Consider the following 72,089-nt stretch of genomic DNA (forward strand, 5'->3'; position numbering starts at 1 on the left):
GAATTTCTGAATCAACAGTATATTTTTAATACTTTTATACAGCACTACTTCCTCAGGAAATATTTTTCTTCCTAATTTTTCTAAATGTTTTTATTTCATTTTACCTGCTCTAGACCAGGTTTCTTTGTTATCATCAGATTTGATAAATGCGTTTAAAAACAACAACTCTTAGTTTGTCATTCTACATTCACTGGTGAAATCATTTGATTAATGCCTCTTTTCCTCATTGGAATTTAAACTCCACAAGGGTGAGAATGTGACTCAGTCATTTTTATGGATGTCAGTATCCAGGTCAGTCTTGCACACAGTATGTGCTCAGGAAAGGCTAGAGGCATGGACAGATAAGTCTCCCCATTGAGTTTTTATCAACATTTACTTCCACTATTGATGGATCAAAACATATGTTTATCAGCACAGCTCCTTCACCTGGCCCCTCGAGACAGCAGAAACAGTGATTAGAAAAATAAAGTTATTTTAACCAATGAGAATTGAGATTCTATTATTCTATTTTGCATTACTTTATTTACTAGGAACGCTAACATTTTTCCTCTTCTTCTTTTTGCTTCTTCTCGGTAAGTACTAATTCGTGTTCTTTGTCCAAATTATTTAACTCACATTCAGTCCACATTTACTGGAAATCTCTATATTGAGTCCCAAGCCCTCCCTGGTGCTTTGGTGCTTTTATCTGCCTTCGATGAAATCCATCTTCAAGCTTCCATGCATAGGATGCAAACATAATTCCTTGTCCTATTAGCATAGGGGATGTATATCAACTCTCTTTTTGTTTCTCAGATATCCAGTTCATGATGCTGGAATGTCTCAATGAATGCAATCAGGTGGTATCCACAGTCCTGAGTGTCGAACGCTTGGTATAAACATGGATGAAGGAAGTTGGGAGAAGCAGGCAACTGACTGGCTCTCATGCTGTGTAAGAGACTCAGCTTTGCCCTGATGCGAATCCCAGCTGCCTTACTGCACACTGTGACTCCAGCAAAGGACTTAGTCCTTCATTTTCCTCATTGGTAAAATGCAGAATCACAAGAGGCAGCTCATTCCTTGTTATGAGAACTAAATGCCACAGTTAGGAAGAGAGAGGAAGGCAGGCAGGAAGGCAGGCAGGAAGGGAGTCAGGGAGGGAGGGAGTGAGGGAGGCAGGGAGGCAGGAAGAAAGGGAGGAAGGGAGGAAGGAAAGAAGGAAGGAAGGAAGGAAGGAAGGAAGGAAGGAAGGAAGGAAGGAAGGAAGGAAGGAAGGAAGGAAGGAGAGAGAAGGGAGGAAGGGAGGGATTGAGAGGGAGGGAAGGAGGAAGAGAGGGAGGGAGGGAGGGAAGGGGGGAGGGAGGAAGAAAGGAAGGGGAAAAAGAAGGGAAGAAGAGAGAGAAAGGGCATTTTTTCCCTTTTCGTTAGTGTGGCTGTATTTGAACACTTTCTCTTTGCTCAGTGAGCACATTTCCTCATTTGCAGGGCAGACTCTAATCCATCACTGCTGTCTTCCTTGGGAAACTGTTATGAGGAGTTTTAACAGTCTGTTCTGTTTGCTGGGAGCTGATGGAAGAACTCTCCTTATCTCCAATATTAGAACTTGTAGAAAATCAATCCGAGGGAATAGCATCCTTCACCATCACACTCGGTAATAAAGTCTAACTAGGAAAGGTGCGGACGCTTCAGGCGGCGGGGGCGTCTGGCCCGGGTGAAACCAACCCAGCACATCCGAGAGCGATTCCCTCATTGACCCAAGGAGGCATGAAGAGGGGGGCGCTGTGCATGGGCCTCATTAAAAATGGACTCCTCGCTGCAGCTTCCAGCTTGAAAAACCATATGGGGGAGGAAGTACAGGATGTGCCTCAATCACGTGTGTGTGTTTTTTCTTTCCTCTCGCATCTCTAAGAAACGTCCCATGAAGACAGTCCTCCTAACGCCAGCAGAAGGCCTTGCCATCCTGAGCCTTTTATAAATGACATTTGCCCAATAGTCTGATTGACTAAGCGTGATGGAAAACAACAATCAGGCCACAAAGTGATACTCAGGAAAAACACAACAATGAGAACAAAAGCATTAAGAAACGAGACAGCTTTCCAGGGCTATGAAAACTTATCCAAAAGGAAATATATCACTCAAATATTTACAAAATTGCTAGTGCAATTCAGCCTTCTCAGTAGCAACAATTTTTATGTCCTAAAGAGAGTTTGTATCTAGAGGTAATTGTGTTCTGCCGCAGTTTGTAAGCCTGGGCATTTACGCTGGCAATTCCAGATTTATAGGAATAGAAGAAATTTCCGTGCATGATATACTGTACAAATTGTATGTAATAACCACAATAAAAAATTTCATTAGGCCTGCTATCACCCACCACCAATTCCCTGGGGAGAATTTATGTGCAAACTTCAGTTCCGTTTACCATCTGGGATGTTCTTTGGAGGATGGGCAGCCCCGGGTTCCTTGGAAAAGAAAGGGGGCATATCCTTCCTCTCCTCTTGCCTTTGGGGCAAGCACTGGAGAAAAAGGAGGCCTGTGTGTCAGGAGGAGCAGACACCCTCCAACAGCTTTGCTCACACCCCCACCTAGCCCAAGCCCACGTTAGCAGCTGTCCTTAAATTTTGCAGCTCTCCATTCTGAGCATTAAGTCCTGCTGCATATTTTATGCAGCCCGTCACCGAGGCACGGATGCAGATTTCCATAGTTATAGGAGAGGAGGCAGAAATGGAAAAGACAAATTGGGCCATCTTAGAGTTTGCAGCTGTGAAATCCATTTCAAAATTGCAGCCTTGCAGGCCTGAGAGGCTCCCCGGACTCGATGGAGAGATAATCGTGGTGTCGCCACGGAAGAGCATTCGGGCCTGGCAGAGCTTCTGGGCATGTAGCATATGTCCTCATAAACCGTCCTCTTTATGACCGGAGCTTCGTGCATATGCTGCAAACAGTGACAACCTGAATCTTGCCTTTGGTGAGGGACGAGGAAATTGAGCATCTCGCCGCCACGCTGCAGAATAGGAGTTGGCATTTAATAAGATGGTCTTGTCCCACTGCACCCCTCCCCGGCCCCCTCTCCAGGGTCCGCCTGTGTCCTGTGGATAGGCACACATCTGTGTCTGGCACGGGCCTGTTGCTGCGGCCGCACTTTGGGGAAGGCAGGGCTCCAAGTGCACCCCACAGAGTGAGGAGGACACAAGGAGGAGGGGTGGTGAGGACTGGGGCTTTAGGAAGCATGTGGGGCATCTTCTCTAATGAGTTCTGCGTTGTCAGTTGCCTCCATCCAGTTCATTTAAATTCACTCTCTAGGGGTCAGTGCCTACGCTGATGACTTTGCACGCAGGCCTCACTTCATCCTCACAGCCCCATGCGGTAGATATGATTGCCCCACTTTAGAAATCGGGATAACGAAGTTTAGGAGACTTCCCTAAAGATTGCGGGGCACTACCTTATGCCGGGCACCCTGCTAGGCAGTAAGGCTATGCATCTAGATAAGACAGCCTCCACAGCCTAGTAGCTATGATGATGTAGGACATGTGCATGACTAAAATTAGAAATCAACGCATTATATTCATAGTTCCTATTGACACAGCACAGCTTTGTGCCAGGTCCTCTATGGGAACATTTCACTCCTAATCCTCCCAACTCCATGCAGTGGCTCTTATCTCTGTTTTGCAAACGACTAAACTAAGACTGGGGACACTTCCGTGGCTTGTCAAAGGTCACAGAGCTAGAAAGGGGAAGATTCTCGCTTTCAGGATCCACTCCCCTCTCTGTGCTACAGGGCACTGCCCTCTCCCCTGGGGAGTGTCAAGGTCCATCTTTGATTAGAATGGATCAGAAAGACTTCAACACAGCTCTGCCGTTGGGGTTCAATGGTTGAGCGTCGACCCATGCACCACTGAAAGGTCACAGTTCAATTCCCGGTCAGGGCACATGCCTGGGTATCGGGCTCCATCCCCAGTAGGGGTGGGGTGCAGGAGGCAGCCAATCAATGTTGATGTTTCTCTCTCGTTGATATTTCTATCTCTCTCCCCTTCTCCTTCCTTCTCTCTAAAAATCAATAAAAAACATATTTTAAAAAGACTTCAACACAGTGAAAAAACGGTCTCTCTTTCTCAGAAAGGTGGTTGACCACCGCTTAACGTTCAACTGAGGAATACACATGAAGAAAAGACAGCAAAGGTTCTGGCATCAGATAGTCTGGGCTCCAGTCTGAGCACTGCTGAGGGGCACTATGCAAGTTACTTAACTTCTCTGGATTTTATCTCCTGTCTGTACAATGGAGTTAATGAAAGTATCAATCCAGGGCTGTTGAGAGTGTTAAATGTACATTTCTAACACAGCACGGCATATAGCGCATTATTTTTCTTCAACAAGCTACTTTTTAAAAATTTTAATTGATTTTTTATTTTTTTTAAATATATTTTTATTGATTTCAGAGAGGAAGGGAGAGAGAGATAGAAACATCAATGATGAGAGAGAATCATTCATCAGCTGCCTCCTGCATGCCCCCTACTAGGGATCAAGCCCGCAACCCAGGGATGTGCCCTTGACTGGAATCAAACCCGGTACCCTTCAGTCCACAGGTGGGCGCTCTATCCACTGAGCCAAACCAGCTAGGGCATTTTATTGACATTTTTAGAGGGAGAGGAAGGAAGAGGGGAAGACAGAGAAACATCAGTGTGAGAATGGAACATCAATCAACTGCCTCCTGCACACCCCCTTCAGGGATGGAGTCTGAAATCAGGACATATGTCCTGACCAGGAATGGAACTGGCAACCATTCAGTGCATGTGGCAATGCCCAACCATACCGAGCTACTTGCTTTAGTTAATCAAGACCCCCTTGACTTCCAGAAAGGAGACTCATATTTAAAGATCTAGGGCAAACAGCATCCCTAAAATATGAGGGAATAGCAACAAAGCAAATGTGGTTTTCTCAAAAGCTCAACCAAATATGGACTTATTGAGTAGGGGTCTGAGCATGTACAGTGTGAAATGGGAATGTAGACTTTGTTTCTGTTTTGCAACTACTTCCTCAGCACCTCCAACTATGCAAGAATTGGTGTTTGATACTCTGAAGAAAATAAAAGTGAAATGGCATACTGCCCCTCCCCATCTAATGGAGCCGATGTCCCAGTGGGGAGAACAGATACACAAGTGTCACTGTGGCCCAAGGCAGCATGAGGTGGTTGTTCTTGGACAGTGGCCACTGTGCAGTCCAGGCTAACACTGTGGGACAAAGGAGGGGGAGAGGGGTGAAGGATGGGACCCAGACATAAAGTTGGGAATGTATGTTGGACCTAAAACCTGAAAGGTACTGAAGGCCGTGCTGAGAGATTTCAACTTTATTCTGTAGATGAATATGGTTGAAAAGCCAACATGCTTAATCCAGTGTGTTTAGGAAGAATATTAGTTTAGATTTTTTATTGCAAATGACAAGAAACTGAGCAAAAAATAAAATAAGAAAAAGAAGTTACTAGTTAGTGTCACCGGAGATCAAGAATGTTCGGAATCTGAATACTTAAAAAATGCCATCCTGAAATCTGTGCTTCTCCACATTTCAGCTCTTGCTTCTTTGGGTCAGCTCTATTCTCAGAGGGGCTCTCCCACGTGGTGGTAAAAATGGCCCCCATACCTCCAGGCTTATGTCCTACTTGCTTAATGAGTCCTCCTGTGTAAACAGAGAGCTTCTTCCTTAACTGGGGATTGATTCTCATTTCCCTGGTTGAATTATTTGCCTGTTTTGAACCAGTAATTGAGGACCGAGGATGGAATGTTTGTTTGGCCAGGATGTGCTTTATAATCAGCTCTGAAGTGGAGAAGAAAAGGCAGTGGTCCCATTACTTCCCCCAACCACATAGAAAAGAAGTAGAGAGGGATTTGGTTCTGTAAAAGGGGAATAAAGGAAAGGAAGTGTATTCATCAGATAAGGATGGGTTATGCTGCAGTAACAAATAACCCCCAAACCTCATCAGCTTAAAACAATATCTGTTTACTTCTCATCACCATGTACATTGGGGCTTGGGTGGGGGACTCTGGATCACCTCACTGAAGCTGACAGAAGATGCATCTCTAAAGTTGCCAGATTGCCCAGCTAGGAATAAATGGGCATGCTGAATTTCACACTGGCTGTTACAAGCTTCCCCTTCATTTAATTTTTTCCCCAAAGCAAATCACATGGCCATACCAGACTTCATGGGCCAGGAAAATGCACCCTACCATGGGCCTGGAATGGGTGAATACTGGAAATATTTTGATGTCAAGCACTGGAAACTAATATAAGCAAATAAAGACAACACACGTCCACTGCAAGAAGACAGCTGGTTACAGTGACATTTCTATGCAAGCATCATACTTCTAAAATAATTATGTTGTGTCTGTGTACATGTTCATGTGTGAGAGAGAGAGAGAGACTGACATAGGCCCATATATTCAAAATCCTGCTGATTTGAATCATTCCTCATGGAGTTAATATTGCCTTTGACAGCTTGAGTTTATTGAGAACATAGAAATCTATTGGGTTATTAGAACTTTTTGACAAAATTTATTTCAGAAACAAAATAATGTTGTGGCAATTATTCATTTTAAAGAAGCAATTCACTAGGAAAAGTTTTCCTTTCTATAACAACTAATAATAGCAACAATGATAATTTATTTCTTTTTTTTTAACAACAACAACAAAACAATATTTAACACTTGGTCTGTTTTGAAAATTTTCTACTCTCTCCTCTATTCAAAACTATTTAAAGTCAAGCAGTTTCTACCACTCTTTATTCAACCAACTATAGTCAAATGGGGAGTAGAAAACTCACACTGAAGATTATGAAATTCAACTACATAAAAATTTTAATATTAAATAAAACTACCTTGACCTAATCTGCTTATGACCCTATAATTATGTAATATTTAAATATTGGAAATAATCTCCATCTCTGCTCAATCCATTGGTGGTACGTAATTAAGAAAGGGGGTGAAAATGTACACATTCCAAGTTTTTCTTTTGTCAATTCAAGTACCCTTGTGAGGGTCCTTGCTGCTTCTTACCAGGGCCAGTTGTACTTATGGTGAGGACCCTTACTTCTTGCTGCCCATCAAGGCAGACACTGCTTCCTGTCAGAATTCATTGGCTTCCTCCAGGATTCTCCACCAAGTTCCAGTAGGATCCATAGGAAAATTACAAAATGGCACTCCATCCTGAACACTCTTTACTGCCATCTCCTGGTAGTCATTGTAATAACTATACAAATCTGTAATGGCAATGAGGTGAATGGGACCCTTGTGTTGAGCTGTTTAATTAGTCCAGCCATGCTACCCTGGATCTACTTCTGGTGAAACAGGGAAGGTGGGCCTACCAGAAAGAAGCTGCACTCCCATTACTCTGCAGCACACCCAGCACATGCTCTAACCTGTCTGATACCCCAGGCCCTGACATTTGACTCACCTTCCAGTGCAGGACTCTGACTTCAAATCCTATTGACCTATGATGTTTTCCCTGAGAGCCCAGACCCTTGTCAGATTCAAGGGCCCTAAAAGGCAGTTACTCTGTCCTTGTCAGTGAATGAATGAAGGAAGGAATGGTTTGGAAATCGAATGCCAGCATGAGTGAGTATGACTGAGCTAGTGCTTAGATTGTATGTCCTTGTGAAGGACAAAGTAGGCAGTGGCTGGGGCGTACCACATTCAATACTCCACAAACATTTCAGCTTCATTTCTTCATGTGTTTTCTGCCCCAGCTCTTTTGCTATTTTCATTTTAGCGTCCATTTCACCTGAGGTCCATTAACTAGCTTTCTTAAGGCTCCAGCATACTGGCTAGACTCCTGAGCCCTACCTACTAAAGAAAGCTCTGGTCAGCAGTGGTTGGATCCTCCCTGCTGGTGGCTGTATGCTGCCCCTCTCTGGCACCAGGTGGTACTACAGGCTTTCTCCAAAATCTTGATCCTACTTTTAATGCTTTACATAATAACGTCTCATCCCTTGGGAGGAAAAAGCTCCCAAGTGAGTCTGGTGTCACATCAATAAACTCAAGGTGAGAACTTGAGGAATGGTAGAAAACTGGGGTTGGGAAGATTAAACCAGCTCCTCCTTCCCTCCCACTCCCCAATGCCCAGGGCCTGGACTAAGTAAGGGATGAATAAAATCAATAAAATCAACAAAAGCTAACATTTATTGAAAATTCATTCTTTGTAAGAACAGTGCCCCAGACTCAAACCTAGCTTTTTCTGCTCCAAATCTTAGTCTCTTAACCTGTAGTTACAGAAGACTTGGGGACTTAAGGACTAATTTAAACAGGATTTGAAATCTTATGGCACCACCACCTTACCAATTTTTCCCTTTTTGTTGAAAACAGGATTAAGCTGTAAAAGGTCTATTGTTCTAACACAGAGTGAGCTAAAGCTTGGTATTCTTTCTGGAAACATCAGCTGCACTTTTGCACATAAAGAAGATATACAAAAAATAAAGGTAAGGGGGAAAAACTGGAAATCTTCTGATTAAAGACCCTGTGTTTAGAATCCTGCTTCCTTAGTCTTCAGGCTGAATAATATTTCATTCTGTGTATATACCACATTTTCTTGTTTGGGACATTTATGTTGTTTCTGTATCACATATCTGGCTACTTTGATTAATGCTGCAATGAACATGGGAGTGCAGGTATCTCTTCAAGATGATGATTTTAATTCCTTTGGATCAATATCCAGAATGGGATTGCTGGACCTGGAGGACATTATGCTAAGTGAAATAAACCAGGCATGGAGAGCAAATACTGTGTAATCTCACTTACATGTACAACCCAAAATAGCTAACCTCAACGAAGCAGAGAGTAAAGTGGTGATTCCCAGGGGCTGGGATGGGGATGGGCAACATGGGGAGATGTTGATCAAAGGGACAAAGTTTCAGATGACAAAGTTCTGGCTGGAGATCTAATGTACAGAATGTATAGAATGATGATTATAGGTAATAACTCAAGGCCCAATGCACAAAATTCATGCAAGAGTAGACCTTCCTTCCCCTGGCTGCCAGCACCGGGGATCCGGGACCCGGGCTTCCCTCACAGCCCCGGCTTCATATGGAAGGTCGTCCAGAAGGATGTCCGGAAGGTCGTCCAGTCTAATTAGAATATTATGCTTTTATTATTATAGACAGTGCACTGCATATTTGAGATTTACTGTCTTCACACACCAAAAAGTACCTCTGTGAAGTGATGGATATATTAATTAGCTTGACTATAGTGATTATTGCATGATGTATACACATATCAAGTCATCAAGTTGTACACCTTAAATATATACAATTTTAATAAACAGAAACCCTGCTTGCTTGCTCTTTTATATTTAAAATTCTGCTAGTTGTTGTAGTTCTCAGGGAAGGAAGGGATCATCCTTTAATCCCAAATAAGGTGAAAAAAGTTACAATTGTCAGCATGAGCTCAGTTTCTATCCCAAGAAAGATAACAAATTGGATAAAAAAAAAAAAAAAAAAAAAAAAAAAAGGCCCACACATCCAATGAGAAGTTGCAAGGTTGTTCCACTAGTGGTTTAACTATGTTCTGGGGGCAAAGCTCTTTTGATTTATTCCCAGCACCAAGTAAGCCACACCAGATGTAGGGGCTGGAATTCCTTACTACCAAAGAACGCTCCTGTCCACAGAGAAAATGGGGCTGACAATTAATGCACAGGCTTGTATCTACTTGGAAGTAAGGAGAGATTGGAGCCCCTTGAGGTATTTCTCGCTCAGTGTTCAACATAGATGTTTCATGATAATTAGAAAAAATAAAAATACATTCCACTCCCAGAATTGGGACACATCTCTCATTACAGCAGACCCCAAAACAAGCTATTCTCAGTATCCCAGAAGCCGTGTTTATGTTCAAGGTATTTAGCAAAGAACTTGTTCTATGAAACATGAAGCATTGAGTCAATTTCTCCTAAGCTCTCAGGAGTTGACTAGAAGGAATGGGGAAATGAAACAGAAAAATGTGCAAAACTCAGAATCAGAAAACCTCAGTTTGAATCCTGTCTTTGGCATTCACCAAATGAAGAATCTTTGGGACAGAGATTTGGCCTGTGTGGCATTCGAGGGTGTCTTTATGGGACATTTTAGGACACTAGAGGGGCCGGCTAATCTCTGTTTCCAGCCTGAGACTGCCCAACTTCAGCCTTTCATACTCAGAAACTTTGCTTTGACCTTTCCTGTCTGTCTTTCTATGGGAGGTGTGAGCAGTGATGAATAGCTGGTTCCCAGCCCCGGGTTTATGCACCACAGGTAGTTAGGATGCTTGCACAGGGTCTCAGAACACCATGGCTTTTCATAGGCTGCCCTGCCCATCTGTCCATGAATTCAGTAACCTGGTACCCTTCCTGGACCTTGTTCATTTGGGGTCTGTTTCTTAGGGTGAACATTCAAATATGGAAACCAATTAGAAAATTAAAGAAAAAAATCAAAGGACTTTTAGTCTTTAGTTTCAGTGGCTCTCCATATGGTACCAGATTTTCAGCCATGAAAGAAGAAATGAGGATGCAAAGACCTAACACTTCAAGAAGGTTGTCGAAGGGGTATCATCAGCATTGATAAGACTGGTAATTATATTTGATTGTTTGCTTATTTTTTAATAAATCTTTATTGTTGAAAGTATTACATATGTCCTCTTTTTCCCCCATTGCCCTCTCCCACCCTTCTCCCCCCAAGGCCTTCATCACCCTATTTTCTGTGTCTATGGTTATGCATATATGCATATGAGTTCATTGGTTGATCTCTTCCTGCCCCCCCTCCACCTTCCCCTCCTTCCATCTGAGGTTTGACAGTCTGTTCGATATTTCTATGTCTCTGGGTCTATTTTTGTTCATTAGTTTATGTTGTTCATTAGATTCCACATGAGTGAGATCATGTAATACTTATCTTTCTCTGACTGGCTTATTTCACTTAGCATAATGCTCTCTAGGTCCATCCATGCTGTTGCAAATGGTAAGAGTTCTTTCTTTTTTATAGCAGTGTAGTATTCCATTGTGTAGATGTACCACAGTTTTTTAATCCACTCATCTGTTAATGGGCACTTAGGCTGTTTCCAAATCTTAGCTATTGTAAATTTTACTGCTATGAACATAGGGGTGTGTATATTCTGTTTGCTTATTTTTTATTTGTTGGTTTATAGAAAGAGACTCCTAGAAGTGTCCTAGCTCTAGGCTGCTTGTGCTTATTGCATCCAGACCAGTCTTGTCTTTGTTGGGAGAGGCAGATGCCTGATTCTGCTCTGCAAGACAAACACCAAGGAGCTGCAGGCTTCCCACTTCTACAGCCACTCCATTTTCCATAAATACAGCTGCTCTAGCCCTTTAAAAAAGTCTTCCTTCTACTGTTCTACTGAGACTACAAGAAGAAGGAAAGGAAGGAGGAAGAGAAGAAAGAGGGGGAGAAATCTTCACTTTCATAGTTCTTAGACCACACAGGTCCATTCAAGACTGAGAGTGAGGTCAGCACATACCCTGTGGGGGAAGGGCAGATACCAGAACAAAAGTGGGTTTCTGTTGAGAAAGAGGAAGGGAGTTGGATACTGTTCATCACAGGATCTGACCAGAGAGAGAGAAAGAGAGAGAGCTAACTCACAGTTATCACTATTATTGCAATCATCCAAAGAAGAAGCTTGTGAAGAGACAATTATACTTAAAACAAAACAAAAGCTTGCAGTAATTCCTTGAGGTCCAGATGCTCTTTATTACATAATGGTGATCATAAAAGGCCTTAATGGGTAGGATTCTCACAGAATTTCCACTCCCTCTCAGGAACAGCACTGGGGAGGATCTTGCATGCCAATGAGCAGTAATTAGAGCCACAAAGCAAAAAGATGGTGCAGTGACTTCCTGGCTCAGCTCTTGGAGAGAAGAAAACCCCAAAGAATGCTCTACCAATGCCAGGCCCCTGAGCTAAAAGTGTAGGTCCACAATGAGTGAGGAGCCAAGCCTGCCAGGATCTATGGTTTATTTCTTTATCTCCATCCACCCAATTTTCCCATTTATTCATTTGATAATTAATTCACCCACCTCTGTGGAACTCCATTCAGGCTAGTGATTATTCAAGGTACTGGGAATAAAACAGTTCTGGTCTCTCTTTCTCTCTTTCTCTCTCTCTCTCTCTCTCTCTCTCTCTCTCTCTCTCTCTCTCTCTCTATTTCTTTCTCCTTGCCCCCTTTCCATACTTGAAAACAGAAAAATTGCCCTAACCGGTTTGGCTCAGTGGATAGAGCGTCGGCTTGCGGATTGAAGGGTCCCAGGTTCGATTCCGGTCAAGGGCACGCACCTTGGTTGCGGGCACATCCCCAGTGGGAGGTGTGCAGGAGGCAGCTGATCGATGTTTCTCTCTCATCGATGTTTCTAACTCTCTATCCCTCTCCCTTCCTCTCTGTAAAAAAGCAATAAAATATAAAAAAAGAAAAATTAATGCCAACCTCACTGCATTGTTGAGAGAATTAAATGAGATGATATCAGCACTAAATGCATCTGAGTGTTTCAAACAGTAGGTGCTCAATATATGCTGCTATTTCTATGGTAATTATAATTACCCATAATTATAATCGTACCCATAATTATAATTTAATTATAATTATTAAATTGTGCCCCTAGTTCTCAGGGAGTTCACAGTCTAAATCTAATATACAGGAAGCTATCCATGACTAGACTATTTGAAATTGCAATCAATATCATTCCCTTTCATGGGTGGGCTCTCCACGAATTAAGTAAAAGCTGTCATTTATGGAGCAACCACTATCTGCCAGTCTCAGTGTGTTATTTTGTTTAATCTTTAGACTATCCCAGAGGGGAAGGGTCTTATTCTTATCCTCATTTACAGATGAGGAAACAGAGACAAAGCAGTTAAGCTCCTAACCTAAAATTTGTGTGTTTCTTCCTTCAACTTTGTGTATCTTTTTTTTTATTTTTTTTATTTTTTATTTTTATTTATTTTTTTTTTTTTGAGAGAAAGAGAGAGAGAGAGAAAGAGAGAAAAATCAATGTGGGCATGAAACATTGATCAGCTGCCTCCTGCACACCCCCTACTGGGGATTGAGCCCAAAACCCAGGCACGTGCATCTCATTCCTCATTTCATTCCCAGTACTTGCCACAGTGCCCCTCACATTGTGGACACTGAATAAATACCTGCTGAATGAATGAATGAATGATCACTGACAGGAACACGCTGTGTGCAGTTCCTCCTTTGAACTGGGCAGTCCCAATCAGGCCCACAAGGATCTCGCTGCAGAGCCAGCTGCCACACAAGGTTCAGCTGGCCCTCTTTGGAACTGGTTGCATTTGTTTAATCATATTATACAGTGTGCGTGTTTTACATGATCAATATATGTCGCCCTAAGTGAACATGTCACCCAGCCTAATGGCTTCTGCAGAAACAGTTTATTGGCGTTGGCATTCTCCTTTTTAGATGCCTGCTCCAGCGAGGGGCAGCGACAACGGGCCCAGGACCCTGGTGTCACTTGCCTCCTTTGTGCCATTTTGTGCTAAATGAAATATGACAAGAGAGTGGCTCCCAGTAATTGCAATAATTGACTGTAGAAAGTTCATGATTGTGTCATTAGCTCCTCTCTGGATAACATACTATGATGGTGACCACATCTCACTACTTTGGAGACCAGCATTGCATAAAGGGACAACCAGGATGGGTTGCCTCTCCCCCCCGCTCCCACTTCCCACCATACCCCAGCTTTTCTCATCCTAATGTCTAAAACATAAGGGCTATCTTAAGAAGACCTGGGTACTGGTTCCAGCCTGACCATTCTTTACTGTGGGATCATTGGTAAATCTTTTTATGGGCATCTCTGACCTTCAGCATTCAGGTTCGGGGGATTTGGGGGAGTTGGTAATAACCTCTTCTCTACAAAGATGGTTAATTGTGTCAATTTCACTGGGGTCATGGGGAGTGCAAATTAAACTATTTCTGGGTGTTTCCCTGAGATGGCAGGTCATAGGACTTCTCAACCTTTATACTGGCATGAGCCAGTTGCTCATAAGAAATACATAGATATCCTGTGGCTGTTTCTCTGGCATGTCCTGACCAATACACCTACCCACCAGGTGTGGTGGCTGTGATTGAGAAGATCAGATATGCAATTGTGCACATTACCAACTTCATGCTTGCTTTTCATCCATTCAGAGAAAAGGAAAGACAGCCCAACATGTCTCATGAGCCTATGTGGGCATTACCCAGCTACTAAATTCTTGGACAATTTTAAGAAACTGAGATGTGGGAATGTTGTCAGCAGATAATAAACTGGACTTTATTATGCTTTTTATTTCAGAGACAGAGCCTGTGCTAGCAACCTTTCCCCTGCCCCAGTAATTCTTCCTCCTAAAAATTCAGACACTCCAAGAACGCCAGTGCAAGGAGGTTGTCAGAAACTAACTAACCAGAGACGGCAAGTATGCATTTATCCCACATCCTCTTCCCTAGTTTTTGGTAGGTGTTGCAATACATTATTGTCCTCTTTCCCATGGAGCTTTGAAAACACCAGAACCATGGTGAATGCTTAACAACCTGCTCTCAGGCGGGGATAAGAGAGACCTGTCTGTAACATCTGCCTGTACCCATGGTGGAAATACTCCCAGCGTGGCTGACTTCAATGTGACATCACTGAATGCAGAGTCGGTTAGAGACGTGGGAACTGGCTCCTGCACACCAGTGAAATCTTTCTCAATATGAAGCTCCAGAAATCCATGGCCAACCATTTAGAATCTGTACAGGAAAAAATGAAAACGTCTCGCTATCTCTATCCGACACCCTACTTTTGCAAGTGAATAAACAAAGTCCCTGAGAAGAGAAAACAACAGAACCATGCACGAAATGATACAGCCAGTTAGAGAGCTGGAATGCCCATCTCCAGCACCCTGGTTCCTTCCTCTGCTCAGCACCTTACAGAGGCTCATGGGAAGAGAGAACCAGTGGGTTCCACAGCCAGTGGAGCTCAGGTCAAGGCATTGGGCTCTTGACCCCTTGAAGAAGGCACTCCTGACATGGCCCCCAGTGCTCCCCACCAAGGGTATTCATGGTCTTATGTAACCTCCTGCCCTTGAGTGCAAACTGGATCTAGTGACTTGCTTCTGAAAATAATGAATCCAGCGAAGATAGTGAGATGTCATTCCCATGATGAGGTTAAAAAGAGGGCAATTTCCATCTTGTTGGTATTCTTTCCCCTGTGCTCTCTCTAATGAAGTTACTATGTTTTAAGGAAATGAAGTCACTGTGTTTTAAGGTACTCTATGGAGACCTCTAGCCAATAGCTCTGAAGAACAGAGAGCTTAGTCCTACTGCCTTTAAGGAACTGAATTGCCAATAAAGGACTCTATCTATAGCATGAGCCATGCAAATAGTATGTCCCGGTGATCAAGTTCCTTAACTACCCTAAAACTCAACCTTTTCTTCTTTAAAATGGGGATCACAATAGAACCTGCCATACAGGGTTGTTGGAAAATAGGATAAAGTAACACAAAGAAACTGCTTAGCACAGGGAATAAAAGCATCAAAAATATGACTGGAAACCAATTCTGTCTGGCTCTAAATTCTTTTTTTTTTTTTTTAATATTTTATTGATATTTTACAGAGAGGAAGGGAGAGGGATAGAGAGTTAGAAACATAGATGAGAGAGAAACATCGATCAGCTGCCTCCTGCACACCTCCCACTGGGGATGTGCCCGCAACCAAGGTACATGCCCTTGACCGGAATCGAACCTGGGACCTTTCAGTCCGCAGGCTGACGCTCTATCCACTGAGCCAAACCGGTTTCGGCTGGCTCTAAATTCTTAAATGCTCTACTCCACTGTGGTGGATAAACAGGATGCTAAGCAAAATAAGCCAGTCAGAGAAAGACGAGTATCACACGACCTCACTCATATGTGGAATCTAAAGAACAAAATAGATTGACGAACAATATAGATCCAGAGACACGGAAGCATGGAACAGACTGTGGAACGTCAGAGGGAAGGCAGGGGAGGGAGGGTGGTGGGGAGAGATCAACCAAAGAACCTGTATGCATATATGCATAATCCATGCACACAGACAATAGTGTGGTGAAGGCCTGGGTTGGGGGGCGAGTAGGGGCTAGAAGGGGTCAATGAGGAAAAATGCTTTCAACAATAAAGATTTTTTTTTTACTTTTTTAAAACAGAAGTGAGGCAGACGTGAGGTGAGAGGAGCCAGGAGGGGTTTCCTCTCTTTGTGAACAGGATGATGACGGTGACACGTGAACTGCATGGGGCGGGATTTGGGCAGAGGGTCAGAGCAGCCCCACCTGGGGGAAGACGGCGTGGGGATACACAATATCTGTAACGCAGTCAAGGACGGATCTAGTTATTCTTCATAAACATCTCAGCAGGCTGTGTACTCGCCCTTTGGAGAAGAAAGCTAACTGGTAAATAGATATAATTATACACCCATGTAACCACAGGACATAATTATTGACCGCGCTCATCTACACATCACAGAGGAAGGGAAACAGCGAAACAGCCCACCAGGCTTGCAGGCGGACTCGGGGGGGGAGGGGGGGGGGCGGGTCTCTTTGGATGCCACTGGCTGACAGTTTCACTTGTGTAGCTCCCAGAAATGTGGACACCCCTACGTCAGCATATCTCAATGGAAATAAAGGTACAACCACAAATTGGTAAAACACAGAATTTATAGGTTTTTCTGGTTAACTAGGAGACTACCTTTCCGTTAGTTCCCAGACTGTAATAGCCTGGTGGTAGATAGACTTGAGGGTAGATTATCTGGGTTTGAAACCCGCGAGGTCATTATACTATTGGTGCAACTCTGGACAAGTAACCCCACCTCTCTGTGCCTCAGTTTCCTCTCCTGAAAAACTGATAATATTCCCTACTTCACCGTGGTTTTGAGAATAAGATGAGGTCAGGCATACAAAAAGTGCTTAGCACAATGACTGATGCACAGGAGGGCCTCAATGGATAATTATTATTTTTGTTTGTATTATTTTAATCATGAACACAAAATGGAACACGTTGGAAAAAATGTCTCAAGGTCAATTTATTCCCAAATTGTGATTTGCAGAATTAACTGGTATTGAACACATTAGGAAGGGAGGTAGGGAGCGAGGGAAACCCGGAGGGAGGAGGAGGGAGGGAGGGAGGAAGTTCCTTAGTGGAATAAGTTAGCTAGAGATAAAAATTTGATAAAATATTCTTAATGTTTTCTTTTTCTCTGAAGGACTTTCCTGAGCTTTTCCTATGGAAATGTGCATGTGACTCTCCAGAAGAAGGATAAAGTCTGCAATGTTTTCATAATTTATTTCTAAGCAGAACTCCATGTTTCCTCCCTGGGATTCTTGTTAATATTTTACAGAAAACTGCTTTCAGAAATATACTTTAGAAAATCATTGCTGTAGGATGATCACAGCTCTATCAGACATTCGCCACTAGAAATTTCTGGTCATTTGAGGCAATGTTCCCACAACCAGAGCAGCGAGTAGAATCTGTTCTGTGATTTGTTTATTCCTTTTGCTACTCCTTTCAGTTCGCTGGAAGCCTTATAAATTTGGGGACCACCGGAGAGTCTCTTTTTGGTAGATGCTCCCTGGCCCTGCTCTGGACAGCTGAGTTTTCACTTTGACTTTTGCATTCTCTGCTTCTGTACTCCCACCCCACCCATACCTGGGCTCTCGGTGCTAAGAGGGCTGTTTGCTCAGGATTCTGACTTGACTCCAGGAAGCACTCCCCTCCCTTTGTAATATAATAAAACTCAAAACAGAACAGCGAGTCCCCAAGACTTTGGACCTCCTGAATTTGGGGCCAGAGCACACACTGTGGCCAAGCACCTGGAGCAGCAAGACCCAGAGTATGTCGAGCTCTGGATCCCAGAGAGTGGTGATTAGTGGCCCAGGTTAAAAGGCTTGTCTGCAGAAGATGGCAATCACTCCTCCATCCAGGTGTGTCTCCTCCAGAATAACTCTAAAGGCCAAAACACGTCAGCCAGTTGCTGCAACAATAGCCGACACCAGGAGTCAGAATTGCCCCCATGTAGAACGGGGCCGTGGCTGAACCCTATACATGTTCTTGCCACAGTCTCAGGTTCCCTTTCTTTGACCCTGAAGCCTTCATCCCCGTGTCCTGATCTTCCCTGAGTCATTTCCCATCTCTGCTCTCAGCTGACTGTCAGCTAATCACTTAAAATGTTAAGTTATTCACTTGAGTGTAAATGGATGAGAAGATGCTAGCTAAACAGACTAAACACTATCAGGGAATGGTTCATTTTAGATATGTTCTCCAGAAAAGAGAAGTCCTAAATCTTCAATAATGCCATGATTGTGGTGTGGAAGGAGGAGAGGACAGGGTGAAGAGTTGAAACCCTGGTTCTGCCTTCATCAGTTACTGTATCCATTTATTCACCGATTGTGTACCGAGAGCATGCTCTGTGCCAGGCTCTGTGTAAGGTGCTGAGAATGGAGCAGTGAATAAAACATCCAGCCACCAGCCCTGGCCGGGTGGCTCAGTTGATTGGAGTGTCGTCCCACACACCAAAAGTTTGCAGGGTTGATTCCCAGTCAGGGCACATACCCAGGTTGTGGGTTGGATCTCTAGTTGGGGTGCATACAGGAGGCAACCGATCAATGTTTCTCTCTCACACTGATGTTTCTCCCTCTCCCCCTTCCTCTCTTCTCTCTCTAAAATAAATAAAGAAAACATATCCTCTGTTGAGGGTTTAAAAAAAAAAAGCAGCCCTAGCTGGTTTGGCACAGTGGATAGAGCATCAGCCTGCGGACTGAAGGGTCCGGGGTTCGATTCCAGCCAAGGGCACATGCCTGGGTTGCAGGCTCAATCCCCAGTAGGGGATGTGCAGGAGGCAGCCAATCAATGATTCTCTCTCATCATTGATGTTTCTATCTCTCTCTCCCTCTCCCTTCCTCTCTGAAATAAATAAAGAAATATATTTTTTTAAAAAAGCATCCAGCCACCAGTTCTGTCTTAATGGACCTCATTAAACTAAAACAACCTTTTTGAGTGATTATAAATTGTAATAAAGGCTATGATGGGAAAGAACAGGATACTGTAATAGAGAACATGTAAAATGCCATATTATACCCTAATGCAGACAGGTCAGGTAAGTTCTCTCTAAGAAGGTAGCATGCTAGCTGAGATTTAAAGGCTGAGAAATGAAGAGTTGTGAGAAACAGTGAGGAGGGTGCATTCCAGGCAAAGCAACCCAGTCATATTGGGACAGAGGAGAGAATGCACTTGGCTTTTGTGAGGGACTGAAGGAAAGCCCATGTGGATGGAGGGAAGTAAGCGAGGGAGAGAGCACCATGAGATGAGGTTGTGTATCAGCTATCTTTGGCACAACAAGGTCGTATAACATCCACACACTTTGGTGATATTACCTATTTGGTGATATGTCTATTATGCATGGGCCAAGGGTCATCTCCGGGTCAGCTCTCTCTAAGTTCTGTCCATGTGTCCCTCTCATCGACAAAGGCACCAGTGTGCATGAATATGTGCAGTGCCTGATGAGGCATGGGCTCAGTACTGTCATACCATCATCATGTCATTAGCCAAAGTCAGTCATAGAGCTGAGCTCACAGTCAGGACGGGAGGGTATCATGAAATTACATGATAAAGAACCTGAATGCCAGGTGGGTGAAGAATTGGTGCCATGTTTTCAACATTCCACAATTAGAGAGACAGATAAATAGAAACCAGTTCAATTGGGCTCTTGAAGACCAATACATATAGTTTAGATTTTATTCTAATGACTATAAGAAGCTACAAAGCTGACTGTTTATTGATCATGTGACCTCGGGTAAGTCACATGCCCTCTTGAGTGTTTTCTCTCTATAGAAGCTGTGAGTAATGGGGGTGAGGGAGGGATGGATTCCTGAGTAACACACCCAGACACTCTGAACCTTGTAATATTTATGTATAGAAATGAGCTTATTAGACATACCTTTAGGATTATTGTGAGAATTAAATGAGAGAATAAACATGGAAGTGCTCTGTAAACTGTGAAATGCTCGACATTCATTATTTTGTGTACTATTTACAGCAATGCTGCAAAGCCAATAACAGAACCATCACTTCGTAGGAGAGGAAGCTGAAAGTCAGGAATGTTGCACAATGCTGCATTGGTTACAAAGGCGAGAAGGAGCCTCATCCATCTGATTCCAAAGCTCCAAGCCTTCAATTAACTATAAATTTAATTAGTTGCTTCCGTGTATGAGGAATTGGCTGGGGTAGCGGCTTTAGCAGAGATTACTGGCATGACAGGAGGTGATGGGCGTGATTTAGACCTTTCCCAGCTGCTGCTGAGCTCAGCAATAGTTCCTTATCCAGGCAGGCCAGTGGCCAGCAGCTAATTCACCAGGGGCCATCCCAGCTGATTGGTTCATCAATAACCCATTATCTCTGCCATTGTAAATATCTCAGGAGGAATGTGACTTTCGAGGAGGAATACCCAAGCACACCCAGGCTGCAGCCTGTCCGCAAAGCCTAGACCTCGGGAAAGACAGAAACATACCCCCTGCTGGTTTCCCATGGTAAAATGCTATACATTGCTCTGTAGTCCTTGACAAGGGGGCACTGGCTGGAACAGTGTGAAGACGGGGTCCTTCCATAAGGAATATGTCACATTTGCCACTCAGGACACTGGGGGTGAGAACCATAGTGTTTATGAATTAATGGAGTCATCCGCTGGACCACAGAGCAGCAGAGAGGTGGATGCATAAGAACCACCCAGCCATCTTGTCTAAGCAGCTGATGCTCAGGACGCCCTAGAGCAGTGGTCTGCAAACTCATTAGTCAACAGAGCCAAATATCAACAGGACAACGACTGAAATTTCTTTTGAGAGCCAAATTTTTTAAACTTAAACTTTTTCTAACGCCACTTCTTCAAAATAGACTCGCCCAGGTCGTGATATTTTGTGGAAGAGCCACACTCAAGGGGCCAAAGAGCCGCATGTGGCTCGCAAGCCATAGTTTGCCGACCACGGCCCTAGAGAGTCTGATTTTGATCAGGAGTGAAGCCCGGAGATGTGGGCTGTGCTCTAGCCCAGTGATTCTGATGCCCTGATGCAGAGTCAGGTTTGGGACCACTCCTGGGATGCACTGTCTTCATTTAGCAAACACAGCTTCAGCACCTCTTGTGAGCAGACCCTCACGTTGAGTGCGAAGATGGAAATGAATCAACAGACCCCTGACCTTGAGGATCTCACAGGTCAGTTGTAAAGATGAACACACTGACAAATAGCTATGGGATCTGAGAAGGAATCATGAGCTTACCCCGCTTGTTTATGCCAACAGGAAGCCCGGGCTGCACAAAGGCTGCCCGTGGGTGCTCTGCTTCTCCCAAGCAGCCTACAACACTCACAGTTTCCGTTTCATCACTTGCTCTCCTCCCTACAAGCTCTCATTCCTGGCCCCACAGTTCTGATCCGGTGCTCTCACCTTGATAGCAGTTCAGAAATTTTCATTCTCAAGTTTCACTCTGGCTAACCAGGAAAGACATTCTGCCCAGGCACAGTTAGTACAGAAGGATGTTCTACCACCATCCCCTTTGTTATCAAGGAGAAAGTTCTAGACATTGTTGGCCTCTCAAGCAGGTAGGAATACATGTTGTGGGAGCACAAAAGAGGAGTTGGTTCATTTTGCTCTACCCGGATGTGAGGAAAGCCATTACCCCTCACTCAACACAAAGAGGATTATGAACCTGAACAGAATTATTCCCAAGAGGCCAGGAGAGGGTGGTGATAATGATCCATTTTATTAATTTAAAAGAGGCTTTGTTGTATCCAAACTAGAGGGGAGTTTGGGGGATGGGGTTGAAAAATTTCTTTGGAAGTAAATGGATCTCCATGGTGCATTCAGAATTCTCAAAAAGCTAGGCTCTTTGCAGATTTTTCATTTTCACTTTATGATTAGATGCCATGCAGGTACCAGGCAGAGGAGGAAACTCAGGACCAAAGCTCAATCCAAAGTGGAGAGGTCTTTGAAGTCGTTCTTTTAGCCCATCTTGGGTTTCCACCTGATGCAAAGCATAAATACAAGGGTGCTTATTGCTATGACTTTGCAATTGTAAAAATTTGGGAGGAACCTGTCTAAAGCAGATTGATTAAAATATGCTATGTAGAGAGAATGAACTAATATGCACCTATTAAAGAAGAATGAGATCGCTAAGATTTACCAGAATTAAGTGGAAAAGAGATTAAAAATGCATGGAACAGACTGACAAATCTCAGTGGGAAGGCAGGGGTGGAGGGGAGAGAATAACAAGGGAACTTACATGCATATTAGAGGCCCGATGCACGAAAATCATGCAAAAGTAGGCCTGCCTTCCTTCAGCTGCCGGCACCAGCTTCCCTCTGGCACCCAGGACCCGAGCTTCCCTCTGGCCACCAGCAGGCTCCAGGGACCTGGCTTCCCTCAGGCGGCCCAGGTTCCTGAGACTCGGGCTTCCCTCACAGCCCTGGCTTCGTCAAGAAGGTCATCCAGAAGGTCAACTGGAAGGACATCTGGAAGGACATCTGGTCTATTAGCATATTATGCTTTTATTATTATAGATTATTATAGATATGCATAGCCCATGGACACAGACAATAGTGTGGTGAAGGCCTGGGAGAGGCAGGTGTGGGTGTTGAGGGGGTCAATGGGGAAAACGAGGGGGAGACATCTGTAATACTTTCAATAATAAACATAAACTTAAAAAACACTATCTAAGATGTTTCTATTTGTGTATAAGACATACACACACACATACACTCAATCCTGTTGACTGCTAATTACCTTACTGAGAGGGACTTTGATAGGGGGTTAAACTTTTACTTTAAATCTTCCATATTTATTTGTTACTTTTATTTAAAAATAATGGTAGCAGACCTTACTTGAGTGGAGGGGTTATGGATTTTTTTTAACTTTATCATATGTAGAAATTTCTGTATATTTCAATAACATATGCATTAACATATAAATATAGGCAAAAGGAAAATATCTACATATATATTCAAACATTACAAAGCAAACTAAAATAAAATTATCAGCTTGTTTATCTTAGTCATTAATGACTGGAGCATATAGCACAGTCCTGGAACTTTGTAGATCACCCATAATTGTCTACTATTATTGAATCAAGGAAACAATAGTTCTATTATTTTTTACAGGTTAACTCTCAATATCACTTCTACCAAGCAAAGTTCTAATTTCTATATAAACTTTATCTATAATTTCAAACAAACAAGACCTTTATTCAATGATTTATTCATACATCCAACAAATATTTACCATGCTACCCAAGAACAAATAGAAAAGACCAATAAAAGATCTATTAATTTGAGACAGCGTGAAAAGACCTGGAGATCATTATGCTAAGCTAAATAAGCCAATCAGATAAAGATAAATATCACATAATCTCACTTATATGTGGAATCTAATGAACAAAATAAACTGATAAACAAAATAGGACCATAGACATGGAAACATGGAACAGACTGACCAATCTCAGAGGGAAAGGCAGGGGGAGGAAAACGATTAACTGGTATGCATATATGCATTGTCCATGGACCCAGACAATAGGGTGGTGAAGGACTAGGGTGGGGCAGGAACCAGGTGGAGGGGGGCAATGGAAGAAAAAAGGAGACATCTGTAATGCTCTCAACAATACTTTATTTCCAAGGGCTTTCATTAAGCCTGCCAATTTGTCCTACATCTGGTCTTCTGGGATTGTGCCTTTTTGGGAGAAAACACTTTGTAGAAGATTTTGTGTCACCATAAAAGTGACCCAACAGCCACATAAGACCCACACTAACTTAAGCCTGGCATTAAAAATATCAACTCACTAGAGGCCCGGTGCACAAAAATTCATGCATTTGTGGGGGGGGGGTCCCTCAGCCCGGCCAGGGCCCTCTCGCAGTCCAGGAGCCCTCGGGGGATGTCCAACTAAGCTTCAGTCTGGCCTCCCTCTGCAGGAGGGAGAAAAAGACAATTACAAAGCCTAAAATAAGTCAACTCCAAAAGATAAGAGAGAAGCATGCCTTCTACTGGCAGCCCTGGCATATGCCTTTGACTGAAATCAAACCTGGGACCCTTCAGTCTGCAGGTTGATGCTCTATTCACTGAGCAAAACCAGCTAGGGCTGAGTTAGTATATTTTCTAAAAATCATAAGGAAGTTTATTATCCAAATAATGGATGTTCCAAAAATATAGAATAGAAAATAAAAACAGGATGGCATTGTCCATTAATAATAATAAACACAGTTGCCAGAACTGAAGGATGTGTGTTTTCATATTAAGTGTACCCATAGTAAGTACAGGAAGAAAATAAAAACAGAAGGAGGGAGCAAGAGAGATGGAGAGGAAGACTTCTACACCAAGATGCATCATTGTGGAATTTCAGGGCTTCTGAGACATAGAAGAGTCACTAAGAGATTTTAGGGATGGGATAGACATGGGGAAAGAAGCAACAAGTCACATACAAAGCAGTAAGAACTAGAATGGCATTAGACATTTCAACAGAAACATCAAATGCTGGAAGATCATGGATCCATGTCATCAAAATTTTGAATAAAAAAATTTGTTAACTTTCCATACCTAGCTAAACTATCAATCAAATGAAAGGGTATAATAGAAATTTCTCAGATATACAAGTAATTTAAAAAACCCAATTCAGGTATTAGAAAATGAGCTTTAATAAAATGGGGAAGTAAATTTAAAAAGAGAATTATATGGAACCCAGTAAATAAGAGACCCAACACAGGATTGAGAGGAAACAAAGATAGATGATAATAACAATGCTCCAGGCCTGGAGACCAAAGGAGGGAGAGGGCTTGTTAATGGACTTTCTGCGTGTGTTTATGTTTGAGCATTTGAAAGAATTGTTTATAGTTGATATGTTGGTTGGAAGCATGCACCATGAATTATGCTAATCACTGGAAGTATACTATTATATTATGTTATTAAGCTATATATAATTATATCATTATGCTATTATAAAATTATTATGATTTATATTATTATTAATTTATTGTTGCCTCACCAGATAAAAACATCTAAATAGTTTTCCATCAATATTTAAAGATATTGAGTAAATATACCAGCTACTGATTCAACATGAATTTTACTTTGGAGGACAAGAAGGAGGCATCAGATGAAACTGATGTACAATGAGAGATGCATGTGACTGTCAATCAAGAGAGACACACCATGAAGGAAAAGATAGAGAAAATAAATGTGGGCTTCAAATATTAGTTCCAAATAAGAAGTTCCAGGAATCCTGGCCAGGTAGTTCAGTTGGTTGAAGCATCATTCCTTACATCAAAAAGGTTTCAGGTTCTATTCCTGGTCAGGACATTTACCTAGGTCAAGGCTTCCATCCCAGTTGGAGCACTTTCAAGAGGCAACAGATGGATGTTTCTCTCTCATCTCTCTCTCTCTCTCTCTCTCTCTCTCTCTCTCTCTCTCTCTCTCTATCTCTATCTCTATCTCTTTCTCTCTCTCTCTCCCCCCCCCTTCTTTCCTCTCTCTCTAAAAATCAATGAAAACATATCCTCGGGTAAGGATTTTTTCAAAAGTGCCAGGAAAGAATAGTTTGGACTACAGGAGTTGATTTATGATGGTGCATCTCTAGCTGTCCCTGTGTTAGTAACACCAATAATTAATTTATAGAGAGAAGACTGACAATTCTCCCCAGACATTGCAGAACTTCCAGTCCACACGAAGCTCACACAGTGGGGTCAGATACATAGAGAGAAATATGAGGCAGGTACAAAGTACGAACATAGAGAGTTATAGTCTAGATGAGGTGGCAATTCATACTCCATGAGGATCCTGAATCTTTCTACTGAAGGGGTCTCACGGGAAAGTAGAAATTGGTCAGATGGGAGAAGTTGAAATGGCATTTTTGGCAGATGGAAGTACAAATTCAAATCAGTATGCTCATGGAGCAATAGAGGTAGAAGACAGAGGTGATCATCAAGCAATAGGCAGATTGAGAAGGAGCTTGGTTTTCTACCTATCATAATAGTAACTGCTAATGTTTATTCTAACCTTACTATGTGTCAGGAACTCTGCTGAACACTGACATTTAGCATTTAATATTCACCTCCGTGTTAGGTACTTATGACCCACTTTACTGATGGAGAAAATGCAAGGCAGAGGCAACAAATATATATGCTATACAGAGGAAGAAAGCTAGCACAAGTCCTGAATTCAGGATGAGTTATGCTGGAGAGCAAGAATTTGACAATGGATTTCAGGAAGGTAAATGCACCCCTGACACCACTCCCAGAGGCAGAGTCTAGGCACGTAGAGTCCTGCGTGGCATTTCACCACCCTGATATTTGTTAAGTTGATGCAAGTTGATGTCATCTCATTCCCTGACCTAGGGAAAAGATGGGAATGGACACAGCTCTTGGTTTCACAAATACAGCCTGGATTCGAGCTTCCTGACAGATCGTGCACTGTGAGGAGTAAAGCGGAGAGATTGACTTTCTGAGCTGTGGAAGCCGGAGAGAGTTCAATACGTCAGCTGTCAGCAGCAGGTCCCTTGCAGGCTCAGGAATTTCAATTTCAAAGTACGAGAGATTGAAGTCTTGAAACACAAGATCATCAAACACTAATGATTCCTGCATTCTGCTAGGGGCGTGGAAGCAGGTGAGAAACAGTGGCTTTCGGAAAGGTGCGGGTGGGCGGAGAGCAGCTCTCAGGCTGGATCAATCCTGCAGGCTTTGAGAGGACAGGGAGCTTAAATGTGAGGGGATGTGCCACCTGAGAGAAGGGGGGGTGGTGTTCCAAAGGCATGAGAAGGGCCCCGTATTCACTCCCCCTCTCATCACCCACTGCTCCCTGGCCAAGTAGGTGAACCTCCAAAGAGAAGGCAGAATTGCTGATAAGGCAGGTGACATGCAGTGGGAACAGAGCCTGAGTTGTCTATTAAAAGAATAAAACCTTATTTTGTGGGATGGATTTCCCAGACACTATACTGTGCTATATCAGGCGTAGGCTTGAGGCTTTCATTTTCTAAAGATCAGGTGAGCATTCATCCTGACTCCCCAGGACAGTCCCCCCATGCCTGCTGACCTCACATATGTAGGTGGCAAGCCCTTCAGTCCCAAATGGACTCCAGTTTATTTAACTCAGTATGATGTTTCTTAGATCCTTCTTTGTGTCGCAAATCATTCATTCTTTGTTCTTGTTGGGTGGACATAGTGGTTAGAGCATCAGCCCACACACAGAAGGGTCTCAGGTTCAATTCCCAGACAAGGACACATACCAGTATCTGTGTTGCAGGTTTGCTTCCCAGTCCTGGCCCGGGGTGCATGTGGGAAGCACCAGTCAATGTGTTTCTTTCACATCAATGTTTCTCTCTATCTATCTATCTCTATCTCTCTCCCCCTCCCTCCCTTCCTTCCATTTTCTCTGAAAAAGCAATGGAAAAATATATCCAATATATCCTCAGGTGAGGATTAACAAAACCCCCAAAAATGTACATACTACATGATTTCATTTATTTTTAAAAATATTTTATTGATTTTTTATTTTTATTTTTTTTAATATATTTTTATTGATATTTTACAGAGAGGAAGGGAGAGGGATAGAGAGCTAGAAACATCGATGAGAGAGAAACATCGACCAGCTGCCTCCTGCACACCCCCTACTGGGGATATGCCCACAACCAAGGTACGTGCCCTTGACCGGAATCGAACCCGGGACCCTTCAGTCCGCAGGCCGACGCTCTATCCACTGAGCCAAACCGGTTTCGGCGATTTTTTATTTTTTTAGAGAGAAAGGAAGGGAGGGAGAGAGAGAAAAAAATTATATGAGAGTGAAACACTGGCTGCCTTCTACATGCCTCCTACCGGGATCAAACTGGAAACCTGGGCATGTGCCTTGACAGGGAATCGAACCAGCAACCTTTTGGTGCACTGAGCCACACCAGCCAGGGCCATGATTTCATTTAAAGTTTATGAGCAGGCAGAATTCAGTTATAGTGACAGAAATTAGAAGAGCAGTTACCCTTATGGGAGGTAGCTAGTGGCTGGAGAGAATCATGATGGAGCTTTCTGGGGTGATGAAAATTCTTTCTATATTGATCTGGGTGGTGGTTACACCCAGATGCACATGTATCTGGGGAATGCACATGCAAAACTGTATCCAGATGTACAATTAAGATTTATGTATTTACTCTATAGAAATTTTAGAACAAGTGCCCTGCCTGGCCGGCGTGGCTCAGTGGTTGAGCGTTGCCCTATAAACCAAGAGGTCAAGGTTTGATTCTCAGTCAGGGCACATGCCCAGGTTGCGGCTCCATCCCCAGTGTGGGCGTGCAGGAGACAGCCAATCAATGATTCTTTCATATTGATGTTTCTATCTCTCCCTCTCCCTTCTTCTCGACATCTATCTATCTATCTATCTATCTATCTATCTATCTATCTATCTACACACACACACACACACACACACACACACACACACAAGAACAAGTTTCCTGGCTTGGACAATAAATTACATAATTCTATTTGAAGGAGACTATTTTCAACCAAACACCTGAGGGGATGTCATGCTCTCTAGCTGTGTATTCAACCCAGAGGGTGGAGTTTCTCCCATTCTCCATTGTATGGGCTGTGCAGTGCCCCCAGGGGTCCCTACATAGGTTCCTCGGCTCTAAAGCACAGCCCCTGCCTCTGCATTCAAGTAATTTAAACAAGCAGGTATATGTGAGGCTTATGGATTGTCCAAATCTTGCAAAAAGGATGTCTCATTTTCTCTTTTAGGGCAAAGCCATCTGGCCATATAAGCTGTCCTGTCTCCGTAGCCTCCTACTCTTCTTTTCCTAAGGCTGGGAAGGAGGTGCAGGGAGCCAGGGCTGCCTCAGGCTCGCCCTCTGAAGAGTGGAGTGCTGTGGGGCTCTTATACCTGGGCTCCCCAGGTATCAAATGTCACCTAACATTCACTCATTGGATGAGCTGACCCCTCCCAGATCAGGATTAGAGGCAGCTGTTGAAATGGACATAATAATAAGTTTCAGTGGAAGTTGAGGTCGCTTGAGGGTTAAAAAAATGCCAGCCCTTCCATTCCTGCATCTTCCCAGAATCTTGTACCCGTGCTGTAGGCAGGTGCTCTCCTCCCTGCTTGTTCAGGGACATCCAGGTATTGAAATGATACTGAGAATCCCACCGTGATTGAATAAGAGAAAAGGAACTGCCAGTTTCCCAGGCTTTAAACCCAGCCACAGGAGGAAAAAGATGAGGGACTTTTCAATTTCAGAAGGAGAGAGCTGAACATAGAAGAAAGGATGACGGGCAAACCATACAGGCAGCAGAGGAGAAGGTAGAGAGCGAGACCCATCAAAGAAGGTGAAGTGGGGAGACAATAGCAGATTCAAAGCAGCCAATGTCTCCATTTCAGGTGTGGAGTCTGCGAAGTTAGTTAAAGAAAGCCAACCTTAGGCATCGGGAAAATTCAATTTTCATCCCGGGGCCGGATGACACTTCCTTTAAACGCTAGATTCAATAGCGAGATACACCTGCAGGGAGAAAATATTCTCCACGGTAAGAAGGCGAGATAAGGAAACGAGTTAAAAGTTATTTTTCCTGCTATGCAAATAGTCTCCAGTAACTAACAAGATAAATATATCTCTGTGAGATACCAAGTTTTCCCGGTCACGGTTTCTTTGTGCAGCTTTCTCTTCACTCTTTGCTTCTACACTGAACACTTGAGGGCTGAAATTTTAAATCCGTTTTCCTCCGATGGGAAAGCCCAGGTTGGAGGTACAAAATCCAAGGGAGGGACAGAGGTGGCAACTCAGTTCCCTGTGTGTGTCCACAAACCTGGGTGAACTAGAAATATCACGCCACGTCTCAGAGATTAATGAGCGTGTAAATGTCACCTTATCCACACCCTTCCACCCAGGTAGATAAAAAGACCACAGCCAAGACAAAGAGAGGTGGTGAAAGGTCACCCAATCAAAGACAAGGCCTGATTATCCATCATCCATCCTTGCCATCTGTGCACCAGGCCAGGAGGCAACAGCACAGGAAATGTCTGAGAGACCACCCCTTGTAAATGTCAGGTTTCCAGCAAACTGCTCAGGGCTGAGGTTCCTATCACAGGGTAGCCTTCTGGTGAGAACACAAACTTCGGAGTGAGGTAGACACGGGTCGGATTGCAGCTCAGCAGCTTCCCAGAGTTTCAGCCTCCTCATCCTAAAGCGAAATAACAATTCCTTATCAGCCAGGCAAGTGTGATTGTCATCAGATGTCACACTAACACAGTGCCAGGAACACGGGAGTATCCATTACTTGTTACCTGTTGTATTAGCTTTCTATGGCTGCTATGACAAAGGACCACACATTTAGTGGCTTAAAACTGTATAAGCTTGTCACCTGACAGTTCTGGGGGTCAGAAGTCCGCCATGAGAGTCACTTGGCTGAAACCAAGGTGCTGGCAGGACTGTGTCCCTTCCAGAGGCTCTAAGGAAAAACCCATTTTCATGTCTTTTTCAGTTTCCAGAGCCCACGTGTGTTCCTTGCCTCCTGGCTCCTTCCTCCATCTTAAAAGCCAGCAGCACAGCATCTTCATAAAATCTCAATCAAAGTATCTCTATCTATCTATCTATCTATCTATCTATCTATCTATCTATCTATTATCTCCATCTCTCTTGTTCTCTCACTTTCCAATCCCATCATCACGGCTCCTTCCCTTGAACTTTGACCCTTTTGCCTCCCTCTGATAAGGATCCTGGTGATTACCTTAGGCGGGTAGTGCAGGATCATATCATCTTCTCAAAATCCTTAACTTAACCACAGTTACAAAGTCCCTTTTGCCATGTAAGGTGACATATTTACAGGTTCCGGAGATTGGCATGTGGACATGCTTGAGGGTGGCAAGCGCAAGATTCTCCCTACCACAGCTATTATTATTTTTACTAAACCCAATAGTTCTGCTCAAGAAATCTGAGTTCAATATGCCAGAATTATTTTTCAAATTCCTATTATTTTAAATTTTCATTTCTACCTTTTATTTATTTATATTTATTCCTTATTAAGTCTATTAGTGTTCTACCAAAAAGAGACCTGTGTTCTGGTCCATGTGCAACACTGGGAAGGAATATCTGTGTAACTGTGGCTACTCACAATGGTGGGAAAGGTCACGGTCCATAATCCTTGGCTCTCAGACTTCGGATGAGGGCAGAGCAGTTGGATGATATATAAACATATGATGATAAAGAGATGGAGAGAAAGGGGACTGAGGAAGGAAGAGCAGCTAAAAAGAGACAGCCAGACATTTCAGATCCAGAAGAGCATTTTTGTCCAAAACCAATAATTTGGTCACAAACAATTTGAAGTGCCACATTTCACCCAATCGCTTAGTGGCCCAGAGGACTTTGTAATAAAGGACTGTAATAACCCTTCACTGCCGGCCTCTCCACAGCGAGTTTGGGGAAGAGAAAATTAGCTCCACTAGAAAGTTGCTCTGCAGTTCTCTCTCCCCATTCTATCCTCAGCCTCTTCCAAAGATGATTTCCCAAGGACAGCCTCAAACTAGGAGAGAGCGATTGATTGCATTTTGCTGAGGTCCATTTTTCCCTGAGTGGGTTTGCACCTCACCTATATTTTCATATTTCTGCTCAGAGGTGTAAGTGAGCCATCTAACCTTTTCAAAGAAAAGAAAAATCTATACTGTGAACAGAATCAAACCAGAAGGGCAACCCTGGGTTTTGGAATCCGGAGAACAAATGGGCTTTGTGTTAATAGTCTCTTTCTCTAGACAAGGGTGTGGCCATTTTTTTTTTCCATAAAAGGTCAGATAGTAAGTAATTTAGACTTGAAAGTCATATGGTTTCTGTTGCAACCATTCAACTATGAGGTTGCAGCCTGAAAGCCAATATGTTAGTTAGACATGTTAACGGATGGGGTAGCTGTACTCCAATAAAATTTTATTTACAAAAACAGGCAGCCTGTGGATTTGGCCTGCAGACTGTTGTTTGCCAATTGCTACTTTAAACTTTTTCAATACATTGCGGGGGTGAGGGGGTTGAGGGGAGAGAAGAAGAGAGAGAGAGAGAAGAGGATAGTCGAGCTGAAGAGGCACTGGGATATTCACTGGCAAGGGAAGTGAATGAAAAAATGGGCAAATGTCACTCTCTCCCTCCTAGATCAGGGCTGGCCCCAGGCAGTTATAAAGCAGGAGCTTCTCATGTCTTTCTCACGCTCAGCTTTCCAAATCACACTGCACTCCCTTCATGGAGTTTTACACTCAGAAGAGCCAAGGAGTTTATTTCCACCCAACCTGAAGGACCCACACTCAGTCAGCTGGCCACTTAGCCCCACCATGGACACCCTCGGAGACAGGGGGTTTCAAAGTTCCAGAGGTGGCTTACTGCAGCAAGTGCAATATGCCATTGCAGAAAGGAGAGGAAAAAAAATAACAACAGAATCCTGGGTCTGTAACTGCTCACCATGCCACAGGACCCAGTTGCTTAAACTGGGAACTCAACCTTTGCATTAATTTAGGCCTAACAAAATATCTTAATCATGACTATTAAAAAATACAGTCTGTGTAGTCAATGCCATTCCAATTTTAAAAACAAACAACCTATGAGTTGTTTTCAGAATTTGACAAAGTTATTCAAATACTTAAGTGAAATATTAAAAGACCAATAATTGCTAGAATGATGGAAACAAGGATTAGGATAAACCTTGAATATATCTACCTTTCATTGAATCTAAAATGCCACTGATTGTAAGACACATACTATTTTACAAGTCACAAAGAGAGGGGAAAATGCTATGATATTACATTGATAGTAATATGCATCGCAATTTTGGAGATGGCAAAATTGGGGGCAGAAAGTACATGTTAGAATCAATGACATACAATAAAAACCCCGTGGAAGACAAATAAAGTTAGATCCCTAATTCCCACCATGTAAAAAGTTATATTCTGAATGGATTAAAGGCATATAAGCAAAAAGAAAATCTTTAAAATATTTTGTATGACAAAAAAAAAAAATAGATACCAGCAGAAAAGCTCAAAGACGAGACAGAGCTGGGAAGAGATATTTGCAACACATAAAACCCAGAGTGGATTCGTTTCCAGAATATAAAGAAGTCCTACAGATCAATAAGGAAAGATGAACAACCCAACATGAGAAGAGGCAATTGACAGTGAGGAATCCGGAGTGGCCAGTACATTTGTGGAAAGGAGCTCAGCTTGCCAAGTAAACGGGAAAATGCAGATGAAAACAAGGTACCCACCCATCAGAGTGGCAAGGTGTGGGCAAGGGGTGGGCAAGAGGTGGGCAAGGCTATGTAATAACATCCTAGGGAATATAAACTACATCCCACTTAGAGACAGATTTAACAAGGCCTAAATTATTTGAAGATGTTTATCTCCCACATCCCAGCATCTAGTGCTTCTTGAAATATATCCAAGAGAAGCTCCCGACCATGCACATTTTACTCAGGTAAGAAGGTGTTCACTGTTTAGCAGTGTCTGAGAAGTGAGAAGTTGGGGTCAACCTAACTCTCCACCAGTAGAAGAATGAATGAATATATTATGCCATATTCTAACAGTGGCATACTATACAGCTGTCAAAATGAATGAATTCAATCTGTAGAGTGGTGATAGTTGCACCACCAGGTGAATATGCATGCTGGCACTGAATTGTACATTTAAAAATGATTAAAATGGCAGCTTTTATATATATTTTACCACAATAAAGAAAAATCTAAAAAGAAAACAATCCATGGAGAAAGTAAGGAAGAGCTCAAAAAATAAAAGGATGGGCCATGTCAAAGGGACACAGGCGTCAACTTACAGAGTTCCCAGTGGCCAAAGTCGACACAACGTGGGCTACAAAACAAATAATGTAGCATTGGATTATAACCCAAAGTATACAATAAAAATGAGTCGGTACTGACATCTATTTAAATAATAAAAGCGTAATATGCAAATCGACTGAACTGCGAAACAGTTGAACGACCTTCTGGATGACCTTCGGGATGAAGCCAGGGCTGCGAGGGCTGAGCCCCTCACACGAATTTCGTGCATCAGGCCTTTAGTAAATAAATAAACAACTGAGTAAATAAATAAATGGGAGGAGAAGATACAAATTTGCCTTACAGAAGATTTCCACTTATTATGCACAGATACAGCCTCTCCAGGAGGTGGGGTTTGAAACCCCCAGCCCTTGAGAGCGGACTAGACTTACCAGCTTGCTTCCAAAGAATTAGAGTGCGGAAAGGAAAAGCAGTCACTGTGCACTGGAGACACGTGGGAGACACCACCTCAACCAAGTTAATCAGGTTAATCACCAGGGACATCATGGGGAACATCCTGAATGCCCTGATATTAGGGGATGAAGGATACTGCACCCCTGTGGTTTCCCCAGAAACCTGTAACCTCAGGCTAACCATGGACAAAGCCACATTGGGGAACATTCTACAGGACACCTGACTCCTCAGGATGTTGAGTTCATGAAAAGCAAGGAAAGACTGAGAAATAGTCATAACCAGGAAGAGACTGGGAAGACTCAACAACTAAATGCATTTGGATCTTGGAATAGAAAGAGGACATTAAGAGAAAAACTAAAGAAATTCAAATAAAGTCTGGAGTTCAATTAATACTGGTAATAATGTTGTCTTTCTGGTTTTGACCATGCACCGCTGGTGACATAAGGTGTTAACAACGGGGAAACCAGGTAAAGTGTGGGAATTCTCTGCATTATCTTCTACTTTTTCAGTAACCTAAAATTAATCTAAAATAAAACAGTATTTAATTCAAAGAAAAAATATGAATAAGCTGAAAAGAAATACATGTAGTATGATTCCATTTATGAAAATATCTAAAACCTTCAAAAATACCATTGATTGTTAATAGGTATAGACTCAAGATGTAAAAACATAAAAGCAAAAAAACATGAAAGGAGAGGAGTATAAAACAACCTGAAGATACTCGCTGTCTTTGAGAGTGTAGCTATGAAATGGGGTGTAATAAACATCAACAATAATATTGCCCTATAATGATGTAAGGTTATAAATATTGCTTAAATGGCAACCATATTAATAAATGTAGCTAAGTAACACATTGTACAACTTATTGTTCCATATTGCTTATTGTTCTATTCTTTGTACTTTTATGAATATATAAAATATTCTAGAATTTTAAAAAGATGTATTTAAAAAGCCAAAAGGAAAAAAATTACAAAATCCAGAACCTAGAGGTTTGAATCTTAGGCCTGTTACATAGTCATTCTGTCACCTTTCTAAGCCTCAGTTTCCTCAACATGTAGAGGAAATCATAGTTGCCATAGTGTAGTGTCGTTATATAAATTCAATGAGATGACAACAGTAAAATTCTTAGCCTAGTGTCAGGCAATATGTGCGATATCTGATATATACATACAGTATATACAAGCCAGCATATTTATTTTTTATCCTCTTCAACCTTGTAGTATTTCAATTCCTAGAGTGAGATTTTATCTCTTTTCCTTAAAATGCCCTCCCCTCGCTTGCTTCCCCCTACAGATTAGTCCCAATGACAATTTTTTAGAGAACATTTATTTATGCCTTTATTTAACAAATATACATTGAGCTACTTCCATAGGCAAGGCAGCACTCGGTGCTTGGAGAATACACGAATGACAGAGCAAAGCTGTAATGGATATGAATATGCCTATCATAGAAGAAGCAACATGGAGAGTGATGAGGTCACAGAGGAGGGCATGTCTCCTTTAGGAGTAAAGAGTGTGTTTCTTGGGGCAATGAGGAGGAATTATCTGGGTAAAAAAGGTTTAGACATTTGGGTGTAAATGAAAGACTGAGATCTCGGGGATCACTGGTTCAGAGTTCACTAGGGATAAAAATGATTGCAAGCCAGAGCCAGATCACAAAAACCTCACAAGCCCAATGTTGGGTCCAAGCCCCTCTGCCAGGGGCTGGACCCTCTTGGACGCCTGTGGTAAACAGAAAAAAACATGAAAGATGCAGATATATAAGAGAATGTTTATTGTAGGAGCTAGTGGCCAAGTAGCCATTATCTGAGCAGCCACATATCTTCCCCATAATGCAGCTAGCCCTATTTAACATGGGAGCTAGCCTCACCAAGTAGATGCACTTGCTAGTTAGCGATGTATCTTCCCCATAGTGCATTCCCACATAACAGCAGCCTGCCTTACATAGGAGCAGCCCGTACTGGCTGGTCAGTGATTCATCTTCCCCATAGTACTGTCCCACATAGTAGCCGCGCACCGGCTAGGTAACAGTATATCTTCCCCACACAGCAGCAGCAGCCTCTGCACTCACAGTCACAGCCTGCTGTTCAGCAATACATCTTCCCCATAATGCAGCAGCTCCACATAACAGTAGCCTGCCTTACATAGGAGCAGCCTCACCAAGCAGCCGGCTGGTCAGTAACAATTATATACTACTTGGACAAAAGAAGCTTCCTTTCAAATAGTGACTTCAGTCATTTGGGTTATAGAAGGGCATGCTTGTGCAGCCTATAGATTGCTGCATCCTTGCACCTGTGTATAGCACTTAGCCTTGACCATTCTGATTAAATTCCCACATTCAGAGTGGCCTTGCACATCTGGTGTACTCTGAATAGGGCCTCTACACTCTGGTTGGCCTTGAGCATCCAGTGTACTCTGAATAGGGTCCCCACACCCAGCTAAAATATGTTCAACTTGACCTTTGCAGGATTCAAGCAGAGGAGTGACTTGGCAGATTAAGAATGTGAGCTTGAAATACATGAAGGCTGCAGGCTGAGAAGTTGACGGTTGTTCTAACAGTTCTATGGCCAGGGACAAGACATTTCTCTTTACCTAATTAATACTCCCTGAAGGACCAGGACCACCATTCCCATGAAGGAGCAGGATGTGGGAGCTACAAAAAAAATGGGACTCATCTTTATCAACACTTATCAACAGCTGTATAAATCTCCACAGCAGAGACTGGGTTGAAGCATCAGGTGAGGCTCCAAGCATGAGTGATCCTCAGCTCTCCCTGGCCCTACGCGCTCAGGGAGAAGGAAGCACGACCAGATGGACAACCCACTCTAAGGGGCCAGACCCTGGCAGGATGCCAGTAAAAAGGCATGTAGCCTGAATGCATGGACATGAGCACCCTCCCGTGGTAGAATGAGGACCACCATTGGTCCTGGACTCTTCCAAGCATTCTTGCATTTTTCAAAGGTGTGAGGTAGAGACAGAGGCAGGGGGCAGGCAGAGGCAGGCTTGGTGTGTAGAGAGAGAGTCTTCTCCCCCCGTGGCATGAAGCCAACCATAGAAGTGCCAGGTTTTTGGAAAGGTTGGGGTCACTTCTGACAGAAGCCACAGATTTACTCTGCTAGCACCCCCTTTGAGTTTTCTCTGGACCTCTGGCATACAACCCTGGGACTTCAGGGACGAAAAACCGCACAGCTTCAATGAGCAATGCAAAAATAATCTGTTGCTTTTCAATCAAAGGGAGATGAACTTCCCAACAGAAAGCCCTGGGCTGGGGGAGAGACTCCAAGTCAAGGATGCCAGTCCTTCCTCCATCAAGGATTCCTCTGCCTCCTGCACTAACTAGATGGTACTCACCTGCCTTGCAGTCCTCACCACCTGTGTTCCTCCCATCGGCACCAGACCAAGTCTTTCTCCAAAGCCCACTCCTACCTTTGTTTTTTAGATATTTTTTTTAAAAAACGACTCTGATTATGGTTATTTTATCTGGGGTCACTGCTCAGTCAACTGTTAAATAAATTGCAAATTCTACAAAACACAGCCAGCAGAGCCATTTCTAACTGTAATGCCACAACTTCGAGCAAAATTACATCTGGCTACAATCCTATTCATATGCATAAATTATACCGCCGCTGATTATCGTAAAGAAAATTCAGCCATTAAACTTATTTTATAGGCGCGGAGCCGGAGGAGTGCCAGGAAGACTCTGTGTATCCTAAAGTCACAGAGAAAGCAGAAAGAAACAAAGCATAATTGGCAAACCTTACCCGCCTGCAGTTCTGTCTAATGGGCCCCGTCTCTCCTGATTTCCCATCACCACCCAGCACTGACTTACACACCACAGCAGGGGAACACAGGGGCACGGGGAGGGAGGGGGTGGCATAGGGCTGCATGTGGTTAGGACAGATTGAAGATGTTTTCCTGCACCACATGCGCCCCCAGAGGGAAAGGCAATCTGGGTGTACATCCACAGGAACCTCACTCTGTGCGTTTTGTACAGCCACGCTCAGCCTGAATAAACCCTGCTATGTTCCAGGCGTTGTGCTAAATACTTGATGGCATTCCTGTATGTAATTCCCAGGAAACTCTCAACTGAGGCATGCCCATTCTATCATTGTCCCCAACTCCAAGATGAGGAAGTTCACGGAAAGGATGCAACTCACAGAAATCCATCTAGTGGCACAGTCTGACCTTGAACCTAGGTAGTCAAACACCAAAGTCTGCACTCTTAACTTTGCACTTTCCTTTTCCTGCCTTGTTCCCTCTCCCGGGCCTCCACCTTGCAGAAGGAACTGGGTCCTCATTGTATACCTGTAGGTTGGCCTAGCCCACGGCACCCCTACATCCTTTGCCTTTACCCCTACAGATCTTTCTATCTCTGTCTCTCTCTCTCCCATGCTTCCGGAATATTAAAGGTGATAAATCTATGTGGAAAACATACATTTTTTTGTGAGATGATAGACTTTATCACTTTTTAAAAGACAGACATGACAATTTATAAACTCTGACACTGCTCTGATGGAATGAAATCGGGCCTTTTCAACCCACCTGATGGTGGACAGCTTATCACCCCTTCTTCTGACCTCTCATAAGTGATTTCAGAGGAAATTGGGTGGAGAGGGGGAAACCCTCTATCGGGTGATTAGGAAAACCCTGTCTGATTCTGGAAACGCAGGATTCGATTTGATCAGCCCTCATCCACCTCCGCCTGTGCTGGGCCCCAGGGAGTGAGCCCTGGGTGAGGGAAGGCAAAGACTGTCAATTTGTTCATGGAAAACAGTTTTAAAATCCATTGCTCCTTGTGAATGTGTCAGCCACGGAGCAGTTTCTCCCTGCTTGGATATTGCTGTGTGAATGTCATTGGGGGGTAAGAGATCAACTGAAGGACTTGTATGCATGCATATAAGCACAACCAACAGATGCGAGACACTGGGGGCGGGGGGACGAGGGTAAGTGCCGGGGGGGTAGGGGAGGCCAGGGGGACATCAGTCGGGGGGGGGTGTGGGGAAGAAGTCATATGTACTACTACTATTTGTAATGCCTTAAACAATAAATTTTTTTAAAAAATTAAAAAAATGATAACAATGGAAGATGCTCCAGGCGGGGACCAGCTGCTCTTTCTAGGAGCCAATGTGAAGGGGGAAGATCTCACTGTTTCTTACCTTTCACTGTGTGGCCACGTTCCCACCCTCTCTGATCTCCATCCGGTTTTATGATGGATTTCCCTTTGCAAAAGTATGCTTCATTTTATGTGTCGACTTGACTGGGTTAAGGGATGCCCAAAGAGCTGCTAAAACATTGTTTCTAGGTGGAGGGTGTTTCTTCTCACAGAGATTAGGATTTTAATCAGGAAAGAAGGTCATCCTCACCAATGCAGGTGGGCATCACCCAATCCATTAAGGGCCTGCATAGAAGAAAAAGGTAGAGAAGGGCAAACTTGCTCTCCTTGCTGGAGGTGAGGCCACCACCTTCTCCTTCCCTTGAACATTGGCACCCCTATTCTTGGGCCTTCAGACGCAGACTGAATTATACCTCCAACTTTCCTGGGCCTCCAGCTTGCAGATAGCAGCAAATCATGGGACTAATCAGCCTCCATTATAATGTGATCCAATTTCTATAATAAATCTCCTATTAGATAGATGATAAATAGATAGATGATAGATAGATAGATAGATAGATAGATAGAATCTACTATTGGTTCTGTTTCTCTGAAGAAGTTGATTAATACAGTGTGTCCCTTATGTTATGCCTATCTATTTTCCTACAAACAATTCTAATGGCATTCCCAAAGAAGTGCTTAGGTATCTAAAGTTATCCCAAGATGGGGGAAGGCTGTCTTTGAGACTCTTTGCATATGTTTGCACTAAAAGGGCTCATTGAGATACTCATCATTGCTTAATACTTCAAGGATAACAATAAGTCTATGTGTCCAGACATAGTCCTAAATGTTTTACTAGTACATGGATAGCAACGGCCAAAACAGGGAGAAATAGTCAAACCAAAAGTCAAACATAAATGCACACGGGATCCAGGGGCTATGACCCTGTCTACACTTTTCTCCTACAGCTCTTTAGAGTCCACAGAGAATCAACCTCCATGGGGTGTCCCATTTGCCTCTTTCTGTTTCCTCTTCTTCTGTTATCCATGCACTGCATACCAACACCATGGGACCTTCACTCCTGGGGAAGGACCTTGCTAAGGATGAGCTGCTCACAGTCCTCAATGAGAGCACCATCTAGTCGTTCAGATTCTTCACAGTGGAGATTTTACTAGCCAACAAGCCTCACCTCTTCAGATTTGACCACCTCTCATCACATGACCTCATTGTGATCCTAAAATATCCTTCCTAAAAAAAATTAAAAATAAAAAAATAAAATAAAATATCATTCCTGCTTGCCATCAATTTGCCTGTGTTGCATGGACACCTGAGGAGGTCCCATGTACATCCCCCTTTTTTTGCAGATGAGAAAACTGAGGCTCAGAGAGGTTAGATTTGTTTAAGGCCCCAAAGCTAAAAAGTAGCCATTTCTGTTTGAATCCAGGTGGCTACCCTCTAAGGTATAGCTCCTAGCAACATTTTCATTTACTCACCATACATTAAGTACCTACCATGTGCTAGCCTTTGTGTCAAATATAATTAATACTTTATATAAAATAGACCTGTTCCTCAAACTACTTGCAGTCTGATGGAGGAGTAAGGCAATCACAGAACAACTGATCTTAGATGTCTATTGAATGAATGAATGAATGAATTTATGAATGAACTCTTTAATAAGAATGTGTTTAAGATGCAAGAGAGCACAGAGGAAGGACGATGACACTGGCACATACCAATGCTCAGTATGTGCTATTTCCTTTGCTCTCTTTATAGATAGGTGAGATTGACTGACTAGGTCAAGGTCACAGGTATCCCCAGTGTCCCACCTGTCACTGTGAGGCTCTTTCCTATATGTACAACTCTGTCTTCTCAGTTTTGAAAAAGCTTTGTGGCCTTTTGCTTCCAAACTGATCATGAAGAAGAGTCAAGGCTAATCCCTTAGAACAATCTCTATTGTCAGAGACTTTGCCTTAGAATTGGAGGGGCCAAGGGAATAAATTCAACAGCCAAGACCCCACTTAAGGAAGTGGTGAGGTCAGCCATACTGACCAGAGTGGCACAATGAGAAGTGACAGGCCAGCATCGTGAGGACAAGAGGGGCCATGGAATCTGCAGGTAACAGCACAGGATGAAGCCATGCTGGCAGGGGGCGGATACATGCAGCCACAGCTCAGCACAGGTGAGTGGGAGAGAAGAGGGGCCTTGGGCTGTGCAGAAACACCTGCTTCTCATAGGTGCTCTTTGCCCCACTGCTGTGGATAGGAATAGAGTGACCTGGAATTGAATATTAGCTCTGCTTCCACCCTCAAATTTGTTCTCTCTATTCCTCTCCCCAGGCTCTTATAAACTTTGAACATAGCAAGTGAGCTCAAGAGACTAACGGCCCATTCTATTCCTTTATTTTATTCTCCTAGACCTCATTGACAGCATTCAAACTGGTCTTCCTGCTTCTACAACCTCCTTCACCAAAGAATTTCATACAGAGAAACCAGAGTGATCTCTTTAAACCCTCCCCCTTCCCCCACTTAGGGATCTAGCCATGGCTCCCCACAAACCTCAGGATAAAGCTCTAGCCCTTTATTTTATTTCTTAAGTATATATTTTTTTATTGATTTCAGAGAGGAAGGGAGAGGGAGAGAGACATAGAAACATCAATGATGAGAGAGTATCATTGATTGGCTGCCTCCTGCACACCCCCTACTGGGGATCGAGCCAGCAACCCGAGCATGTGCCCTTGACCGGAATCAAACCCGGGACCTTCCAGTCCACAGCCCAAAGCCCTATCCACTGAGCCAAACCAGCTAGGGCAAAGCTCTAGCCCTTTAAAATGATTTACCCTTTATCTTTCCTCGACCTACCTCCCCAGACTCATTTCGCCCCTGCCCCACCTGAACTTTAAACCTCAAGCCAAACTGAACTATATTTAGTTCCCCCTTCTGTTTGGAACAATCAACCAAACCTTTCAATTTCCTCTCCACCTCTCAGCTCTGCCCATGTATTTACACACTGTTTTCCCTGCTTACCCCTACACATTCTTCTGGTATCAGCAATTAGAGACCACCTCCTTCAAGAAGGCCTCCTTAAATCTTGTCCATCTCCCAACTAAATTCCCAGTGCACTCTGCAGTTACCTCAATGAAAGTATTCACAGAGTGCAGGATCATAAGCAGTTGACTTATTTATCTCTGTCAACTACAGGCCAGGAGCTGACTAGGTATTGCTCACTGTTTTATCACATTCATTCACAATCCTCCACTCACTCCATAATGATTTACCACTTACTATGTATCAGAAACTGTTGTAGGGACAAGGAATATAGAAGTGAGCAAGACAGGCACGATCTTAGTAGGCCCTCAATAAGTCTGTGTTGAATGAATACATCCACTAGAGCTTTTAAAAAAACATCCAGGCTAACCTTCTCATTGTTCAGATGGAAAATCAGAACTCAGCACATAGGGGCCATAAGCTCAGGTCCATGTGACACAAGGCCCTGACTCCGGGTCTCCAACTTTCCCCATAGCACCAGGCTCATCCTTACTTATCTCTAAGGGCAGGCCAACATTGTGCTCCCCTCCAAAACAGTGGGAGGCGGAGGGTAGGCCTGGCAGACTGCAAGGACTGCAGTGACTGGGTGTGATTACTCCACTGATTATTACAGGCGCTTCCTGCTGTGCGTCCCCACATCAGTGGCTACCTGAGTGACCTTGAGCAAATCACTCCTGCTGTGTCCTGTTTTTTTCATTGACAGAGCAAAGTCTCATGCGAAGATCAAAGGACATCATGACTACAAAAGTTGTTGAAAAGGAAGTCATGTTTTCTGAACCCTGTTTGGGCAACTCACACCGCTTTAAAGCAGGATTACCCAATACTCAAATCACCCAAGCTCTCACCCATTATCATCTCCCACCACCTGCCATCTTTGGAGAAAAGGTGCCTTGATAATTGGATGGTTAGAAGGTTGGACTTGGAGTCAGAGGACAGAAATTCATCTCCTGACTTTGCTTCTTCCTAGATTGTGATTTCCTTGTGCTATTTTAGCCCCCTAAGTCTCAATCTCTCTATCAGGAAATAAGAATGCTAATAATAGTGTCTAGGGTTGTGAAATTATATATATAAAGAACTTGTGCCTGGTACTATAAAGAACCCAATTCATCTTAACTGTCCATTCGATAATCCATTCATTCAATATTTCTTTAGCACTTACTAAACTGTGTCAGAAACTGTTGTAGGTATGAGGAACGTAGAGGTGTGATATACAGGAGCAAGTCAGACATGCTCTCTGCTCCTAGGCAACTTGTGTCTATGGAGAGGAACAAATACTACACAATTAGTTCCACAAAGTAGAAAAAATTAAAATTGCAATAAGTGCTGTATGGAGAAATGAAGGGCATCTTCCTTAAAATAACTCAAAAATACAAATGTATAAAGGAAGTCAATATGGGCAGGTAAGGAAGTAAAGGAACAATAATAATTTTATTAAACACCTTCTACATGGCAAGCCTTGAGCTAAGCACATTGAATAATTATCTCATTCAACACTCACATCTGTCCTACCAGATGGTAGTATCATCATTTTTTGGAGGAATAAACTGAATCTCACTGAACAGGCTATTTTTCCATGGTCATGTGGCCTGTATGTGATAGAGTCACAATGAAGACTCAAATATGTTGCTTTTTGATGCCTGTTATAGTCCAGGTTCTGTAATTCAGAAACACATACAACTTATTTGAAATATAACTCAGAGACTGGTCTGAATTAAGTAGGTGATACTTGTAGGAAAATAGTCATTGGAGAGATAATTCTGAAAGCAATGTGCCAGGGCCAGACTGTGAAAGTCAGGCTGAGGGATCTGAGATTGTCCTCCATGTAACTGAAAGCCAGTAAAAGCTTTTGCAGATGAGGAGTCAACAGCACCATTCCACATCTCAGAGATGGCCTGATGACTAACCTCTGCAACTTAGCAGCATCCCCAAGCCAACATGAAAACAGTTGAATGAAACACTGAGAGTGTCTGGTTGACCATGAGAATTCTACAACACAAATAATTTTTCCCCTTGAATGTAGGCTACAGGATTCAGCCATATCTCCCTATACAAGGTCCTTCCTGCAGATAAGAATTTTTAGGCAGGAGACAGCCAACTTTTGCCAGAATAGCTGAAGACTACGCCCTAGCCAGTTTGGCTCAGTGAATGGAGTGTCGGCCTGTAGACTGAAGGGTCCCAGGTTTGATTCTGGTCAAGGGCACATGCCCGGGTTGTGGGCTCGATACCCAGTAGGGGGCGTGCAGGAGGCAGCCTATCAATGATTCTCTCTCATCATTGATGTTTCTATCTCTCTGTCCTTCTCTGAAATCAATATATATATATATATATATATAATTTTTTTTTTAAGAATATCTGAAGACTAGTCATTGAATTCTGGGCTTTGCAACATCCCTGGCCAGTTAGTTACACATCACTATGGCTTGCCTAAGGCTTTGAATGCCAAAGCTGTGTCAGAAATGCTTTGGCAGGATATATGTGACTTTTAATTTGCAAGAAATAGAGTGTGTGTATGGGTGCACCTGTAATGTGTTGGGGAAGGATTTATAGTTCAGAATTCCAACCTGAGAAACACCATGAATTTCTGAGTATAAATCTACTCAGCAGTTTCACAGGAACCATTTCCAGTGGGACCAACAAGTGATTTTGTTGTATTTTTATTCTCACAGAAACCCTAGTCATCAGCCAATAGTAGTGCTCAAGAAAGGATGGAGGTACAGGGAGAAGATTGAATGAGCACCAGCTATATAAGGCTCTGTCTTTGGTATCTTGTACACATTCTGTAATTAAGCAGGTTCCTATATGATGGGATGTTTATTCCTACACAGAGGTTCTTTCTGGGATTATGGGAAAGAAAAGTCTATGTTTTCATCCTTGAATAAGAACAAGGGAAGGTTGCTCCAGTTGCTGCTGACAGCCCTGAGGCAGCCTCAGAAGGAGCTGAGACTGAATCGAAAGGAGAAAAGGGGAAAATCAGGGCCTGGATGCCATAGGTCAGTGTCTGAATCACTCAGCCTTGCAGCCTGACCTTCCTCTTGACTACCAGTTAGGGGAGAAGATAAATGTATGTAATGCTTAAACCATTTTGAAGCGGTTTTCTGTTATTTGCAACTCGAAACATCCTCCTCATGCAGGAGATAGTAGCATAAAATTAACCAATGGTCTGACCTTCATGGAGACCAGAGCTTCTGAATCTTGGCATCATTGACAGTGTGAGCCAGATGTTTCTTTGTTGTGGGGTTGTGATGTGCATTGTCAGATGTTTAACAGCACCCCTCGCCTCTACCCACTAGATGCCAGGAGAACCCCCCCCCACCACACCAGTTGTTACAACTAAATAAGTCTTCACATATTGCCACCTGTCGCTGGGGGGTAAAATCACTCCCCATGGAGAAGCAGGGATCAAGACCAAAATTCCAGGCCTTCATCAGTTATATCCCTTTGCAGCCGTAATATTCTTAATCAATCAGGCAATAACAAGCATCTATGAACACAGACGGTCGGTCTGTGCTCAGTAAAGGCAAGTTCCCAATTATGACTCTCACACCCAGCATGATTCCTAGAATCATCAAACAAAGATGCAATCATGTGACTCCTGTCTGCTAAAACTGAATGCGGTTATAGGCTTGGAATCCTTTTACAAATTGCAAGGCATTTGGTAAGTTAGCAAGTGCTTTGCAATGAGAAGAAGGCTTTGTAAAGTGCCAAATACTTTTGATAAAGTGGCTTATACCAAAGAATGTTTTGTAGAAGGTTTTGTAAACTATAAAGTACCTTGAAAGGGTACAGCACCTTATAAACTATAAAGGCTCCTGTAAACTATGTTTATAAGCTAAAAAGTGCTTTGTGGAATCTGTGGTACTCTATAAACTACAGAAAAAGATTTAGGATGAAAAAAATCTTTAAATGGGTGTTACTAAGACAGAAAATTGATCCACGCATTTTAGAAAGATTTTCAACTTAAAAATAAAGGTGGTTCTTTTAGCACCAATAAAGTCAATATATCTATAATAATAAAAGCGTAATATGCTAATTAGACCAGACCACCAAACGACCTTCCGGACGTCCTTCTGGATGACCTTACAGATGAAGCTAGGGTTGTGAGGGCCGAGGCAAGCCACCACAGCTGCAAGGGCAAGCCCCCTGCACGAATTTTGTGCATCAGGCCTCTAGTGTATATATAATAAAATAAAGTGAATTAGCAGAACCTTCCTTTCCCAAAGCATTTACCTAGCTCTTTCATTTACTTATTTTTATAGCAGATTTGTCATAATCCAGCTAGTTGAAGCACACACACAACCACAACAACAACATAGAGGAAAAGAAAAGCTGGCATAGCTGCCCCAGCATTTTCACAGCCTAAGTAAACCATTTCAGGAGCAGACCAGCCCCAGAAGCATGGCATATTCAAACTGGAAGGATCCTTATAAAGTGCCTAATTTAGTGATTGTCCAAGCCCTGAAGTTCTTTCCATAGAGGATGTAGGGGGAACTGCAGCAGTTCCTCTTTAGTATGGACCCTACTGGTGCAGTTTTATATAAAAGCGTGTCTGAAGTGTTGTACAGACATTCTTGCAAAGAAAACATTTCTTGTCTAAGCCAGCCATTTTACAGATGGGGAAGGTGAGGCCCAGAGGTGTTACCTGTTTTGCCGAAGGTTACACCAGTTGTGAAAGAAGTGACACCGGAGTCTGGGTTCCTGCCTCGGTGGCCAGTGTTCTCTCCAGGACTGTGACCACTGACTTGTTCGGCAAGCCTTTCATGGAGGCAATGAACAGTCATGCTTTCACCCTCTTTGCCAGGCCCCATTATAATTGACAAACTGGTGGCTGTGTGGTTGCCAACGTTTGTCTTTTCTTTTCCTGTTCCCTTCCTGTGTTGGAAGGCAAACTTGTCTAGGATATACAGAAGACCCCTTAAAAATGTTCAGAATCTGTAAAAAGCGTGTGTTTGGATTTGGGGTTCCTTTTTGAAATGTGGAATCCAGAGAGGAGAAAAGTTTGTGTTCTGGGAGAAAAGTAAGAAGGTCAGGATAGATTTGTGCAGCCTCCCCGGGCTCCACACCTGCCCCCCATTCCCCGGGGGTTTTCATCTTGCCTCTGTGGCATGCTGTTGGCCAGCCAGAAGATGTTTTAAATGGGACTGCTGTCTTCCCACCAAACTGGTGACAGATATGAACGAATAATATAAATTCTCTAGCCATTCCTTGGCATTTATTTCAATGTAAGTGTATTTTTTTCCCCCAAGTATAAAGCCCAATAGTAATTTATCAAGAGACAAATCATTTTTTCTTGGCAGTGAAGTCTGCAAAATTCCCATTTTTAAGGCCTTAAATCTCCCTATTTTGACAGGAGTAAGAAAGCATTAGAAGCTTTGATTTAGCTGGATCATACAAAATAGTTTCTCATAATTATCCTTTGGGATGATATATGCGTGTCTTTTCCCCCTTCTTATTAAACCCGAGGTCTCCATTTCTCACCCAGCTGTATTACTAAATTAAATTGCCTTTTGTTGTATTCAAGTTAAACACTTTGCCGAAAGCCTTTCTTGTTCGGGAAAATAACATTTACCCAATATGTGCCCATGCTTTACTGTTTGAATTTACTGTTCACAATTGCTTAGTTTGTCTGGTAATTTGAAGATATTGTTTGTTTTAATAGGAATAATGAATCACTGTAATTTAGTATACTATCTTGGAGTACAGTGTCGAGGAGGAGGAAAGAGGATATTGAAGACCCATCACACGGAGAAAATTATTTTTCCCACTGCAAAAGCAGGTGGGGAAAAGGTTAGAAGAAGTTCCTGAAAGACATAAACATCTGTGAAGATGTTCTATCGTCTCATCTTCTTTTCCTCAGTGGAAAACAAACCTTGAACAGGATGGGTTTGGGTTGAACTCACCTAATTAGCTCCTGAACAAGTTTTCCTAGACTTTCTTAGTGAGATGCTCTCCTTCCCATGCCTCCACTCAGTCAAGTGTGTTCAGTCCTAAGGTCTCTGTGAATGTGGACTTGAAGTTCAGAGTTCAAGTCCAGGCACTGCTACTCCATCAGGATAGGAGTTAGTCATCTCTCGGGTTCTCAGTATCCCCACTGTAAATTAGGAGTGTAGTGTAAGTGTCTGGAGTCCCAAACAAGATGAACCCAAAGAGGCCCACACCAAGACACTTCAGAATTAAAATGCCAAAAGTCAAAGGCAAAGAGAACATTTTAAAAGCAGCAAGAGAAAGACAGTTAGTTACCTCCAATGGAGCTCCCATAAGACTGTCAGATGATTTCTCAACAGAAACTTTATAGGCCATAAGGGATTGGCAAGAAATATTCCAGGTGATGACAAGCAAGGACCTATGACCAAGACTACTCTATCCAGCAAGGCTATCATTTATAATGGAAGGACAGAAAAAGAACTTCCTAGGTAAGAAATAGCTAAAGGAATTCATCACCACCAAAACAGTATTACAAGAAATGTTACAGGGACTTGAAGAAGACGGAAGATAAAAAATATGAGTTAAAAAATGGCAAATAACTACATACCCATCAATAATTACTTTAAATATAAATGGATTCAATGCTCAAATCAAAAGGCATAGGGTAGTTGAATACAGGAGAAAATAAGGTCCATACACACGCTGCGTAAAGAGACCTACTTCAGACTGAAAGAAACACAAACTAAAAGTAGAGGAATGGAAAAGATATTTTATGCAAAAGGAAACAAAACAAAAAAAGCTGGGGTATCAATACTTATATAACTTAAAATAGACTTGAAAACAAAGGATATAACAAGAGACAAAAAAAGGACATTTCATATATAATAGCCTAAGTGTCCACTGATAAACAATTGGATAAAGAAGATGTGAGTACATATTTACAATGGAATATTAACCATCCATAAAAATGAATGAAATCTTTACCATTTGCAACAACATGGATGGATGTAGAGGCTATTATACTAAGTGAAATAAGTCAAACAGAGAAAGTCAAATACCATATGATCTTACTTACATGTGGAATCTAAAAAACAAAACAAAACAGAATAAAAACAGAAACAGACTCAAATATAGAGAACAAACTAATGCTTGTGAGATGGGAGGGAGAGGGGAGTTAGAGGATTGATGAAAAAGTTGAAGGGATTAAGAAGTAAGAATTGGCAGTTACAAAACAGTCACTAAGCACAGCATAGGGAATATAATCAATAATATTGTAAGATAGTACAGCATAGAAAATATAATCAACTAGAGGCCCAATGCATGAAATTTGTGCAAGGGGCTTGTCCCTCGCAGGTGCGGCTTCGTCTGGAAGGATGTCTGGAAGGACGTCCAGAGGTCATTTGGCTGTCTGGTCTAATTAGCATATTATGCTTTTATTATTATAGATAATATTGTAATAATTATGTTTGATGTCTAGTGGGTACTAGTCTTATTAGGAGGGGGAAACACTTAGTAAGTTATATAATTGTCTAACCACTATATTGTACACCTGAAATTAATATAATATTGAATGTCAACTATAATTGAACAACAAAAATAAATTAAAAAAATGTTTAAGTATTTTTTAAAAAAGAAGTGTCTGCCTCACTTACCTCACATGGTTCCTGTGGGAACTATAATGAAGCAGCATGTATGCCCCTAGTATCATTAGCCTCCATATCAAATACCCCCAGGGGAAGAGAGGAGGACCTCCGCTGAAGCCTTTGTTTCTTCACCTGTAAAAAAAGAGGTGAAACTAGATACCTTCACTTTTCTTCCAGATCCAACATGCTCTGACAGAATGGCTGCAGACTCTCCTCTGGGAATCTATTCAGATGGCTGGCCATCCTTGCATTTCTATCTCCATTCAATGTTGAGAATGTCACATCAACACTTTGAGAATAATGGAAAGTGATCACGTGTCTCACAGACATACCATCCATCTCCTGCCTGAGGGTAAAAGGAGTTGCTTGGTATTCTTTGAACATTTGGTTTCTTTGCTTTCTTTTTTATATTGAATCAGATAGACCTAGGTTCAAATCCCAGCCCTACCGCCTACTAGCTGGTGAGATTGGGTTAGTTGCTTAACCCCTCTGAGGTTGATCATACTCTATCTTAAAAGAGATCTCGATGTTATAAGACCCCCAGACCTAGAGGGTCAAGTTTAAATTAAACTATTCGAGTCCACATATAGAGCAAGCTCTCCACGCCGTGAGATGTAAAATCCCATCTCATTCTGTCTGTCTGTAAAGGGGAAGGTCACTCAATGAAGTCACAAGGCCGTAATATAAAAGACGTCTAAAGAATACTAAATATTGAACCCTAGGTTCATTATATGCATTGTGGGCAGGACACCTCAACTCCTTGACTCCATTGTCTGATTTTTAAATGGTTATACAAAGTGCCCACCTCATAGACTACTGTGTGGACTAAGTGATGCAATGTCTACAATTCACCTATCATGGTATAGTCCCTAGTAAAGTCTCAATAAATGTTCAATAAATGTGCTCCTGGGAAGCAGGAGTACACAGCAATTTACATTGGACTTTGGAGTCAAAAGGACTGAATCTAAATTTCAGCAATGTCAGGAGCCTTAGATAAATATTTAGTATCATCTTTTTAACCTAAAAAAATGAGACTAGGATGCTTGTCATATAAATGTTTAAAGACTAAATATGGTAACAGAAAACAGATGTGAATAATGGGGCCAGCTAGAGACCCTCTGATACCCTCTTCTTGCCCAGGAGGCAAAGTGGGTTAAAGCTGCCAAGTCAGGGTCAGAAGCACAGAGAATGACTCTCACCTACACTGGCAGAGAAAGAGGCCCAAGGGCAAAAATTGGGATCAGATCCTGAGGGAGTCATCAGATCCATAGGTGAAGCCATAGCAAGGTTTCTTTTAGCACATTAGAAGAAAGCAGAACATCAATGATCTATACTTTGACATAAGTCAGCTAGAAAGAGAAGAGGAAATTAAATGCAAAGTAAGCAAAAGAAATGAAAGGGAAATGTTAAACATAATCAACAAAATAAAACACATTTTTAAATGAAGAAAATTAGAAGTCCCAAATTGATCTTTTGAAAGGATTAATAAAAATTGATAAGCCTCTAGCAAGACTGGTCAAGAATACAGAGAGAAAACAAACATGATCAATATCAGGAATGAAAAAGAAGACTTGACCAGGAGTCTGAGGGTATTAAAAGCATGATAAGGACATATTATAAATATGTTTGTGTTCGTAAGTTTGACACTTAAGATGATATAAACACATCTTTGAAAAACACAAATAACCAAAACTGATTAAGAAAAATTTTTCAAACTTGAATGGTGCTTTACCTATTCTAGAAGTTGGATTTGTCATTTAAATAACCCTCTCACAAATAAACTCTAGGCCCAGATGATTTCACTCGTGAATTATATTAACAGTTAAAGAAGAAATAATACCAGTTCTAAAAAAATTCTTATCAGCATGTAGAGAAGAAGGGAACAATTCTTGTCTTAGTTTATGAGGTCAACATAATTTTAATAACACAATTTCATAAAGGCATTCTCAAAGAAGAAAAAAAATACACTCCAGTATTTGTCATGAACAAAGAGGTAGAAATTTCTGACTAAATAGTAGCAAATTAAATCCAGCAGTATTTAAACAGTATAACATATCTTGGTCAGGTGAGGTTTTTTCCAGATATTCAAGGTTGATTTAACATGTGAAAAACAATTAATGTAACATCATATTAACAAAATTATGGAGAACATTTATATGAACCTTCCAACAGATGCAGGAACATATTTAATAAAATTAATCATTCATTTATGATTTTAAAATATCCTCAACAACATGGGACTACCAGGGAACGTTTTCTGTTGACAAAAGGTATCCACAAAAACAAGCAATAACAATCACACACACAAAAAAAATTCTTAGCATGAATATCATTCTTAATGGTGAAATGTTGAACCTCTCCCTTCTATTTCACTGTTCAGGTGGTCCAATCCAGTGCAATAATGTATGGAGAGAAAAAAAAGTATAAAGATTGGAAAGGACAGAATAAAAGTGTTTTACTCACAGATGTCATGATTATTTACAAGGAAATCCTAAGGAATTGACAAAAAAGTTTCTGAACCCATAGATTTCAAGGTCAATATGCAAAGATTATATTTCACAGACTTCCAATAAAAATTTGGAAAACATTTTCAAATTACATTTATTAATAACAGCAAAAATTAAATCTCAACCCCTATCTTACTCCACACATAAAAATTAATTTAAAAATTAATCAATTGGAGAAAAGGGACATATGTAATACTTTCAACAATAGAGATTTTTTAAAATAAAATAATAAATAAATAAAATAAAATGGCCCTAACCGGTTTGGCTCAGTGGACAGAGCATCGGCCTGCGGACTGAAGGGTCCCAGGTTCGATTCCGGTCAAGGGCATGTACCTTGGTTGCGGGCACATCCCCAGTAGTGGGTGTGCAGGAGGCAGCTGATTGATGTTTCTCTCTCATCGATGTTTCTAACTCTCTCCCTCTCCCTTCCTCTCTGTAAAAAAATCAATAAAATATATTAAAAAATAAAAAATAAAATAAAATGAATCATAAATCCAAGCATATAAACTAAAACTGTGAAATTTCTAGATGAAAACAAAAAAGAATATATTTAGAATCTAAGGATAGAGAAAGACTTTAGTTAGAGGCAACACAAATTTGGTTTCATCAAAATTAAAAACTTCTGGTCAAGAAATAGTATTAAAAATATGAAGCAGCAAGCCAACAACTTTGAGAAAATATTTCTTTTCAGCACACACATCTGTAAAAGGACTTGCATCCATAATATAATAAAGAACTCCTATAACTTCATAATAAACAGACAACACAATTTTTTTTAATGGGCAAAAGACTTAAATGAACACTTCACAAAGCAAGATATCTAAGGCACATGAAAAGCTCAACACTTCCATCATGAGGAAAATGCGGATTAACACCACAATGAGATCTCATTTCCTATCCATGTAATGACAAGACTGACAACACTAAGTGCTGGCAAGAATGAGGACTCTTCATAGAATTCTCATACTACTGGTAGGAATGTAGCAGCTTATGACTACTACACAAAACTGTTTGACAATTGTTTACAAAGCTAAACATAAATAATATGCAACAGCTATAATGCTTGGTATTTATCCAAGAAAAAATGAAAACCTGTGTCTTCAAAACATGACTTGCACTGGAATTTTTATAGCAGCTTTATTCATAATGGTCAAACATTAAAATCAACCCAAATGCCCATCAGTCAGTAAACTGATGGGCATATTGTGGGATATATAGTTTTGGGATTGTATATTATGTTATCTATATAAACTATTGAGATATATATATATAAAAATGTAGATGAATCTCAAAAACATTATGTAGATTGAAGGAATACAGACAGTGTGTAATTTTATTATGTAAATTCCAAAACAGGCAAAATAAACTGTGCTGACTGAAATCAGATCAGTGGTTTTGGGGAGGAGGTGAGTGAATGCAGAGGCATAAGGGAACTTCACTGAGTGATGGAAATGTTCTCTATCTTGATTGGGAGAGGGGGGTTACATAAATGCATACATTAAACACAAACACGTATGCATTTTATTGCATGTGTGGGAGAAGGGGATGTATGGGAACTCCCTGTACCTTCCTCTTAATTTTGTTGTTAACCTAAAACTACTCTAAAACAATAACATCTTTTAAAAATACCATAAATAAATATATATGTATGTATATATGTGTGTATATACATATATGGAAATTTGAAATATAGATAAAAGCATTAGTTCTAAAATTATAAGTAGCCAAAATTGCCTCAAAAAGAGGTAGAAAAGCTAATAGCATACAATTTAAACAGCAAAGACCCACTCCTTTACAAATGTACCAGGCCCTGTGGATTCCCAGGTCAGCTCTCTTTCCCCTTAAAAAGGCATATAAATTTCACATTCTGCTTCAGAGTATGAACAGCTGATTAGTCTGACTAGCTATAAAGTAATGCTTTAAATTATTTTATTTCATATAATTACTTGTGCTCTAGGAAGATGTGTTGTACTTATTCTGGAGTCTTGTGTAATCTTGGGTAAACTACCCACTATCCTCACGGACAGCTATCCTGACGAACACAGCCCCAGCATCATGGTGATGAAGTATGGGCGATCCTGGGGGATTTCAGCCAGTTGAGCCTTGCTAGGTTCTTGCCAATTCTCCAGACAGGCTTCCTGGTCTCCACACCATGAAATATGTGTCTGAGTATGTGAGCCTGCTTGTGCAGGCCATGACTAACAGGGAGAATCACACCCCAATTTGTCCTGAAAGGTGGATCCAAGTAATAGATGCCCAAGCCAACTCTATACTAGCAAAGCAATTTTTAATGGAATAACTTGCCAGAATTCCAGGAAAAGATGCTCCCATTGGCTCTCACAGCCTCTTCCACATCTCACGAAGAGGCTGAGCCAAGGGCTGGGAAAGGTGTTTGCTCCACGCTGTGTGGCATTGTCCATGAATGTGGTTGTGTACAAATGCAAGATTTTGTTTGCCATATGTAACGGGTGTGTGCACCGTGGTATGCATCCTTGTACATCTGTGTATGTGTGCCCATTCATGTTTGTGTGTGCATGTGATGCATATGTGTATGTCTGTGGGCAAGTGCGTGTGTATTTGCAATGAATGCTCAGGATTCACAGAAGCAGATGCCGGCTTATTCTGCAGTGATGCTGAGCAATTCCCTTGCTGACATGGGCTCACCTTTCCTCCCATCACTACCTATCAGGTGCCCCCAGAGCATCGTTTGCAGCCTCCATAAAACCAGTGGCTGAAGCTGCACCAAAATGCAGGGAAAATGGACTCCTCTCAACCTGCCCGGTGGATTCCATAAGCTGATAAGCTGACACTCAGGGTATTGACTTAAAAATCAGCAGATTTTTCTATTTCGAGATGCATTTGGGCTCTATCAATGTCTCCTCACCCCTTTGTTCTTGATGTTCCATTATGCTCACGATCAGTTCTGACAGCCTAAACCGAACTTGATCCAGACAGTTTATTCTTTAAATGAATGATCTTTACATCTTCTGACATCCCTTCCATTCTCCCTGAAATGTACTCTTCAACATCTGGCAGAGCCAGTTGTAGCTGCCAGAGCTTTCTTAATTCAAATAATCAAAACAGGTGCCAAGAAGCAAATCTATGTCTGTTAATTTTTCAAGTCCTGCTCTTCCTTCCCATCTCCCTAAATTGTTTGGAAATGAATGTCAGCTCTCTGCTCAGACGATTCGAGGCAATGGGCTCCGTGTGTCAGAAACAGAGAAATAAAAGGGGGGAAATATCACAACTTGCTATTCAGAAAGATCATTTTGAAACCTCATCTTGAAATGAAACTTGGCTTTATTTTATTCTTTGTTTAGAATGAACGAAAGTTAGGCAGTGCTCAAAGGGAAAATCCGTTTTTTATTTTCTAAGACCGTGATTCTCAGAGCATACAAAAAGAATCACCTGCATCAGAATTACCTGGAAATATTTTCAATTTTGTAATTCCCAACACAAAGGTACTAATTCAAAACTTGGGGTGACAGAGCAAAAATGTGCATATTTATCCAGTCCCCTGGACAAGTTTTGGTTTAGTAAAATTGATATCAACTGATCTAAAGATTTTTACCCAAAAGAAAGAAACAAAAATATCAAATCGAAATCACTTACTAAAGGCAATGCAACTTAAATTCCCCTTCCCTCGCCCTTTGAGGAATGTAAAACAGTCAAGTGAGTTGCTTTCAAATCAGAATTAGGAGGGTGGGGGAGAATAAAATGTTATTCTGAAAAACAAATTTCCAGTTTTATTTTATGTCCAGTTAGGGAGTGAGTGAAAGAGAGTGGAAAGAAAATGCTGAAAAAGGAAAGAAAAAATGAAGGAGCAAGAACAGAGAGGAATTCACTTTTTTGAATAAGTTCTATATGACAGGCACTGTTCTAAACATTTCACATGGGCTATCCTGTTTTATCCAAGGAAGAGAGAAAATGATAGGCTAGAGAGACAAGAAGGGGAGGGTAGACACAGAAAAAGACAGAGACAGAGAAACAGAAATATAGTCAGAGAAAAACCACAGTGATATCCAGAGAGATACAGAGAGAAATCAAGAGCCATAGCAATCCAGAGAGAGTAACTATACAGAGAAATACTGAGTTAGTCAGCTCGAGCTGCTATAACGAAGTACCACAGACTGGGCGGCTTAAGCAACACAAATGTATTTTCTCACAGTTCTGGAAGCTAGAAGTCCAAGATCCAGTGTTGGTTTCTTCTGAGGGTTGGTTTCTTCCTCTCTCCTTGTCTATAGATGCCCATCTTCTCCCTGTGTCTTGACATTGTCTTCCTTCTGTACCTATTTGTAGCCAAATTTACTCTATTTATAAGGACACTAATTATACACTAATTATATTGTGTTAATACCAACCCTAATGACCACATGTTAACTTAATTACTTCTGTAATGATGCTAGCTCCAAATACAGTCACATTCTGAGGTACTGGGAGTTAGGATTTTAACATGGAGATGTGAGTGGGGGAAGATACAATTCAGCCCATAACAAATACTAAGAAACAGAGGGAAGAATAAATGAAGGGATTCAGATAAGACTCTCAAAGAGGGAAAGATGAAAAGGGGGCACAACTAAAAGGATAATTCTTGAATAAATTTTGAAGCCACCTTTATTTAGTTGGGGTCCCACTCTTTTGTCTGCGAAGACAACAGATTTCAGAGGCATGTTTAGGACTCATTAAGTGGTTTTTAGCTAGCTAATCATTTGTTATTCACAGATTTCCATCAACTCTCATATTCTTTGGCCCCATTAAGCTCCATTTGCAATTCCATTATTGCAATCTATGCTTCTCAGTTTAATTATCAGTGGGAAAACTAGCTGACCATCAAATTATGTATAAAGAGGACATCACTGACCCCTGGTGGAAAAGCACTTAAATTGCAAACATAGTCATTTAACGCAATCATCCTCACTCTGTAAACTCCAAAGTGTAATACCCAATTGTTTAGCAATTTGGCTTCAAGCTCATTCTAAAGAACTCTTACTATTTTTAAGTCACTATTTTCAAGATGTAATATTTTTAATGATGTATAAGAGATATCCTATAGCAACATATATTCTAAATATTTAGGATATTCTTGGCTACCCTATGTAATAGAGTCATTGATATCATATTATTAGGAATCCTCCAGGGTAAAGAAAAAGAAAAGGTTTCCATATTTCCATTTCCTGGGGTTGGAGGAAGACTGACAGTAACCTAAAACCTAAGGAATCTGCCAGTTCCCAGATAGCCAAGTATGGTGTTGGAATGCTGGGTGGAAGGTAAAAAAGTATAGAGCAGTAACTCTTCAATGTTTGTGGATAGAAGAATCTCTTGGGAGTTTACTAAAAATACCGATTCCTCCAGAAATTCTTTTAATCAGTAAATCCAAGGTAGGTTGCATTAATCTGCATTTTACTAGCTAGAAATCCAGGGAATTTGTCACAAGTGGTCATCAAATCAAATGTTAAGAAACCAAAGAATGCTGGGGGTGGTGAGAGTTGTGGGGTCAGTCAAACATGGATTTTTGACAGTTACAGCCTGTGTTTTAACACCTCCTGATCAATTTGTCGTCTGTATAATGGGGTACAAATACAGCTCAAAGGTTCATTGCATAGATTATATAGAACTATGTAAAATGAAGTACTTAACACAGAGACACACAATAAATATCAGGCACTCAGAGTTCTGATATAAAAATACACCTGCCTACTCCAACTCCTATTCAATTAAATATTTTACTTATTTAAAATGTATAATAAAATCACATGACCTTCCTGCTTGACAGACCCAAAAACTCTTGGGGTAATTTTCCAAAACTAGAGTCCATTTTTTCAGCCTTGAAGTGGGTGGCTTTGAGCTATTCCCACCCCTAGTCAAACACCCACACACAGAAGTGCCTGCGTCACTCAGGCAGGCTGGATGCCCTCTGTTGCTCATTTATCAACATTGAGCATGATTTATTTTCTTTGTACGCTCACAAAGTCAACAGTCAGCCTTTGGGATCCCTGCTGATCTGCGGTTGGTCTATAAAATAATATATTCATTTTTGCTTAAAACTCACTGCACTTATGATTTTCTCCCACTAACACAGTGTTTCACAAGTGGAATTATATTTAAAAGTCCTCTAAATCAAAGATTTCAGAATGATGGTGGGTAAGGACTTTCAGAGACATTTCATGGGTCTGAGTTCAGGTGTTTACAAGAAAATGGACTTTAGAAAAGCTAGTTGATTGGTGGTATCTCATACAAGTCACTGGTTGTTGGGGAAATTTACCTGTGACATACTGCTGCTCTCATTACACTGCGTAGCTCTTGATAATGCCAGTTTTATTACTACTTCTACTACCATTACTGTAGTAATAACTATTAATTCCAATAATCATCACCTCAAAAATAACAGCTAACATTAATGTGATTCCTAGTTGCCAGGCACTGTGTTCATTGTTTTGCCAATATTCCCTCATTTAATCTTAAAAATCAAACTAGGAACTACTAACCACTATCCCCATTTCACTGATAAATAATGGAGATTTAAAGTGAGTGGATACCTTTACCACAGATCACAGCCAATGTAGGCAGCACTGGATGTCCAGTCCAGGTTTGCCTGACTCCAAGCATGGTGCCCACCCCACAATGTCTGGGATTCCCTCCTCTGAGTATGAGAACCCCTCTATCACATTAAACTTGAGAAGACAGACTCTCATGTAGTAGTAGTTGAATTTTTAGCATCTATTGATTGAGAAAATGCATAGTTGCAGAAAGTGGCTATGAATTCTGCAAATGTTTAGATGACTTTGCATTTTGCTAATCACAGCAGCACCTGCATACGGATAATCATGTGGCTTATTTTGCTGGAGCTAAACCAACACTGAAATGACAATGCGTGTGACAGATGAATTCAGAGAAATGTTTTCTTAACACCAATGTCCCTCAAAGCCTGCTGCTCGCAATTCCAAGTGGGCTGAAAGATACCATGACCAGAGATGGACTTTAGAATTCATCTAATTCAACTCTCATGATGCCAGTGGAGAAAAAAATGGAACTAGAAGGATTAGAAGACTTGTTCAAGACCCTATAGTAAGTTAAAGGCAGAGCAAGCTAGTCTCCTAATTCCTAATTTAACATTTTCCAGTATAACAGTCTATCAAATCTTCCACTCAGTTTCCTCACCCATACTCATTCCATAGAATTGTTGTATGACTTAGAACAACCACTGAAGTTTAAAATAATGAAAGAATAAATATTAGAGTACATTATCATACTACAGTATCAAGATTTGGCCAGAGATATTGAAAGTGAGCATTGGGAGGGTAGCATATGACAAAACCCTTGACTTGGAGTTAAAGACAGTGCAGAATCTCCAACAGACCCAGCACTTAGCTGTGTGGCTGTAATAAGCCCTTCAGCCCCTCTGAGACTTCCCATCCATCCTGTGACACCCTTGCTGGCACAATCCAGCTCTTTGTAGCTTCCCATGGCCAACTCCTCCTTGTCTATCAAATATCAGATCAGATGTTACTTCCTTGGAAAGGTCATCACTGCCTCCCACCCCCAATCACTCTCCTCAATCCACCAGCTATCACTTCACACGATCTCTTACACCACCATTGCCAGTTACTTATTTACTCTACCTTCCCCCACCCAGATTTTTAGCTCCACAAGGACAAGGATCTTTTCTGCTATAGGCACCCCAATCCCAGAATTTAAAAACATGCCTGGCATGTAGCAAGCCCTCAAAGAATATTTGTTGAATGAGTAAGTGACTGAATGCATGTGTTAATGAATTACCCACCTCCCGGGGCTGTCAAGAGCATCTTACAAGATAATGATTTGTGAACTGTTATATGGATGTAATCAACAAATTATGATTTTATGCCCATGCCCATCTGAGAATTGAATATGCCTACCCAAGCAACAACAACAAAAAATTCTGAACTAAAATATTCACTAATTCTTAAATATGACAATAAAAATACAGTTCATCTACCATATTATATTTATTCCCTTCCAGTGCTGCAGAGAATTCTCAAAGTACAAGTCACGAATATATATTTATAGACTTGTCATTACACACACACACACACACACACACACACACACACACACACACTTTGGCTTTAGCCCATGCAATTACACTAAATTACCTGTCTGTTATCCCTAAGCATAGAGCAGCTAATTGATGGCAGAGTTGCTCCCTGAGCTTGAACACAAATGTTTCTCTGTCCTTACACATCGAGGAGTTGTAGAATGGGAGGTGGGTGTGAGCAGAAAGGCAAGCTTCCTGTTTATGCTTGTGTCCAGAGTTCTCAAATTGGCTGTGCTCTTCCTCCTCACACCCCAGTGGGCTTTGCATGGGTCTCCCTGCTTCTCGGCCCTCTACCCAGCCCGGCTCCACTCCTCCTGCTCACTCACTGTATTTTAGCTAAAGGTCCAGTCATCAGAAAGCCCTTTCTGACCTCCACCCCTGGATTGAGTCAGATCCTTCATTATGCATAATTTACCTGCCTAACATGGTTCAAAATAATAAGAAATTTAATAATTTATATAATCCCAGCATGGGCTGAAGTCTCCTTGCTCCCCCCCCCCCCCCCGCCATGGATTTGTTTATATTTGGATGGATCCCCAATACTATAAGCTATGATAGCCCACATTCCTCGAGTTCTGAGAGTTTTAGAGGCCACCTCTTGGTGCTTCTCCCATGCCCAATCTTGAAGACACACTAGCTGTTCTATTCTGCATCCATGGGGCACAAATGACAGTCCTCCTCTGGTGACACGCTACCAGCATCACATGCTCACTCCTGGTGTGAGCTATGGAAGACATAGGGGTGCAAGGGAAGGTCTATTTATCACCACTTCTGTGAGTGGCAAGAAGCAAACCCAACTCACTGCCCCCACCCTCTCTTTCCCTTCCTCTTGTCTTGGCATCAGCAGAAATTCTTTTTTGACAAGAAGGGCAGGTCTTCCTACTCTTAAGTCCTCTCTTCCCCAAACCAGAGCTATCAAGTAAATTTTCTAAGTAAACACAGTGCTTATTCATTATATAGGTTATAAAGCTCCTTTCCGAGTTGCTTTGCCCTTGGATCTTGATAGTTGCCAGAAAGTGATGGGCAAGGATGTTCCTATTTCTAAAGGAAGCGGTTAGCTCTCTAGGACAGTTGATAAGAGGCATACACATGACCCTCTTGCCTTCTAAAACCCATGTCTGAAGTTATTATCCCCTGTTAACATTTCAAATCCAAATGGGATAAACTAACCTTTCCTAGCCTCTCAGATTCTGACTCTGATCCCATTTCTGATCACCAGCTAAGATTCCAGTGAACTAAGAGGAGGGGTTTCTCCACCACCATGCAATTCTCAGATACCAATTGGATGTCCTACAATTCAACTCAATTCTGACACTATCTACCTGGAGACAGTGTCAGATCCCACGGGTTAAAGTCTCAGCCTACAAGTCTACCCCACCACCACCACCACCACCACCACCACAGATGCCAATTGCAAGTCCAGGTTGTTACCTATGCTTCCAATCACATGGCTATAGATGAACGTTTCCAAAGACTCCCTCTTGGGGTTTGATTAATTGCTACAATGACTAATAGAACTCAGAGAAATATTTTACTTACTAGGTTACTGTTGTTTTTATAAAAGGATATCCAGGAGCAGCCAGATGGAAGAGCTGCATAGGGCAGGTCTGAGGAAAGGTCAGGGAACGTCAATATCCTCTTCACACACATGACTCACAAATCTCCAAGTGTTCACCAGCCCGGATCTCTCCAAACCTCCTCTGTCTTGCTTTTATGGAGGCTGCAGCACACCATCATGATGGATCAAATCATCGGTCATTGGTGATTAAAATCAATACCCAGCTCTTCTCTCCTCCCCAGAGGAAATTACAAAGGTTTTGGGAGCCCTGTGCTAGAAACAGGACGAAGACCAAAGTATATCTTTCTTAATATAAGTCACAAGATCACAGCCTCAATTTCCTTATTTTTCAAATGGGGATAGTCATGCCAACTTTATGAGGATTATATTCCACCTCCTTTTCCCAGATAACACATTCTCCACACACAAACAGATGCTGAAAGTGTGAAATTGGACTTGGGCTTCAAGTGCCATGAAAAGTCAGGTGCCAAGAGGAACCTGATTTTCTTTTCTTTTCTTTTTTCTTTTTCTTTTTCTTTCTTTCCTTTTTTTTTTTTTTTTTTTTTTTTTTTTTTTGCAAATGCTTTGAATTGATGGACAAAGGTGCAGCAGCTCAGAGCCAAGGAACCTGGAGAGGGTATCTGAAAAGACAATGATCCTAGGGGCCCTAACTCTTAGAAGAAACAGAGATCATTGCAGACAGCAGAAGGTCTTGCCCCCATTTTCCCTCTGGCGTGTGATTTGAGCAGCAATGCAGGCCACCGGCTTCTCTATCAGAAGCCATTCACCCATTGCTAAGTCTGAGAAGGATGTCTTTAACCTTCAGTTTCAGGTAGCAGCGTGGTCCCCCCTCCTTGCTCAGGAAATAGAACTTTCTCCTGCTTTTTAAAAGAACCGAATGGTGACCATGCTAACTGGGGTTATTGCTCCTGCGGCCCACCTGCAGAGCTGAGAGAGCGCATGAGTTCCCTGCCATCTTCCAGCCCATCGGCATCAACAGGATTTGCGCTCTGCTGCTGTCCCTCAGGAGCCAGCCTCTCAGCCTGAAGCATGATTTATTAATTTCACTGCGTTGGCGGGGTCATTTATCAAAATTCCCTCAACAGTTCAATTAGGAACGGCCTGCCTCCCAAATTGGGGTTGGTTTTCTCATCTCCCCTGGCCAGCTTGTGGTCTGCATCGATGCCCTGACCACCCTTGGTTTGAGAAGGACTGGGTGAAATAAATCACACCTCCTACTTATCGACTTCTTGCTGCGCAAAAGCACCGCTGAGAAGATGGGGCAGATAAATGTTTTCCCTTTTCCTGGGCACCTAATTGTTCCCCTAAGAATTGAAGGATGGGATTTCATCCTTCTGCCCACAGGTGTCCTAATAGCCATGTTTCTCAGAGCCACGCCCACCTTGGGGAACCAGGGGTGGGGGAGAGCTTCCTCCAGGCTCAAGCCCTCATCATCTCTCTTGTTGGTTTCTTATGACTATGCCTCTCACCTCCACATCTCCCCCTCAAACCTAATTTCCATACGGCAACCAGAGACATGATTTTGAGATGCAAATATGACTTCACGTGGCTCTGCTGCTTAAAACCAGCATGGCTCCCCATTGCCCTGACGAGAAAACCCCAAACTCCTGAACATGGTGGTCAAACCCCTTTGGATCCTACGCTTCACAATATCTTCAGTTCTAGGACAGCGCATGGCCCAAAGGAGCATCTGCAGACTGAGTACACCTGGCCCTCACCTCCTCTTCTCCTTCTATTTCCCTTTTTGTTCCCAGCAACACCAGCTGGCTACAATTCCTCCCATAAGCCATACGGTTCTGACCCATTCCCTCCGTTGTGTCCTGGCTGTTGTGGCTCACATGGTTGAAGCATCATCCTGTACACCAAAAGTTTGGGGGTTCCATTCCAAGTCAGGGCATATACCTGGGTTGTGGGTTTGATCCCCAATCGGGGCACAAATGGGAGGCAACCAATTAATGTTTGTTTCTCACATTGATGTCTCTCTCTCTCTCTCTCTCTCTCTCTCTCTCTCTTTCTCTCTTCCTCCCTCTCTCCCTCCCTGCTCCCATCCCCTCTCTCTAAAATCAATAAGCATGTCCACTAGTGAGGATTTTTAAGATGTCCCCTTTTTCTCCACTGATCATCATGAACTGTGTTAGAGTTGTTCCAATGTCCTCCTACCTCAGAGAGAATGCTCATTCATTTCATTCGTTCGCTCTACCACCCCTGTAGGTTCCCTATATAAGGGTGTGACTAATTTGCCCTCTAGGAAACCCAAATGGGGGCTCCAACGTTCCCTGTACCCCTTCCCCAGGAGCTTAGGGAGAGTCATATAAACAGACCTCTAGATAATTTGTCCCCATATCCCCACTAAGCAGATTAAGTCTCCACTGTGACCCTCATCATCATAATAATACTCAACACTCCTATGTTATTGAAGGTTTAGTTCATTCACTTTTTCAATAACTATTTTTGAATGCTCCTCAAGCAAGGCGTTGGCCTTGACAATGGGGAATAAGCAATTAAAACAAACAAAATACAGAGGCTCCTCTGCTGTCATGACCTGGTTTAAGTCCTTAGTCTAGTAGTATCTCTTCGCTGGTCCTGAGTCCTTCAATCGGCCGATCAGTGCAGATTTTTTGGCATGGCCCCACGTGCAGCTCTGGAGACGAAGCTCCTGTGCTTGGACTCCAGTTAATTTCCCTCAGTCCCTCTAGACTGGCCCATAGCCTGCCATTGACAGTCCCAGTGCCAGTGGGAAGAGACCAAATCTCCAGGAAATCACTACATGAATTCACCATAATTAAGAAATGAGTTGTGCATTTTATTTCTAAATGTCTGTGTTGGGTGCTTGAGGGTGGGCCATGCCTGTTTTACCCACTATCAGGGCCTAGCACTGCACAATTAGGTCTTCAGTAATGATGTTCTGAAAGAATACATAAGCAAAAGAATGAGTCCCTATGTTCTGGGGCCCTCAGCCTCGACTGGACTCTGACACATTTCTTCTCAGCTAGAGTTGATCCCTTTTGATCCCAAGAGCAAAGATCCCCACAACGTATTCATTGCAGAGCAAGCAATCAGGCTGGTGCGAGGAGCGGCGGCTGGTGCGTTGGCAATGCCACTGTGTGTTGATGGACTTTCATAGTAATTCAACATTATTATGTGTCAACTATAATTTATGGTTTAATACAATGCCAGTTTTATAACTGGATTGTTGCTACATATTTACATCTGGAAAAAAAATAAATCACAGTGAAAATTTCCACTTTGAAGGACTTCATCTGGGATTAACCGCTGAGCCAACCAAGACTGTTTTCTCAAGCTGAAATCAGGGCAGCTCCAGGCCTTGTAAACAACCAAGACCAGTTCATTGTTTTCCGATTGAATCCATTTTTGCAACCCATTTGCCATCTTTTTGTCATAAATTTCATGAATGTGCACTGGGCATCTACCCCCTTCCTTTAAGAATTCAGGAGGGCTTGGAAAGCCCACAGCCCACAGCACCATCTGTCCAGACATCTCTCTTAATACCATAAGACATTAAAGAAATGGCCAAAACTTCAAAATAGTCTCATGACATTCATACTCTTCTATTAAAAAGTCATGAGGTTCGATGAATCACGTCTCCAGTTGCATCATGCAGATGGCAGAGTGAGAATTTCGTGGAAACAGCATGAAAGCATGCACCCCACATGCATGAGTACAACCCTTCAAGCTGGTGGGGGCAGTGTGATGGTTTGGGGCATGTTTTCCTGGCATGATTTGGGCCCTTTAATTCGTGTGGAACAACATCTGAATAGCACAACATACCTAAGTATCGTTGCTGATCAAGTTCATCCTATCATGGTGATGGCGTATCCCAATGGAGATGGCTTCTTCCAACAAGACAATGCGCCATGCCACGGTGCTCGCATTGTGCAGGAGTGGTTCAAGAACATGAGGGAGACTTTACCTTGCTTAGGTGGCCCCCACAATCACCAGATATCAATCCAATTGAGCATTTGTGGGACGAAGTTAAAAAAGCCATCAGGCAGCTGGTTCCACAACCATCAAATTTCACAGAACTGGACAGAGCTATTCATCAGGCATGGTGTCAGATTTCTCGCATCACCTTTCAACATCTCGTGGAATCAATGCCAAGAAGAATCACAGCAGTATTGAAGGCAAAAGGTGGCCGAACGAAGTACTGATGAGGTGGTCATAATAATCTGGCCACTCAGTGTATATCTATAATAATCCTATCTAATAAAAGAGTAATATGCAAATTAACCATCACTTCAATACACCCACAAGTCACGCCCACCAGCCAATCAGGAGCGAATATGCAAATAAACCCAACCAAGATGGCTACGGCCACAGAGAGCAGGAGAGAGGCTTGGGTTTCCCCGGCAATGGAGGAAGCCAAGCTATCCGCCTGCCCTTGCCAGCCTAGGCCTCCACTCAAGGCTACAAAGTTTCAATGATAGAAGATACACAAACCCAAACAGAAATGGCAGCAGCCACGGAGCTGGAAAGAGCAGGAGGCTAGGGTTGCCCCTGGCAATGGAGGAAGCCAAGCTTTCTGCACACCCTGGCTGGCCCAGGCCTCGCTTAAGGCTACAAAGTTTCAATTATAGAAGATACATAAATCCCCCCCAAAATGGCTGCCTCCACGGAGCAAGCAGAAGGCTTGGCTCCTCTCTAGGCTACAAAGTTTCAATTGTAGAAGATAAATAAACCCCAGATACCAGGGCCTCCACTTGGGTCGCCGGGGGGTGTGGCTGGCCTGCAAACCACCACAGGCCCCTCACCCAGGCCGCCCCACACCCCAAGGGAACCCCCACCCTGATCCGGGATACCCTTCAGGGCAAACCAGCTGGCCTCCACCTGTGCAGCAGGACTCTATCCTATCTAATAAAAGAGTAATATGCAGATTGACCATCACTCCAACACACAAGATGGCTGCCCCCATGTGGTCAAAGATCCTGCCCCCATGTGGACACAAGATGGCCACCACAAGATGGTCAGCAGGTGAGGCAGTTGGGAGGGACCAGGCCTGCAAGGGAGGGCAGCTGGGGACAATCAAGCCTGCAGGGGAGGGCAGTTAGGGATGACCAAGCTGGCAGAGTAGGGAAGTTGGGGGCAACCAGGCCTGCAGGGAAGGGCAGTTGGGGGGACCAGGCCTGCAGGAGAGGGCAGTTAGGGGTGACCAGGCCTGCAGGGGAGGGCAGTTAGGGGAAAACAGGTTGGCAGGGGAGCAGTTAGGCATTAATCAGGCTGGCAGGGGAGTGGTTAGGGGGTGATCAGGCTGGCAGGCAGAAGCGGTTAGGGGCAATCAGGAAGGCAAGCAGGCGAGCAGTTGGGAGCCAGCAGTCCTGGATTGTGAGAGGGATGTCCGACTGCCCGTTTAGGCCCAATCCCACTGGGCAGTCGGACATCCCTCAAGGGGTCCCAGATTGGAAAGGGTGCAGGCTGGGCTGAGGGACACACACCCCCGTGCACGAATTTCGTGCACCGGGCCTCTAGTAAAAGCATAATATGCTAAGTAGACCAGACGTCATTCCGGATGACCTTCCGGAGGAAGCTGTAGTTGCGAGAGAAGCCTGGGTCCCGGGTGCCAGAGGGAAGCCGGTGCCGGCAGCAGGGGGATGGAAGGCCTCTTCTTGCATGAATTTCGTGCATCGGGCATATCATTTTAAGGCAGATATTTAATTTATGTACATACTATGGTTTATGTAATTCCCTGCACCGTTCATAGGTGTTTTAGATTGTTCCTCATTATAAGCAACACTGCAAAGAACATCTTTGGACAACCTTTAGCACACTTGTGCAATCTTTATTTCATTAAGGAAAATTTCTAAATAAATTTTAGGGTCAAAGGGGAGAAAGTGTTTTTAATTTAAAAAAAACAAAGGAGTGTACCCTGAAGCAGCCTTGATGACACAAAATGTCCTATTCAACCTCTGACACCCACGCATATATCACCTCCTCTGTAAATCCCTCTTTGATTTTCCCATTACTGCACCCTTGACAGAATAAAATACTACCACTCAGGTACCTTATTACCTTATACTAGTACATCCTTTTGGTACAAGTATTCTGTTGTGCTGTACATCGTCCACACTATTGGATTACAGTCCAATAGAGCAGGTGTGCTGTGTCCTGTTCATCTTTGATCCTAATGTCTGGCACTTAATAGGTGTTATATACATACGCATTGAATCAAAGTGCTTTTAGGGAATTACTGAAAGAGGTACCAGATTTTACATTTTCAATTCATGGTAAAACCCTGGGAGAAGTCACTATAAAATGTTTTAGGCAGGTTCTTTTCTAGGGTGTGTGTGTGTGTGTGTATGTGATAATTAGTTGAATTATTGCCTCTCTTTTTTCTCCTCCTCTACCTCTCTCCCTCTCGCCAGAAGTGACTTGAGAACTAGTTGTCTGAGCTCTTGAAATGAGGCTCTCTCCAGGGAGGGGTCCCCAGGTAGTGCTTCACTGCAGAGGGTCCCTCCAATTGTACTTCACAAAGGCGCTTGTGTGGGTGGCAGGGCGAGCTCCCCCTGGCCTCCAGGATGGGTAATAGCAGTTTGACTTTAATGTACCTTTCTTCCTCTTACCTCCCCCTCTCATATCCAATCCATCACCAAATACCCTCAATTAATATTAAAGTTGCTCAAATCCACCTATATCTCCTCCACTCAATGCTACACCCCTGTCCAAGCTGCCATCTCCCCTCACCTGGATGTCTTTGATGGACAATTAATTAGTCCCCTTGTTTCCCTGCTTCCCCCTCCAATTAGTTTCTCAGGACAGAATCAGAATAAACTTAGAAAGAAGATAAAAGGGGAAGAGTAGAAGGGAACAGAAGGGAATAGGAGAGAAGAGAAAAATAGTACAGTTGGCAGAATTTTAAAATTTAGCTGTTTACCTGCATTTTTGTGGGGTTTTTTAATCTCCATTTACCTATTTAACCTACTCATATTATTCATGAAGAAACATGCCATTGTGTTGGGCAGTTTACTTTCCTGCTTACCTTTCAATAAATATTTAATATAACCTTGTGTAACAATTTTAATTACTGTTACTTATTTAAAATGTCCAACTTTAGCCCTAGCCCATTTGGCTCAGTGGACAAAGCATTGGCCTGTGGACTGAAGGGTCTCCAGTTCGATTCCCATCAAGGGCACATGCCCAGGTTGCAGGCTGGATCTCAAGTGCTCGATCTCAAGTAGGACACGTGCAGGAGGCAGAGGATCCCTGGTTCTCTCTCATCATTGATGTTTCTATCTCTCTCTCTCCCTTTCCCTTCCTCTCTGAAATCAATAAAACTATATTTTTTTAAATGTCCTACTTTAGAATTATTTTGATCCTGCTTTTTAGGATAGAAGTTTTCCCAGAAAATTATCTGCAGATGAATCCATTTCCCATTGACTTCCATTATGAAATTGAAGAGGAATTCCCAAATTGAGTTGGGGGCAGGGAAGAGGGTAGAAGGGGGCAGGTGGAATCTTCGAAGACTGAGTGAAAACTTGTGGCATGAAGCTCCTTCCCTCACTCCAGAATGGTTCAGAGCTGTCTATGGGCACTTTGCTTCCCTCTGCAGCCTGATGCCAGGAGCAATGACTGGGTCCCTGAAAACCAGGATGGCCTCATTCCACAGGAACAAAATTTTAAGGCTGAGTTTTCTGAATTGGTTCTGGAGTTTCTGGAATTGGCCCTCTAATCTGATTAGATTTGAAAATGCTAAGGACTCCATATTCAGTAAAGAGATCACTGAGAGTCCATTAAGTGAACCGTTTATAGAGATACTCCACAATTCTGCACTGGATACTCCTAACCAATCACTGCTAAGAAGCTAGGTTCTGTAAAACAATATATAATATATATTATATTATATTATATTATATTATATTATATTATATTATATTAATTATATAGTTTTACAGAACCTAGCTTCTTAGCAGTGATTGGTTAGGAGTATCCAGTGGAAAGAAATGTACTGTGTTTATTCAGATAGTTTTAACAGAAATACTACAGACTGGGTGGCTTAAACAACAGAAATTTACTTCCCACAGTGTAAATTTCATTCAAAGAGCTCCACCCTCATAACTTAATTACCTCTCAAAGGCTCCACCTCCTAATACCATCAGGATTTCAACATGAATTTTGTAAGATACCTACATGCAGTCCATTACATGCATTTCGCCAATAAAAAAAAAATTAAAAAGATTAAAAGCTTCTAGCTTCCCTTAATGATCTCAACGAGTAAAAATCACACCACAGTTTTGGAAAGATACTCAGTGGCTTATCCTCTTTACAATGACCACTTAGACAGCATTTCTTCTCTCTCCCAAATGTCTATTGCTATTCTTTAAACCTGTTTTATTATTTTTATGACCATAAATTAAATGTAGTTCAAATATATTACCTTATTTTGGAACAATGCTGAGTTTGATCTTTTTAATGGTGTCTTTTCTTCAATGTTACAAGTTTTATTCAGAATCCTGAAATTTTGGGCTTAGAAAAGACTTTAGGAATCCTCCAATGCAACATCAGACCTTTTCCTACAAGGAAACAGGATTAGAGAGGGGGAAGGGCAGCTTTAGGGACACGCAGCTTCCACACAACTGAAACTAGCAAGTCTCCTAATAGCACAGCGCTGGTTCTCCTTTGTCTCATCTCTTTGATAGACAATATACTTGCCATAACTAATTGGGTAAGGCATCAGTCTCATTTTATGATGAAAAAAAGGACAGAAAGGAAACTCGTTGTCATTGCACAATTTATGAGGTCATTGTTAGATTCATTACTTGAAGATCAGTGGGTATAATTAGTGACAAAAATCCAAGTAGATAAAACAGTTTGGCCCTTGTTTAAAATCTTGTCTTAAAAATTGAGTAATTTCCTCTACTCTCGACATAGTGCCGTAGAGGGTCATATTTAATGATCATGCATCCCAGTGTGAAGTGACCCCAGGAGAACAAGAGAGGACTGTAAATTGAACTCTAACTAATTTGCCCATCATTTGGCATTTTCTCACCCACTCTGCACATTTTTCTATGAGCTGTTAATAATGATTCCTATATTTATTCCATATTTTGCACCATCCAACATGCTTTTCAATATACAACTCATGCCCGGGACATAGCATTTGATCAATAGATGTTCTTTAAAATTATTTGACTAATAGCTCATTTCATCTTAACAGCAACTTTGAGTGGTGGTACATAGTGCTAATGTTAAATTCCGCCCCCCCTTTTTTTTTGCATGAAAACATTGAGGAATCCTTTGGTTCTTAAACCTTGATTCCCAGATTTTAGTTCTGCCTTCCAGTCTCTTTTCCTCATTTTCTCCTCAGCAGTGAGGTTGAGTTCAGGCTATTGAATTTCAAAAGAAAAATTGTGAAACAATATTTTCTCCAAAGAAAGAACATACAACCCTTGCAACCAATGTCCTTCTGCAGGATGGGAATCTTTTCAAAACAATTTTGAGGGTCAAGCCATCTATAAGGGAAGCCCCTGACATGATCTCTCCCAAAATAATCTATGAGCAAGACTGAAAATGAAATTCTTAGCGATGATGAGAAGGCCCTAGGGGCAGTTGCAAACGCATAACATTTCCAAACTGGGAGAGAATCAAGGATTTAGGAGTAGCTCCATGCTTCTCTGAGATGATAGGTTCTCATGTGAGAACCCTAAGGTCCAGAGAAGTTCAGGGACTTGAAAAAATCACACAGTGAGTTAGTGTCATGATTGGACTAGAACCCAGTCTTGAGAACATTTTTTTCTTGATACACCATCTCTGCTTCTCTTCTATCTCAGATGTCTGTCTAGATCAGGGTGTTCAACCCTGGCACTGTTGACATTTTAGGCTAGACCATTCTTTCTTGAGAGAGGCTGCCCTGTGCATGGAAGGATGTTTAGCTGCATCCTTGACCTCTATCAATTAGGTATCAGTGGCACTCCTCCCTGTAGTTGTGACAACAATAAAAGGTCTCCAGACATTGCCAAGTGTCCCTGGGTAGGGGGTCGGGGTGATCAGAAGGAGGCTTAAAATTAGGAGAATAGAAACCAACTCAAG

Source organism: Plecotus auritus (genome assembly GCF_963455305.1).
Source record: "Plecotus auritus genome assembly, chromosome: 7".
In the NCBI taxonomy this organism is placed as follows: Eukaryota; Metazoa; Chordata; class Mammalia; order Chiroptera; family Vespertilionidae; genus Plecotus; species Plecotus auritus.